Here is a 68,663-nt window from a genome sequence, read left to right on the forward strand (position 1 = left end):
TGCTCCTCCTCTACTGAGAATGTGGAATCTTAACCACTGGACCACCAGGGAAGTCTGCCAGTTGACAGAGGGAAGCCTGTCTCAGTGGTGGGCAGCCCCGGCCCACAGCTCTCTGAGCTCTTGGGGAGTTGGCACGCGGCCCCTACTTTCAAACGCCTCCCTTGGCACTTTGCTGCCCCCCCAAGTCAGCCCCTCCCCCCAGGCTGTGACCAATCGATGGCTGGGTGCCGACAAGTACAGAGGACTGATTGCACAAGATCTGCTTTTCAAAGACCGTCCAGCTCCCAGGGGGAAGGGGTGGTGGCGGGATGCACCGAGAGACTGGGATTGACATATATACACTGTTCATACTATGTATAGAAGAGATAGGGATACCCTGGTGCTTCAGCTGGTAAAGAGTCTGCCTGCAATGCAGGAGACCCCAGTTCAATTCCTGAGTGGGGAAGATCTGCTGGAGAAGGGATAGGCTACCCACTCCAGTATTCTTGGGTTTCCCTTGTGGCTCAGCTGGTAAAGAATCTGCCGGCAATGTGGGAAACCTGGGTTCGAACCCTGGACTGAGAAGATGCCCTGGAGAAGGGAACAGCTACCCATTCCAGTATTCTGGCCTGGAGAATTCCATGGACTATATAGTCAGTGGGGTCACAAAGAGTTGTACATGACTGAGTCACTTTCACTTTCACTTTTCATAGAAGAGATAATAATGAGAACCAACTGTATAGCACAGGGAACTCTACTCAGAGCTCTGCGGTGACTTAAATGGGAAGGAAATCCAAAAAAGAGAAGATATATGTATATGTATAGCTGATTCACTTTGCTGAAGAGTGGAAACTGACACAACATTGTAAAGGAACTATACTCCAATTAAAAAAAAAAAAAAAAGACTCCCGTTACCAGCCTGCCTGGTCCAGAGCCCCGGGCTACTTTGGAGAAGGACAGAGGCAGGGCTTGGGTTATCTCTGTCTTTATACCCCAATTCTCCTTGCTCCCATCCTAAGCGCCTCTCCCTTGGAACATTTTCCGGGAGTGGGGTACCAGGGCCTAGCAGGAGGGCAGACTGGAAGGAGGAAGGAAAATTGCCCTGGGGCTGGGGCCGATGGAGGGGAATCAAGGCTGAGGTCCTTGTCTGAAGTCAGGGTTAGGACTCGTGGGCAGGGTCAAAGAATAGGAGAAGTAAGGGAAGGTATTCCGGACCCAGAATTCCTAACCAGCCCCTCCATGTGTCCTCTGCTGGAGCCTGAGCCAGTCCTTCTCCTGCCTGGAGGTAGCCAGCAGCCTGTACACAACCAGAAAACCCTGGTTCCCAACAAGTGCTTTGGAGCATGGTCATATCCAATCCACCATTTCTGCTGCATTCCATTCACTACCACACTTGTGGTTCTTATAGTCGTATAAAAAATGTGAAATTAAGCAGGTGAGATGAATTTTAACAATATATTTTATTAACCCCATATTGCTAAGTTATCATTTCAACATGTGATGAACCTAAAAAATTCTTCTTCAGCTATTTTAATTTCTTTGCACTCAGTCTTCAGTACCTGGTGTGTTTCTTACCCATGCGGCACATCTCAGTTCAGACTGTCCACGTCCTGGTGGGGTCAAGAGCCACATGTGCCCAGAAGCCACCAAAGTGGACAGCACAGCTCTCCAGAAACAGGCTGCAATTCAAATAATTTCCAGCTAAACAGAAAATAGCATCCAACCCCACCCCCACTCCACCTTCTCCCCTCCTGTCCCCAGAGCACATGGGCCCTGGCTCCTTTGCTCTCTTGGGGCCACTGACTCCTCTGTCCAGGTAAGGAGACCCACATGAGCCCCTGCCTGTGCTGCCTGGGTCCCTGCCCAGACCCCAGTCCTTGGCCAGCCCCACCCCATGCTCCAGGGGACCAGGGCCTATAGCCAGGCAGGAACATCACCAGGCAACGGGCCTCGAGGGAGAGCTCGGATCTCCTGCACCTGCCTGCCAGCCTCCCCGGGTGCTCACGGGAAGGGTGAGGCGGGGCGGGGCGCTGCCTGTCTCCTGCCTCCTGGGTTGCCTCTGGCCTGTTTACCTGGGCTCAGTCACAGTGCTGTCCCCCACCCAGCAGGAAGCCCATGGAGCCTGGGGCCACAGGCCACAGGGGACAAGGGCCAGACACCCCGGCCATGGCTGTGGGTCATTGATCCCAGGCTGGCTGGGTGGGGGCGGGGAGACGTTGGCCTGGACAAACAGAGGCTCTGAGGCCTGTGTGCAGGCCTGGCACCCACCCGCCACTCCCAAAGGTAAGCGGGGACCTCCAAGACAGGAGATCAGGACCTAGGAATGAGCCGGTGACAGCGTCCACCTGGAGAGTCGGGCCTGGTTCCCTGGGGCAGCAGCCAACTGCTCTGCTCTGAGACCTGGTCTGCTGGGCCCCATGGGCCAGAGAGTGACTGGGTGAGCCAAAGGTGAGGAGACTGTAGAGCTGGGGAGAGGCACAGGGCAGTGGAGGGGCTACAGGTTCTGGGGTCTGGGGGGCCCAGGGCTCAGCTGTGGCTGGTTGCCTCTGGGGCAGGCACGGGGCAGGGGAGAGGCCTGGTTGGCCAGGCTGAAGACCCCACCCTCATTCTGGGCTGGGCAAGCTGCCCCCTCCATACTCAGGTACCCCACCTGCGGTTTCTGGTACGGGAGACAGGCCCAGAGCTCCCCACTGCACTAAACAGGCGGCGCGCTCAGAGCTGAATGTAGCTCTGTGTGTGCGTGTGTGTGTGTGTGTGTGTGTACACAAGCATGTACCTAGCCATTTGTATATCACAGATCGCTATGCATGGACTTCAGCCTGCTTCCATTGGTGTACATCTGTGTGTGAGTTTAGGAGTGTGTGGAAGGGACTTTCACCCCTTCCCCTACACTTGGGGACTCAGTCAGAGCAGCTCGTGGTGGGGGTGAACTCTAGGCCTGAATGGCCTCCCCAGTAGGTCCTAGATCAGAATCCCCACCCCGCTCTGCTCTGTCTATCCTGGGGGAGTGACCCGAGTAAGTCCTTTTCTCTCTATATATACTTTGGTTTTCCCAACCATTAAGTAGAGAAAACAAGTTTGCTGGAGGAGAAATAGAATTTGATGATGTCGGTGTCCAGCATGGGCTGGCACACAGGAGGAACAACCGTCCGGCCCTAGAGAGCTCAGCCTCCCGTGGGCAGACCGAGGACCTGCAATGACCAGAAGGGACGGAGGGAGTGAGGAGCAGGTTCCGGGCTAGTGTCTAGGTTCTTGGATCAAGGGAGAAGCCTCAGATCCTGTGGCAGTTGGGGTATACCCAGTCCCTCTCCCCAGGGGCTCTCCGACAAGGGGGACACAGAGAATGCCCCAAGATGAACTGTGCATTGATGGGAGAAGCCCAGGAAGCTTCAGAGGAGCAGCCGCCCCCCCAGGGCACTCTGGGAGAGCTGCCAGGAGTGGGTAAGAGCTGAGCAGAGGTGTGAAGGGGCCAGGTCAGGAGGTCCAGCCCAGAGAGGAGGAAGAAAGTCAGGTGGTGAGCAAGAACTTTCAGGGTTCAAAACACATTCCTGTGAAGCTCTTCACCCAAAGCTGGCTAAGAACCCTAGATCTGGAAAAGCTTTTTACCATCTTCATTTTAAGAATCAGTCACGGGGAAGCCCAATATCATTAGGATGCAACAAGGGTAAAGTGGAAGAGGGGCCAAAGGAGGCAGAAAAGAGTTGGCCACACATGCACCCAGCACCCTGGCTGCATGGGAAGGAACCATGTTCTGCTCTCTGAGCAGGGTATGCAGGGCAAATAGAATAAAGCCCCTGCTCCAGTACAGCCGGGGAGGAGACTGACCAGGGACACAGAAGCGTATCAGGCAATTTCAGTCCTGAAAAGAGCCATAAAGAAAGATGCAGCCAAGAGAGGGGAGCAGTCAGGGAAGGTCTCAGTGAAGAGGTAACATTTGAGTAAAGACTTGAAGGAGTTAAAGGAGCAGGTCATGAGGCAAGACAGAAGGAAAATCATTTCTTGCAGAGGGAACAGCAAGTGCAAAGGCCCTGAGGTATCCTGTACTCCTTGTGGTGAAGATCTGGCCAGGAGCTGGGTATAGGTGCAGCCGAGGGAGAGAGAGGACAGAAAGGTACACAAGGGCCATGTCATGGAGGCCCTGGTGGGCTGTGACAAGGGCTTTGGGCTCTGTTCTAGGCGGGGCTTGTGAGCAGGATGCATGGTGAAGACCACTCTGGTGGTTGTGTGGGAACTGGCTGGTGAGGGTGGCCAGATGACTGGCTGGTATAGGAGTCAAGGTGATAGATGATATTGACCTGGATGGCGGTGGGAGCCACAGAGGTGCCAAGAAGGGGTTGGGTTCTGAGAGCAGTTGGAAGATAGAGCCACAGACTTTTATGGTGACTGGATCTAAAAGCAATGGAAGAGTCATCATATAATAATAGTAAAAGACAGGAGGCTGGGGTCATCTTCACAACTGTCAATTGTCACGATTGTCCGCCTCCTGCTGGACTGTCAGCCCCAAGAAGCTGGGAATGAGGTCTCTTATATTCACCAGTGTGACCCCCGGTGCCTAGCACAGAGCCTGACACCAAGCAGGTGCTCAACAGACACAGAGGGGCCTGATAGCTGAACCCTGGACCCCAGAAACCGGCACCACCTCCGTGACCCAGCTCCAAGCCTCACACGTCCTGCTTCCCAGAGGCAGCAAGATGTGAAAGAGAGCACTGCACTGGGAGTCTAGATAACTGGGGCTCTACTCATCTAGTCTTTTTTTTTAAGTTTTATTTTTGAAAAATTTAATTCAGTTTTTGCTCACCCATTCTTTTATGAACCATTCATTCAAGTGGCAGGCCCTGTGCTGGGTTCTATGAGGATCCAGAAGTGAATAAGGCACAGTCTTGCCTTTCTTGTAGAGAAGAGAAAACAAAGCCAAAAGCCAGGCAGATTGCTGATCTTGACCAAGGGCTGCCTAGGGGAGGAAGTGGCTTACTCTCCAAGGCCCTGGGCCCCATCACTGGGCCGTTGACCTTGGAGCTGGCATTGAGGGGTCCCATCGTCCTTCAGGCAGAGGATGTGGCTATACAAAGGCACACCTTGTAAACTTGCAGGGTGATGTGTGTGATGAAAGTAGGGCTATGGGGGCGAAGGCAGCAGCCTGTCCATGGAGGGTCTTGGGTGCCTCAGCTAGGGGTCTGGAGGTGGCTGGGGGCCTTGAGAGGACTCTGAGCATGTGAATGGTTGGAGTTGGGCAGGGAGAGCTCTCTGCTGACAACATGGAAGAGGTGCTGGAGGCAGAGATGGGAGGCAGAGAGGGCATTAGGAGAGTGCCCTGGGAGTCCAGGTGGGAGGTGATGGGGAGCCCAGGTGTGTTCCTCACCTGCCCCACCAATTTGGGCTGTGTCAGATCTTGGGTCTGTGATACTCAGAGTTCCCCCAGATGAATGTGAGTGTCATTAATGAGGGAGGCAAAAGCCAGGGAGTAAAGGCAGTGCTTGGGGTATGGGGGGAGGAAGGGGGCGCCTACTGAGCATCCTACCTGGGACTACTCCCCTCTGGGTCTCCTGTATCAGATCTATGACCTTCTCTGAGCCTCAGTTTCCCCTTGTACCCTGATAATGTGTGAGGCAGTGAAGCATGGTGGTGAGGGCATCATCCTGGAGACAAATAGCATGGGTTTGCAGCCTGACTCTGCTGTTGACCAACTGCAGGATCTCAGTCAAGTTCCTCAATCTCTCTGTGCCTCAACTTTCCCATCTGTAAAATGGGGATGGATAATAACAGACCCTATCCCCCAAGAGTCCGCAGAAGGCTTACACGAGACAGTGCTTATAAAACACTGGAAAGTGAAAGTGCTAGTCACTCAGTCATGTCTGACTCTTTGCAACCCCATGGACTATAGCCCACTAGGTTCCTCTATTGATGGAATTTTCCAGGCAAGAAGTGGGATGCCATTTCCTTCTCCAGGGCATCTTCCCAATCCAGGGATCAAACCTGCCTCTCCTGCACCAGCAGATGGATTCTTTATCTTTTGAGCCACCAGGAAAATCACTAAAGCACTGGAAAAAACAATTCAAATAAACGTCAGTCGTGGTCACCTCTGTGCTCTCCGAGTCCCCAGTAGGTCCTTGGTGATCCAGACTCAGTAAAATAGGGATGTGGCTCTCTGGCAGAGGGAGTGGACTTAGGGTCTAGAGAGGGAAGGAACTGGCCCATCACAGGGTTTTCCTGGCTCTAGTCACTCCACTCAGCTCCTGGGGGCAGCCACTTTCACCTGGGGTGCCTTGGACACTCTGAGCAGTGGGCAGGGCTGTCCACCCATTGCGGGATCTTTACTATCCATGGTCATGGCCCCACGAAAGCCAGCAGGGCCTGGCCTGTGTGTAAGAAGTCCTCTGGTGGAGGGGAGTCCTACACCCAGTTGAGAATGGCCAACAGTCGCCTCCTTTCCTTGCATCCATGGAGGCCAGTTAAGAGATCCATGTGCCTGGAGCCAGACATCCTTGACTGAGAACCTTCAAGCATCACAAATGAGCCCTGTTTTCAGAAACCCTTTGTGTGAAAACCCAAGACACAACCCAAAGAACTCCTCTGCCACACACACACACACACACACACACACACACACACCTGGGGATGTATTTTAAAGGTGCAATGGCCTTTGGGTTGTGGGAAGAAGAGGCTAATTTCTCAGAGGTGTGGGATCCTTGCTCTGCTGGTGGGCGGGCGAGTGAAGGGCCCTCTCTGGACTGTGGAAAACCTGCCCAAGAAGCCAAATAGCTCTCAGTAGTTTCCTGGAGGGTTTAGAAGGAGAGACAGCTGCAGGCCTGGGGCACAGAGAGGTGACATTCAGGTATTATTTCATCATGATTTGTTATTTAACACCTCATTTCCAGGAAGTGGCCCAGAGTAACGGAAAGATCAGGGAGTCAGACACCAGGGCTTGACCCCCACTTATCTGCTACGTAACCTTTGGTGAGTGGCTTAGCCACCCTGGGCTTCAGTTTTTCCATCTGAAAAATGGGGCTGGTTGCCAACATCAGACATTCATATTGCATTGATAAAAATGAGGCTAGGAAATCCCTGGACTGAGTTGTTGCTAAAACATTCTGGGTCTCAGTCTCCTCCTCTGTTCAATGAGTGCAGAACCTTGAAAGGCATTTGGAGGTTAAGCAAGAAAATACAAGTAGAGTGTCTACAGAGAGAAGACCTGAGGAAGAGGAATGCATGGGGAAGATGGTCCTCACATCCCAGAGACCAGAGGATTAAAGGGAGTGATATCTATGAACTGTCTTGTGCAGACACTACATGAATATTAATTTTCTAATATTTTTCTAATATTAAATTTTATTCGAATTTTCTTTTCGAATATTAGTTTTTATCTCCTTCCTCCGCCCCTAAGATACTTTGGACAGTGGGGGCACAAGAAGGGTGTTGCTCCTTTGAGGGCAGTCCCTGGCTCAACACAGAGCTGACTCAGGACTTCTAGGCAGGAAGGGCCAAGTAAATGAATTGCATAGATGTTGTGGAAGCTTTGCTGTTGAGAACCAAGAGCAAGGAAAAAGCATCCCTTTAATGGAAGAGAAGCCAAGGCTAGGAAATCCCAAGAGCAGGAGGAATTGCTTTATAGAAACATTTATGCCATGTATGCACCCCAGTTCCATCTGAGGGTACAGCCGTGGGGGTGGGGTTTAGGTAGTGAAATGTCTTTCTCTCCCCTGATGCCAGATGCAAAGGTAGGGGTTCCTGCTGGCCACCTGGGGTGAGCCGCTCCGAGGCGTGCTTCCCTCCTTTGGGAGCTGGCTCAGGGCCCACTTTCAATTACTGGTACCTGGCATTATGACCCTGCTCCTCCAAAAGGCAGAGGTGCTGTCTTACTTCTCTACAAGGCTAGCATTCAGCAAAGGCTCCCTTGCAAATGCCAGGCTGTGTCCAACCCTGGTCTGTTTCCTTGCCAGGATGCCCACGGCCAAGGCCCCCGAAGCAGCTGGCGGGCAGGGCGATGGAGGTGATGGTGAAGAGGCAGAGCCGGAAGGGATGTTCAAGGACCCCAAGGACACGAAGAGAAAAGTCCGAGGCTACCTCCGCCTGGCTCCCCTGTGGCTGGCTCTGGTCGCGTTGGCTTCAGTGGGGGTCCTGCTCTGGTATTTCCTAGGTAACCACATGGGCCCCTGGGAGAGGCACCTGGAGAGAACTTAGGGTGGTCGAAGGGGCACAACAGGACAGACCAGGATTCCAGGCTCAACAACACCTGGAAACTCACTGTGTACCCTTGGACATGCACTTCTCTTGGAGTCTCCCTTCCTGTATTGTAAGATGGTGGTGCAAGATCCTTTCTGGTGCCAAGCTGCCCCTAACTCCCAGCAGCTGAGGAAGAAGCGCTCTTCCAGTTCTTGTAAACTGATAAGCTATAGGAGTGTAAGCATTGCCTCCCCTTACCTGCACCCTCCTGGGTTGCCCCTGGGCTTGGAGCCAGCTGGCTCAGTTGGAGGAGGCCCAGTGGTGCTAGTGGTGCCTGACCAATTAGCGTTTCTGCTCACTTGAGTCCAATCTGGCAGCTCTTCTGGGTGGGGGGACCTTGGCTCTATCATCTCTGAGTCTCCAGGACCCGGCAGGAGTTGGGATTAAGGGGAGGGGTACCCAGGACTCAGGTGTCCAGGGCAGTGTCCATGCATGCCGATGGCTTTATACCCCAGCCTGAGCACACCTGGAATTCAACCCAGAGGGAAATGGGGGCAACAATGTCCAGAGCAGGTGCGTCTCCCCATGTCCTGAATTTAGGCCCTCTGTCTCTGGTATCACAGCTCTCAATCAGTTTGTTGGGGCCCCAGGAGCAACTAGCCTCTATTCTGGGTCCATTCGTCCATCCTTCATTCATTCAGTACTGACCACCTCCTAGATACATCAGCTCTGTGCAGGTTCTGGAGACAGTCCCTGCCCTCAGCATAAAGTCTGCCATGTGTTAGGACAGAGCAAGCTGAGGGGACCCAACAGAACCCTGGCAGGGAGAGCCCACCTTGCCCAAGAGATCAGAGACCTCCCATTATGCACTCTGCAAAAGTTAGACCATTTTCTTACTGACTGCATCTCCTGGTGGAATTTCAGGTCCATTGAAAGGAATGGGGACTCACTTTGGAGCAGCCATTGGGGAGAGCAGCCTACGCCCGACTCCAAAGGGAGTTGAGGTAGGGGGTGTTCTAGAACCAGCCCCTGGGCCAAAGCTGTTAGGAAGCCTGGGTCTGACACTCACCCACTTGCCGTGATGCTGGGTGGATTGTGATTCTGCTTAGAACCGAGCAACGCGGGCTAAGAGTGGAAGCTGTGTGCATTTCACCACCGGCAGGAAGCCAGCATCCCTAATAGCACAGGGCTGCCAAGGCCTCCTTAGGCTGCAGGATAATTAGTCTTTAGGGGAAACTGCAGAGCACCAAGCTGGGGCGGTGGGACGGGGTGGGGGTGGGGGCAGGCACTCACCTGCCAATTGTCTTCACAGCGTCTGATTTCTCCTGGTTAGACTTCTGAAGTGAATCACCCCAATGGGGGTAGAGGATGCTCCATGGGGCTGAGGACCCAGGGGGTGAGAGCTCCTTCCAGCTGGGGGAAGGCAACCATCTCCCCAGAGGGATGCAGGTAGAAGAGCACTTTAGGAGATGTTTGAATAGTTTCTCCCATCCTGGGCCAGGCGGTGCTCCGGATATTGGGCACTGGGGAGGGGATGGGCCACAGACATGTCCTGTCTGGTCTGGAAGGAGAGATGGACAAGAGGCCTATTATACTGGATCAGGATAAGCCTGAAGTGAGGCGCAAACGTCTGACCCAGTGGCCCAGGAAAGGATAGGGTGAGGGCTGGCTTCCCAAGCCCAGTGGGCCCTGGGCTGGCCCACTCAGATCCGGGTAGCGAGGCCCTTCACGCTGCTCAGCTGTATTGCCCTGGTCCTTTCCCTCTCCTGCTCTCCGGGGCCACAGTTTTATGCTTTCTTCTCAAACTCTCCCATATCCCCCACCCACTCTGCCTCCTGCTTCAACAAGAAAATGGAACCACTCAGAAGAGAGGCCCCATAGATGCTCTCCCAGCTGTACCCATGTGCTCTGCATGGGTACCCACCACCATCCGCATGGGTGAACCAGCCCTGCCTTTCCTAAAGCCAGATGTGGGACATCCCTGATAGCTCTGTGGTTAAACTCTGGGCTCCCCATGCAGAGGGCGCAGGTTCGATTCCTGGTCAGAGAACCAGATCCCACATGCTGTGTGGTGCGTCAGCGGGTGGGGAACAAACCAACCAGACAAACAAAAGGCCTTGTAAAGCCTGCTGTCCTCCCAGCCTGCCCATGCAGTGGCCCTGCTCCAGCCATGGCCCCTCTCTCCTCTGGGGGCCCCATCCATCAGTGGACAGTGCTTCTCTTCGCTTCTGTATTCAGTCCCTCTGGTCTCCCCACCCCCGCCAGCCATTTCTCAGATTCCTTTTGTAGCAAATTCCTGGTGTTTCAAAACACTGTGCCCTCCAGTTCTACACCTCTGTCTGGTACCCTTTCCAATCTGACTCCCTGCCCCCCACCCCCCACAACCCCAAGAGTACTTGTCACGGTCACTGCTGAATCCGGTGGCCAGTCCTCATGGCATTTGACCTGCAGGCAGCACTTGACTGGGTACCTCATCCCCTCCTCCTCGAAACACTTTCCTCACTTGGCTTCCGAGGCACCCACACTTTCTCTGTCCTCAGCTCGTGATGGCTTCTCCTCTGTGTCTTTGCTGTTGGAAGGACTTTCCTCCCCTCTGCCTCCATTTGTGCCCTTACCCTCTGATGATTCCCAAATTTGCATTTCCAGCCCTTGAGCTCCACTGTGAAATGGGAGGGTGGGAGGGTGGGGAGGGCGCTGTTCTTCCTCCAGGATGTCTAAGGGTATTTCAGACCTCACTGAGAGTTAACTTTTCTAAATTGTCAGTCTGCCTTTGGAGTATATTTTGAAGGGGGCTTTAACTTTTTAATTGATTTGTACCAGTTGTTAACATAAAATGATATTGAACTATTGATTTTCCATATCTCTGAGGCAATGTGTCTTTATAGATAAGTTTTTCAGAAGTTTGAGATTTTGAGAAATGATTGTAACTTTATGGTATCATCATTAGTGACCTGGACTTCGCTGGTGGTCCTGTGGTTAAGACTGTTTCCACTGCAGGAGGTTTTGGTTCAATCCCTGGTCAGGGAAGTTCTGCATACCTTGCAGTGTGCCAAAAAAATAAAAAAGAAAATCGTGAACTAAGAAAATCCTTTAAAATTGAGAAAAATGGAGAGAACACCCCAGGTGGTGGTCATTTTATCCTTCCCATGTTCCCCCTTACTCCCCTTTCTTTTACTGCCCAGCCCCCATGCCAGCCAGCAAACCCCAAATATACCCTGACCCCAATCACTTCCCTCTTCCCTGCGCAGCCTGGTCAGGCTCCCCTGGACCACTCACACTGGGACAGCTGCAGGAGCCTCCTGTAGGTCCCCATGCTTCTGCCCTGGCCTGCTTACAGCCTGTTCACAACACAAAGGCAGAAGGATTGCTTTGTAAAGTGAATCAAATCATCAGACTTCTTTGCTTAAAGCCTCCCATGGCTCCCATCTCACTCAGAGCAAAAATCAAAGTCCTCCCCGGGTTGCAAGGTCCTATGTGACCCTTCACCCACCATCTTATCTCCTTCTGCTTTCCCCTTGCTCAAATCTTTGCTGTTCCTCAAACACGGCAGACAAGCTCCTGCCTCGGGGCCTTTGCACTTGCCAGTATGCTGCCTGGAATACTCTTTCCGTCAGTTAACATCCACTTGGCCAACACCAGTTTCCTCCTCTCTGGCCTCCATGTTGCAGCAACCCTTGATTTCCACACCACTTAACACCTCTAACATGTTATGTCCTGTGTTCGCTGTTTATTGTCTTTCTTGTTAGACTACAAGTTGTTAAGGACAGGTTTGGTTTTGTTGTTGTTATTTGTTCACTGTCCTACCAGTATATTCCCATGTATTCTAGGCCAGTCCCTAAACATAGCAGGTTCTCAATAAATATGTGTTGAATGAATGAATGAATGACTGAATAAGGATAGAAGAAAGTCTGGGCTGTGAATCTGTTGTCTTCACATCAGTCAAAATGATCTTTGTAAAATGGAAATCTGATGACATCATCCCTGATTTTAAACCTTTCATGGTTTCCCTTGTTCATCAGGGAAAGACCAAAATCCCGCCCTGTTGATGTCTCAGCCTCTTATTACCCCGGTCTGATTGCTCCAGCCAAACAGCCCCGTTGTGGAGATTTTGCACATGCTATTCCTTCTGCCCTGAAGATATTCCCCTGCTTCCCCTCTTTTTAATTTAGTCTCCATTCCTCCTGTCTCAGATGGAGTGTCACCCTGGCCTAGGGCTTTCCATTCCCCTCAATAGCACCTTGTGTTTCTCCTTTAAGACATCCTGGCAGATGAATCCCATAGGCTGTATGGCTACTGGGGGAAAGTCTATCTTACCCATCACTGTCAGGGCCATGTGGGGACACCTGTCTGTCTTGGTTTACTAGCGTACCCTTCATAGTAGGTGCAGCCTGGACAACACAGAGGTGCTAAATCAAGAACTTGACCTTCTGGGCCCATGTGGGTTTCTTGGTATCCATGTCCTGGACCGATCACTGGGTCAACTTCTGCCTGGGAGCCCCTGGGACACCACCCACCTGTGGGCCTCTGTCCTCCCTGGCTCCGTGGGGCCAATTGTCACTACACAAACTCTGAATGACAACAACAAAGATGATGGTAGTGATGATGGTGCCTTGGAGGCCCAGGATGCTGGAGGCTGTGCTGAGGGTTCAGGGTGGCAGGAGAAGGAGTAGGGCACACAGGAACCATCCCCATCTACTCCCTTGGTTAACCTTTGCTGGTTTCTTCCTGGGCAGGGTACAAGGCAGAGGTGACGGTCAGCCAGGTGTACTCAGGCAGCCTCCGTGTGCTCAATCGCCACTTCTCCCAGGACCTTGCCCGCCGGGAGTCCAGTGCCTTCCGCAGTGAAACTGCCAAAGCTCAGAAGATGGTAGGAAGGATGGCGGGGACGAGAAGGGAGAGGGGAGGGGCCTGATCATGTCCAGCCAGTGGGTGAAACCATCCAGAACGGTCATTAGGATCAGAGTTCTGCTCTAGGCACTATGGAAGGAAGACAGTGGAGACTGGTTGGGAAAGCTAGTGGACTCTGGGGTCAAATTGCACTTGGATTAAATCCTGATTTTGCCACTTAGTAGAAGCATGACCTTTGAAAATTAGGGCAGCGTAAGGATGCTGCCAGGACTCACCCACACCCCTTCTCCTCCTAGCAATGGCTTACTGCACTGGGGATGGTCTCCCTTGCAGCCAGCACCCTGTCCAGCAGGGTGGGCTGGAAGTGCTGAGGAGTAATTCCCAGCAGCAACCCTCAGGCACAAGAGACAGAGAAAGTGGATCCCTCAGTTCTTGGTGAGAGCAGTTCTGAAGATGCGCCCATAGTCTCTCGGGCTTCCCTCATAGCTCAGTCGGTCTCGGCAATGCAGGAGACCCAGGTTCAATCCCTGGGTCGGGAAGATCCCCTGGAGAAGGAAATGGCAACCCACTCCAGTATTCTTGCCTGGAGAATCTCATGGACAGAGGAGCCTGGTAGGTTCCCAGTCCACGGAGTCATAAGAGTCAGACATGACTCAATGACTAAACCATCACCTCCACCACAGTCTCTCAGAGATCCCTGCTGGATCTGCTCCTCAGCCACCCACAGCTCTGCCCAGAACCTTCGCAGCCATGTTGGCTGCCTTCCTGCCTGTCTCCTTCCCCACTAGTGCGTCTTGGAATCACCTGCAAATAAACCACTTGCCTCAGGACCTGCTTCCGGGAGACCCACCCAAGACTCTCTTTCCTTTTCTACAGAGTGGAGAGATAACAACAGTGCCTGTCTGCAGGGCTGTCGTGGGGCTAAAATGAGAGCATGTGGATGTTAGCTCTGTGCCATTCAGAGCTCTTTAAGAACCCATGATCCTGCATTCCACCCCGCAGCAGCACTGCCATTGAACATGTGCGAAGACCAACTGTCTGAGCCCCTGTGGCTGGTGGTTGGGCCTAAGGAGGGGATTCAGAAGCCCAGGGGGAGCTTCTCAGAGTCAAGGAGTGATCTGATGGAGGGGGAGAAGCCACTGGTAGTCTGGTCAAGTTCAGAGCTAGTGGAAGGGGCAGGCAGATTCTTTACCTCTGAGCCACCAGGGAAGCCCACCTGTGTGCAGGGGGAGGGAAATAAAGACTGAATGAGGTTTCTTCCCTATCGTGGCCATTACCCGCTGTGTGACCATGGGCAAGCCTCTCTATCCTATAGATTCCTCAGTCAAGGAGGGCTGTGGGAGGGTCAAAGGGTATCCCAGGGTAGGAGAGGGTTTCTGCAGAGCGTCATGAGGGGACTCTGATTGTTTTCCCTCCTTTTAGCTCAAGGAGCTCATTGCCAGCACCCGCCTAGGTACTTACTACAACTCCAGTGCCGTCTACTCCTTTGGGTGAGTCTTCTTGCACACCCCCCACCCTCATCAGCCTTTGCTAGAGCCTTTGACTCGAAGAATGGGAGGAGATGCTGTAGGCTTCTGATGCAACACCTTCATGTTTTAAAATGGGGAAACTGAGACACAGAGAGGAAACTTGGATTCCTGCATGTGACCTCCCTTCACTGAACTTGGTTTTCTCATCTGTAGAATGGAAACAATGGTGTGACAAGGATTATACTAGACAGTGACTGTGGTGTCTTTATCAAGGGCCTGACAGGTATCAGATGAGACCACGGAGAAGTAGTAGGGGTGGGGAGTGCAGTGGTCCCATTCACTTATAACATAGTCTGTGGCATATAACCTAACCTCTCACGCCTCAGTTTCCTCATCTGTGAAATGGGTGGGCCTCTCCAAAGCTCCTCCCTCAGAGGGTGTTAGGTTTCCACGTGAAGATGAAAAGGGATGCCTGGCTCCACGCCCATCACATGAGCCACAGTTGCCATCCCCCTCTAACTCCCACCAGGAGCAGGGGGCTGGGTGGGGCCCATACTCCAGGCTCCTCCCCCAGCCCCTCTCACTTCCGCCTGCCCCAGGGAGGGACCATTCACCTGCTTCTTCTGGTTCATCCTCCAAATCCCGGAGCACCGCCGGCCAATGCTGAGCCCCGACGTGGTGCGGGCCCTGCTGGCGGAGGAGCTTCTGTCCGCGGCCAACAGTTCGGTCCCCGCTCCCTACCGGACCGAGTACGAGGTGGACCCCGAGGGTCTGGTGATCCTGGGTCAGTACTGGAGACGAGGAACATGGGACGGTCTGGCGAGGCCCAGCAAGCCTGCCTCCAGGGATGGGATGCTTTCGGGATGGCCCCTCCCACCCCCCAACCCCAGTGGTCAGGAGCCAGGACTGAGGGGTGGGTCTTGGGGGACGGTGGGCAATCAGGGTCAATCTCAGACAGGCTCTGATAACCTCTTCTATTTTTATTTTCATTTCGTTTATTTATTCTCTCTGTTCATTTGTTTGTTCATTTCCTTTTAACAGAAGCCAGCGTGAAAGACATAGTTGCACTGAATTCCACGCTGGGTACGCCACTTTGGTTTTTCCTCCCCACTTTCCTTTTGAGTTGGTATTTTTCTCGGTTTGGCTGAGTGTCAGGGGTCCACACGGCTTCTCTGGGGGCAAGGGGCACTGGTCTGGTGTCACCCAAGGGGCATGATAATAGACTCAGTGACAGGTCCTGAGCAGGCCTGGGGGCCTCTGGGGGGAGGAGGTGTTGTGCACATGTGAACAAAGTGTGTATTTGCACAAAAGCGTGTGTGTTTCATGTGTGGGGTGTGAGTGAGTAGCAGATTTAGTTGCACATCAATGTGATCCTGCTTTTCTCTCATGGAATTCCATTTCTTCTGTTTTGAAATCTTATGTTTCCACTGATGGTAGAAAATAATCTTGTCGATTTGAGGTATATCAGTCACTTTGGCTTTGAAACTTGGTCTTGGAGCTATTTCTGTCACAGGTAAGGATACTCCCTCCATCTTTTCCTTCCCTTTCTCAGGCAGTCGGGCTCATCTGTCTTCTCCTCCCACCCCATCCCATGCTATTGCCAGAGTCACCTTGTGCTGGAGCCAAGAGGCTCCAGTCTTCCAACTGAGCCCTGGGAAGCAAAGCACCAGCAGGGCCACCAGCGAATGCTGTCCACGTCTTAGGCTGTGTGACTACTGACTTCCGGAAATGGGCAGTGCACCACCTGGGCTACTGTACCCTGCGGCTCTGAGCAAGAGCTCCTTAATTCCCAGATTCTTCTTCTTCTACTTAGGGAGGAAGAGTTGAAATCCTTCTCTGACCTTCCTGTTCTCCCATATGGCTGGTCAAAGGCTTATTTCCTTGGTAGATGGAGGTGATGGGGTCAAAGGACAGTTTTCAAATACTGAAAATCATGATTCTCATACAAAGATATGAGCACATGTCAAAGATTTGTTTAACTCATTGATGAGGGAAGCAGTAGGGTTTTCCTTCATGTCTAAAGGAGAGCACAAGAAATTAATCTGTCTATATTTATTGATATGCATCATGTAACACCACATTGGTGCACATGCTGCCCTGATCCTTGGTCTCAGACAGGCCTTTCCGTTGCACTTGCCTGTGCTGAGTGTTCACATGTGCCCAGGTTTCTGGCAGTTGCTTTATAATTATCTTTATTCGGTTCAGTACATGTCTAGAGCCCCTGCCCTCCCAGAGCACAGCGTCTCATGGGGCAAGGATGACAATTCAAGTCCTCTAAGTAGGCTTTGGGGGCACTTTCTCCCTGCCAGGCCCCATGCTGGCTCTGGAGACACCAGCTGACCGTGTCCTCACCCCTGCCCTCAGAGGAGCTCCGAGACCCCATGAGGGAGACAAACACATAAACAAAATCTCACAACACCAAGTGCCAGGGCAAGAATAGAGGTCCCAGGGGCAGTGCAGAAAGGGAGCCATTCTGCCCTGGGACAGAGGTGGACCCCCGGGGCTGTGATCCAAAGCAGAGGAAGGGATGTGTCTCTAGAGGGAGGAAGGAGTGCTCCTGACTAGAGAGGTCCTGGAAGGCTTCCTGGAGGAGGGAGGCTCAGGATTGGAGGATAGGTAGGAGTCTGTCAGATCCTGCAGGGAAAGGACACTCTGGGTAGAGGGAGGAGCATGAGCAAAGGGCAGCGAGGGGAATACACAGGAGCTTCATTTACTTTCTCCCGGGCTCCCTAAAGGTGTTTCTGATGATCAACAGAGACAAGAACTCCCCTAAATCAGCTTCATACAAAAAAGTAATTATTAAAGCAGCAAAAGCAAGCATCAGCTTGGAGCAATATTGCAAGAATACAAATGCCTGGGAACAGCCGGGAACCTCTTCCCAGGCTCCCTCTCCCTTCCCGTTGGCAATGTCAGAGGTTTCTCCCTGGAGAGATCAGCTCCACAGCTGGGGTCAGGATGGCCAGGGGTCAGGAAGAGAGAGCTGAGCAAGTGGCAGGCAGCAGTCAGAGCAAAGCCTGTTCGTTCACCTCTGTACCCTTCCTGGTTCTCAGAACCACGCAGAGAAGGAGGTGGGACAGGGATTAGCATTATGTCCGTTTGACAGAACTCAGAGTGGCTGAACAACTGATGCAGAGTCACACAGCAGATGGGAGGTGGTGCCAGGACAATCACACAGAGGGTGAACTCCCTGCACACCAGGCTGCCTCTCACATCCGGGGCTCACTCCCACATCCCTTCTGCTTCCTGGCAGAGCATGCATCATCCCTTCTTCAAAGCTCAAGGTGAGGTTTAAATGACATACTTATGGCCCAGGTTCACTGCTGGTCCTTGGAGCCTAAGTCAAGCACACGGTAGGTGCTCAACAACTGTGATGAGTGAATGAATGGTATAGCTAATACTGCTATGCAAGGTCTAGCATTGCATTCAAAGCTCATGGAGAACCGCTAGAGAGGAAGGAAGCACAGTGGGGGTGTGGATGCAGACAGGTGTGATGGAGAAGGAGGTGTGGAGCGAGGGCAACCAGTGGGACAGGTTACATCTGAGCCTCAAGTGTAACTGACTGAAGGGTGAGAAGTCATAGGAGTTTCTTCCCAGCTCCACCTTCTCCCTTTCCCCCACACCTACCTAAAGAAGAATGGTCACTACATGTATTGAGCACCTGCTATGTGCAAGGCTTCCCAGGTGACTCAGTGGTAAAGAATCTGCCTGCAATGCAGAAGACCCAGGTTCGATCCCTGGGTCAGGAAGATTCTCTGGAGAAGGAGATGGTAACCCACTCTAGTATTTTTGCCTAGAGAATTCCTTGGACAGAGGAGCCTGGTGGGCTACAGTCCATGGGGTTGCAAAGAGTCGGACACGACTGAAGCGACTGAGCATGCATGCATGTGCAAGGCACTATGTTGAGTGTTCAAACATGCACCCTCCTTAAGCTTTGTGACAATCTAGCAAAGATCATCACTGCCTCCATTCTATAGAGGAAAAAATTGAGGCCCAAGAAAGATCAGATGGAGATTAGGTGAACCTAGATCTGCCTGGCCCAGGTCTGTAAAATGGGGACAATAATAGAAGCTATTTCATGGAGCTATTGAATGAGATGGTGAGTGTATGGCCCTTGGTTCACTTCTAGGCATGTATCAAAATGCTTGCTAAGTGCCATCTGTTTCATTCCTGCTGTTTGATGATCACTAGCTTGAGCTGACTTCCTCTACCTTGCTGCCTCCCAGCCCCACTGGAACACACTCCTTTCTCTCCATCCGAAATGCAGCCCTGAGCCTGCTCCCCTTATTGCTGGGCCATCCTGCTGGTCTCCTGGTTTCCTTGACATTGCTCTCAGCAGCCGGAGGAGTCTGTGACCCAAGCCCGATCGTGTCCCAGCCTTACCTAACCTTCCATGGCTCTCATGGCCGCAGGACCAAAAGGCTTCTCCCTTGGGCACAAGGGGGGCCCTGCCTCCCTCCTCCAGCTTGCCCTCCTGCCTCCAAGTCCCCTGCCTACCCTAGCCTGCAGACCTTTGCTCACTCTGTGACGCACCCCCCACCCCCCCACCAGACTTCTCTGAGAGGCCTCACTTCCGAGATATTCCCCCCAGTGTCTATATATTTCCCTGCTGTTCTCATTACTCCCCAGCAGTTGACCGAAACTTTCTCTAGCACTCGCCTGGTTTGGTGAGCTCAGTGAGCATGAAGGGAATGAATGAATGAATGAACCAATGAACGAATATGTGGATGAGGAGGCTGGAGATGGAAGCATTGGGGAAACAGGAAGCTGGGACAGAGGGCCTCTGGGCTGACCCCCATCCAGCCACTCTCCCCACCCCACCCCTGCCTGGATGAGGACCTGGTGGGGCTGCCCCCCCACCGGGTCCCTCCTCCCAGCTAACAGGGGTCAGGGGGCCTGTCCGTCTCCCCACTCCAGGCTGCTACCGCTACAGCTACGTGGGCCAGGGCCAGGTCCTCCGGCTGAAGGGGCCCGACACCCTGGCCTCCAGCTGCCTGTGGCACCTTCAGGGCCCCCAGGATCTCATGCTCAAACTCCGGCTCGAGTGGAAGCTGGCCGACTGCCGGGACCGGCTGGCCATGTATGATGTGGCGGGGCCTCTTGAGAGGAGGCTTATCACCTCGTGAGTCCCTGGGAAGGTGGTGGGCGGGAGGTTGGGAAGGGGGTGATGGTGTGAGGTCAAAGCCACACCCAGTGCTCTGAGACAAGGGGCTGGGTGACCCTGGGCCCTGTATTTGGCATCTGGGAGACAGTGAGGCCAGAGGGAGATGGCGAAAGAAGAGTGGAAGTGTTTGTGTACTTTGGGTAACCCCCTTCCCCTCCTCCAGCCTGTTTCCCCATCTGTAACAAAGCAGTTGTACTAGAGGATCTCTAAGCTCAGCTCTGGGAGGTGACATGATCTTGTAAGAATACTCTGAAGGCTGGCAGTCCCCGACTTCTAACCCTACGCTACTGCTTCCTAGCTGTGTGCCCTAAGGCAAGTTACTTTGCCTTTCTGAACCTCAGTTTGCTCACCTGTAAAATGGGTGCACAGCCATTCCTACCTTGCAGGGTTATTGAGAGGATTTCAATCAGATTCTGGGCCAATTCTTTACACACAGTAATGCTGTCCATTATTACCATACATTTGATGTATCCATTAAACCTCCAGCAGCTGCTAGCCATTATTACTTATCATTATATACAGTTTAGCTGGGGCTAGGTCACAAAGGGCATGGAATGCAAGGGATAATCTGATCTTTAATACTTGATAAGTGGGGAACTAATGGAAAGTTCTTGAGCAGAAGAGAACTTTAGGATAAGATGTGGAATGCAGAAGACAGGCAAGTAGTGGGCCATGGGGAAACCACGAAGGGGCTGGAAATGGCATTGGCCTCCAGGAGCCTGATTACCTCCCCACAGGGTGGGGGTGGGGCGGGGGACTACAGGAGGTTGGGGGAGACCCTGGGGCACCGGGCTGCTACCTCCTCTGTCCTGCTTGGACACCAGCTTCCAAGCCCGATGGGGGTGCGACCTGCATGTTCAGGTCCAGGGTAGTCCTGCAGGGTGAGCTGAGTGAGTTCTCCCCAGCCCCCTCCCCCAGGGCCTCTCTGATTCTCCAGGCTCTGAGGCTGCCTTCTCATCTGCAGCCCCACCCACTGCCATGTGCTGACCGCAGTCTGGGGTGTGCGTAGGCTGGGTTCCTGGAGGGCTCTGGGAAGCAGAGAAGCTAGACACCAGCTGATTTCCAGGCCTGATGAGGGTGGGGACACTTTAGGGCTTTTCCTGGGGCTTCTCCAAGTGCCCCATTCAGCCTGCTGCTGGAGAGGGGATCTGACTGCTGTCAGGCCCTCAGAGAAGGTGTAAAATTATGGATCAGACAGGACTGGGGGGTCCTCAGACTTCTACCCCATACCATGAGGGGGGTACTTTAGTGGTGATGGGAACACAGAGCGAGGGGCATAGGGTAGTAGGGGGAGCTGGTGGGGTCTCCATCAACCTTCACCTCGTTTTAGTTGCAACAAGGGCTCAGCTGCTTAAGTAAATAAAAGAAATCCCCAATATTACAAGTCAGGATTAAAGGCGACCTCTTATATTTTATGTCCCACCTCCTGAAGGAGAGGAGTAGTGGAGGCGGGGAGGGCATGGTATAGGAGGGTGGGGGGGCCCCCAGCAGTGAGAACAAGCTGACGATGGCCAAAGCAGGAGGATCAGGGAGAGGTGAGCACCTCCTGGGCAAGCTGAGGCCAGGGGAAAAGACCCTTCCAGGACCCTGGGGCACCAAGACTCTCCTGGGGAAATTTCTGGGATTGCTCACTCTTCCCTCGCCAGTTGCAGGGTTCCCAGGGCTGGTGTGGATGGTGTTTCTGAGGCTGTGCTTAGTTTTCCTGCATTTGCCTGGGTGCCCGCAGTCCCCCCATTGCCATCCACTCACACCGGTCAAGTTCAGAGCTGGCACAGGGCGGGTAGGTAGTACCTCCCTGCTGGATGCCGGCGCACCCCCTCCAGGGGGGGCAGGGTTCCTAGCTTCCTAGGAATTGGTCTACTGATGAGCACGGCTCCAGAGAATTCTGAGTCAAGAGGAAGTTTGGCAGAGGTTGGCCAAGAGTGAGGGAGGGGGAAGCCGGGAGCATCCTACCCTGAAATGGGTTGAACGGGGTCACAGATAGAGGGAGTGCCAGCCGCTATCACAGGCAGTGCCCAGCATGGGTCCGTCTGTGCTGTGGACCCAGAGTGGGGCCTTGGCAGCTTCATGAGCCTCAGTTTCCCCACCTGGTAACCAAGCAGTTAACCTTGACAATCCCTGAAGAACTTTATCATGGTTGACATTCCTCTGAGTCTAGAATTCTAAGATATGGTTATTTCTCCTGTGCCTCCCCCAAGCCAAGCTCTGGGTAGAGTCCTGGGGTACCCAGGGGACCACCAGACTGTACACTTGTCTTCTCTCTGTTCTAGCCAGGAGAGCCAGGAGTTAGGTATAGTCATCCAGAGGGCATGGCCCCCATAGGTGCCAGTCTGGTCTTGCAGGGCATAGTCTGGGCACTCAGGGGTCACGGGGATTCTGAGGGGGCTGGAGGGGTGCTGTGGGACAGGAGTCAGCAGTCACAGTGGAATTGTAAGCTCCAGAAGTCTGGGAAACCCCTTGTCATCTCTCCCCTGAGGAGCTGGCCTGACCCTTATAGGGCCTCTGGTCAGCCCCCTGGCCAGAGAGGGTCAGACACCTGCCTGAGGACACACAGCAGCCTGGCCGTAGACTCAGATGTACAGGCTCCCAGTCCCTCCTCATCTGTTCCTCTGGGCAGCCCACAGCCCTCCTGGATGTCCTTCCCAGGCCCCGCCCCTCCTCGTCGCCTCTCTCTGTCCCACCAGGGTCTATGGCTGCAGTCGCCAGGAGCCCGTGGTGGAGGTCCTAGCATCAGGCGCCATCATGGCAGTGGTCTGGAAGAAGGGCCTTCACAGCTACTACGACCCCTTCGTGCTCTCCGTGCAGCCTGTGACCTTCCAGGGTGAGGGCTCAGGAGTCCTTTGGGGAGGAGAGGGGCTCAGCGGCAGGAGTCGGGGTGCTCCTTGGGCTTGCCTTCCCCTTCTTTGCTCTGGTTGGTGATGGGGAGGGAAGGTTCTGGAAGCATCTCTGCTCTGTAAACTCACACCCACCCCTCTGAGCCCCTTTATCTCTCTCTGTTCTGGCTCCATTTCCCCCAACTGCTCCATCACCCCCTCCCCTGTCCCCCATCCTTTCTCCCTCCTCCTCAGCTCATCCTCTCTCCTGCCCTCTTGCAGACAACCTGTGTCTGTCCTACCTCCTCTCTCTTCTCTCCCTCGTCTTGGCTGTCTCCTCTCCCGGTCTCCTCCCCTACCCTCCTCCCTCTGAGCATGGAGAGTGGGGTCCCCCAGATGACCCTCTCACACTAAAGGTCAGTGCATTTGTCCCTGGAGATGGCGGGGGAAGGGTTTTCAGCGGCGGGCGATTCATGGGAAAGGGTGCCTGGGCTATCCCTCTGAGCCTTCCCCACTTTCTCCTGCTTCCGAATCCCCCTCCACCACCCGCATTCTCAGGAAGAGCAGGCCCCACCCTTCACACCTGCCGATGAGAGTCTCATCATCACCCTCAGTTATCATCGATCAGCCGCCTCTAGGCAGACAAAGCAAAACTTGAACTTTCCCGGGCTCCGTGGAGGGAGGGTTACACCGAGGACACACAGCCTGCCCCCTTTCCCTTCCTCTGCCGTCAGTCTCAATCTCCTCACCCACTTCCCCTTCCCTCCCCTGGTTCCACCCCCTTGGTCTCCTGTTGGTCACCCAATCCACAGGTGACCCTTTTGGAGTCCCTGAGGTTGAAGAAGTGCCAGAGTTGGCCCATTCTCATGGGCGTCTCTGATACAGCTCAATGGGGAGGGAAAGGAGGGCTTTAGGGACCTTGGCTCCATGGGAGGTGGGGACACAGCTGCTCCCCATCCCTCGCCCGCTAACTGTGTGACTTCACCCAAATTGCCCCTCTTCTCTGAACCTCATCATCTTTGAAAAGGGGAATGTTTCTTTCTCCCCAGTCCCTGTAACCGTGAGGCTGGCACAGCAGTGAGCACGTCCAGTAAACGGTCAAGGGCTGCACAGCTGATGTCAGCAGCGAACATTTATTGAGCACTTACTGCCTGCCATGTCTGTGTAATCTGCTCAACTACCCTATGAAGTATGTACTTTTATTGTCCCCATTTTACAGAGGGGGAAACTGAGGCCCAAGCTCACGCATTCACACTCAGTCTCTAAGCTGTACTGTTCAGTGGCAGGCAGGGTGGTGGGGTTTCCGCTGCCCCCCACCTGCTGGCAGGTGCAGTGGGGCGGGGCTGAGGACCCCTCTGTAACTTCTGCTCTCTGGACCCAGCCTGCGAGGTGAACCTGACCCTGGAGGGCCGGCTGGAGCCGCAGGGCGTCCTCAGCACACCGTACTTCCCCAGCTACTACTCACCCAGCACCCACTGCTCCTGGCACCTGACGGTGAGCCCACAGCCTATAGACCTCTGGGGACCCCAGTGGGAGGGGAGCACTGTCCTGCCTCTGACCCAGGCTGCCCCCTGGGTACTAGTCCTCTGGGGTGGGTGGGATGGCTCCCTTGGCCATGGCGACACTTGATTGTTGAGTGACTGACAGACCTCAGCCCCAGCCAGCACTCTATGTTGGCAGGCCTCCTTCCTGCTTTGTGATCCTGGGAGATGGGGCCATCGGCCCGGCCACAGCCCACGGGCCACCTAGTGACCAGCAACTCTGTCCTAGGTGCCCTCTCTGGACTACGGCTTGGCCCTCTGGTTTGATGCCTACGCATTGCGGAGGCAGAAATATGACATGCCATGCACCCAGGGCCAGTGGACCATCCAAAACAGAAGGTACCTGCCCCTTGAACCCCCTCCCTTTCTCTGCAGGTAGCCTCCCTTGGGAGCTCAAGTGTGGAATCTCAGAGGGGCATCACAGGAAGAGGGCAGAGGTGGAGTTGGTCAGGCCTGTTGCCTTACCCTTGACCCAGTCCCTGTCCACCTCCAGCCCCAGCCTCACCTCCTGCCACTCAGAGTTCTCAGACACACATTTGTCATCAGTCACCTTGGATGTTGATCCTAGTTAGAGTGAAATGGTTTCATTTCTGTAGGTACTGTCACCCCACCGCCTGGCACCCAGAATCCTTAAATGAGATGATGCAGAGTCATAGGATTCAGCGGTGCTAGGGCACCTTTCCTAAATCCATCCCAGTTGCCATCTCTTATCCTGCCCCCCATTGTTGGTCAAAGTAAAGCAGCTTCTGGGCCTCAACACTGCTTAGCCAGAGTCCACGTGACTTCTGCTAACCTGACAACTCCCCAAGGCCACCCTGAGTCACCCGCATCCCTCGTGGGATGCCGGTCCTGCTCTCTGTCCTACCCTTGGCCCCCTGGTGACAGAGTTCCTGAGGAAGCATTGAGTCTTTTGGAGAGGTGGGCAGGACACAGCAGAGCCAGGCCATCCTCTGGTCAGCGTGAATGCAGTTTAATCAGTAGGATGAGGGGGGGCTGGCCCCCTGAGGGCCACAGGTGGTCCTGGCAGTCGCAAAGGAGTATGGTGTGTGGGGAGGTGGGAAATGGAGACATTGCTGATGAGCTTCCCCTGGTCTGGAGAGAGACAGAGAACTGGGGCATTCAGGGAGGGGATGTGTATGACGGGAGGGGCTCTGTGTCTAAATACTGTGTGGGAGCATCCCATAGTGGGAGAGGATGGCTCAGGCACAGGTCATAACAAGGAGGGGGGTGAGGCGGGAGGGGAGCAGGGGGCACGGAGGGCAGAAGAACACCCTGCCATGGCACCATTGTTGCAGGGGTGGGGCAGAGGCTTGGGGAGAGAGAAGGGATCTCAAAGTAGCCTCGCAGAACTGGGGAGCCCCCTCCCCACTTGGGGTCCAAGAATGCCCAAGAGAAGATTCTACATCTCATCGCAGGTTGAGCCTTTGCTCTTCCTTCCAACCCTGAGATCCTAGGGGTCTATGAGAGGCTGGGATTCTAATGTGCAAGGTTCCTGATCTCTTAGTTTCACGGATTTTCGACATCAAAGATTCCAATACATTAAAATTGGAAAGTTCTGGGACTCTGGAACTCTTAGATTCTGGGTTAGTGTTCATGTTCACCCACACTTGGGTTTTGCTTATTGGTTGATCCTATTGAAAAGCATCAGCCAGACAAAGGGAGTCAGAGATTGACTACACTCATTGACTTGTCACCATCCTTTCCAGGGGTTTGGGAAACTATCAGGGGTTTTTGTGATTAAAAGGGAAAAGAAGCCATGCCGAGGATGTGAGTTTGAGCCTGTGCTATTTGGGGGTGATGTCAAGTGGTGTGACTCTGGCCCTGTGCTTTTTGGAGAGCAGAAGGCATCTTGTCCCATAGGTCCCAGCATGTGGGTGGCCTTTCTGGGCATGACTGCCTTGATCCTTCATGGAGTTCCCTCAGGGCCCCTCCCCAACGGCTTGGGGCCACCCAGATTGAGGATGACTGGGCTCACCCCCACCCAGCATCAGGAGCCCCCAGAGTGACTTTGAGAGTGGTCCTTGATTCATCATTCTCCGAATGAGGTTAACATCTTTTCCTGTTGCCTTCTCAATCCTAGAGGTGAATCTGATATCTCAAGAGGAGCTCGGAAGACAGAAGGGCCCTGGGTCTGATGCTCCTTCACGTACCTCCCACCCCCAAGGCTATTACATGGGCGGGAGGTGGACCCCGGCATCAGGTGCCCCATTCCACCTGCTTGTTGTTCAGCACAGGGCATCAGTTCACTGGCCTGACAGGCTGTGATGTCAGCAGTATCATCATTGCATTTCCCAGAGAAGGAAATCAAGGCTCCGTGGGATTAAGTGGTACCCAGATGGGTCCAGAGTCAGGGTCCCTCTCCCATGCACACCATGGGAACAGCGGGACATACAGTGGTCCACACCGTGCTCCCCTGGAGGTCCTCCTTCCTGCCTCCCTGACGCAGCCAAGAGGGTTGGGCAGAGGTGGGGGCATTAGGTGGTAGGACTACATGAGTTGCCCTTGGGTTTCAAGGGTGGATCACAGATGGGGAGAGTCTTCATCAAAAGGAATGATGCTGCAGTGGTGAAATTTCAAGCACTGTGACAGAATCTACCAAAATTGGAGGAGTCTCACCCTCCCTAGTGTCTCATAGCACCATTAAGCTACAGAAAAGTAAGCTGGGCTGGCTGTTGAAGCCTATTTTACCCATTGTACAGGTGGGAAAACTGAGGCCAAATGCGGACTAAGGACTTGCCCTTTTATTGTTACTTATTTATTTATTATTTTTTGGCTGCGCTGGGTCTTCATTGTGACTTTCTCTAGTTGTGGCACGTGGGATCTCAGTTCCTTGATCAGGGATCAAACCCACATCAAACCCAGGTTCCTAACCACTGGACCACCAGGGAAGTCCCTGGCCTCTTGTCGTTGTCTCTTTGTCTTGAAGTAGTGGCAAGGGACCCGGGTGTAGCTGGGTGGCGGGTGGGGTGAGGAGGATGAAGCCCCACAGGGCCTGGTGCTCCCACCAGGTGCTCCCTCTCTCTTCTGAAGCCTCTTCCACCTTGGCCATTGACGAGGAGCGACAGAGGGGAGACTGGGGTGATAAAGATGTGCTCAGGGAAGCCTGTCCACCTGTTTTTGCATGTAACTCTGGGTACATCCCATTCCTTATCTATAAAACAAGGCGGTTAGGCCAGCCCAAGGCCCTAACTTTTTATTATTTACCCATCAGAAAGATGTCTCCCAGTAAGTTGTGTTTATTAGTTCCTAATGAAATGTCATTTCAAGTTGGGCTGGAGAGGTAGAAAGAGTATCGCTATTGAAACAAGAAAGCAGGGTTCAAGTCCTGGTTCCTCTCCTTCTGTTTGGCAAGGACTCACCTTTTTCAGCCTCAAGTAAACCATCTAAAAAATGGGCATGAAGCAGACCTCCCATCCAGGGAAGAGTAACTGAAATGATGGGTAGAGGTTGCTGGCTCCTTAAGGCTGAGATAAAGCCCAGTTCAGGAAGGCACCAACCACGTGTTCAGAACTGGTTTCTGACTCTGCGCCAGGGAGGCCCTGCGCTCAGGTGCCATTTCTTTCATCCTCAGCAACCTGGTGAGGGAGCTGGCCCCGCAATGCCTTCATAGACCTATGAGGGGCCGAGGCACAGAGAGGCAAAAAGCGTTCCCACAAAATCACCCAGCTCATAACTAGAGAAACCAGAGTTGAGTGGTGAGATACAGAGCATGCACGAGGGCATGCGGGCCTGTGAGCGTGTGTCTGTGAAAGCATGCGCACTCACACTTGTGCGGTCTTCCCTCAGAGCCTTGGGGCAGCCATGTCAGCTCTTCCCTCCCATGGCCAAGGCACCCTGCTAAGGGGACTGACCACTGCTGTCTCTCACCACATCTGAGAGCCACCTGGGAAGTCCCATCTCTGTCTTCGCAGACCTTTGTAAGGGTCAGGGTCCCTGGGAGAGACTCGTGGCCCCCTGCCCTGAGGCTCCTGCCCATGTCTGAGTACGAAAGGGGATGCAGAGGTGTACCTCCAGATTGCAAGCACTGGGCAAACCATTTCCTCTAGTTCTGATCTTTTTTGATAACCATCAGCCCATGTAGTTGCTGGGAAATTCTTTGAATAAGCATTTGTTGGAAAATCTGCTTGTGTGGGTGGTAGAGACACGAGAGGTCTGGGGAACGGTGTAGATTTCCAGGCACAGGATTTATAAGGAGGGGGACGCACAGAATGGCTATTGACAAGGCGACAGAGGATAGGTTGGGGGAGAGGGGGGGTCTCACCCCTCAGTGCCAGCATAGTGATAAGGAGAGGCTGGCCGGGCTCCCTCCATTGGCGAGGCATCCTTGGGCATGTCACCTGCCTCCTCTAAGCCCTTTCTGCCTTCCCCCCACCTCCCTCTTTCCTCCGCAGCTTCTCTCTGGCCAACAAGACCTCATGCCCTTTGAGTGGCCAGGAGGCGGGGGAGGGAGCTGACCTCGTGACATCCGGCCAGCAGCAGCTGAGTTTCACAGAACCCACTCTGACGGGGCGTCAATACGGCACAGGCTTCCCCCTTTCCGGGAACCTGCCTCCTGCCAGCTTCCTCTCCTGTGATGTCACTTTTCTTGTGATCTGCCCAACCATTTCCACTTCGCCGATGGCGACGGGCAGAGTCACTGGCTCCTTAAGCCTGCTGGAGCCCCTCAGGCTGGGCTTGGCTATGGGGTAGCCCTTCTGGTCTCCAGAGCTTCTGTGTGGCCCCAGAGGCTCCCTGGGCACTGCTGAGGGCTGGCAATATGGAAGGAGGAGCTACTGTTCTCTGTGAGCTCACAGCCGGACGACGTCAGCAGCTAGTTTTCAAAGAAATCCCTTCTCATTCATGCCATAAAACATCCTATGGGGAGCTACCACCCCGTCTTACTACAGACATGAAAACAGAAGCTTGCTGAGGTTGAGCGAGATGCCCAAGGTCACACAGCTGGGTCACGTGGCAAAGCCCAGCCTCAGCCTCAGCTCTGCAGCTCCAGGTCCAGTGCTCTGGCCACGTGAGACACTGCTGACCTCCCCTTTCCAGTGCTCGCCTTCTCTGACTCTCTTTCCCATTTAGCCTGTCTTCAGGGAAGGGAATATCTGTGTGTGTATATCCATCCATCTATCCATTCACCCACCTTCAGTCCTTCATCTATCCATCAATCCTTCCTTCTTTCCATCCATTCATCCATCCATCAATACACCAACCCACCCTTCCTTCTTTCCATCTACCCACCCTTCTCTCCATCCACCATCCAATCTTTCTTGAACTCCCTGAATTCAGCTAGAGATGCTGATATGCAAGGTTGACCAGATCCCTGCTTGCTGTCTATGTGAGGCAAGAAGCAAAATTCCCCACATTCAGAGAAGGCAGAAAGCAAGGCAGGCATGAGTGCAAAAAATGGTGCCTTCAGACCCCGAGCACTTTGTAGCTGAGAGGAGAGGTGGGCTTCACAGTCTTCAGACTTTTGGCACTCCTTGGAGAGGGTGTATGGGGGTGGGGGCCCCATTTGATAGATGAGGAGGGACTGGAGAGTCAGGGGATGAAGCTTTGCTAATTTTAAGTGTTAAGCATTTTGCATTAAAGTATTCATATAATAATAAAAAAAAAAAAAACAAAAACCTTCTCCCAGAAGGCACTGCAGTAAGAACCAGAAACAAAGATGTGCGAAGAGGCCAAGCCAGTGTGTAGTTCCATAAGCCGGGCTGCGTTGGGGAGAGGGAGCAAGGGAGGGAGGAGCCTCCTTAGCTGGACTATACATGCCCTGACTAACTCGGGCAGCCTCTGATTACTTCCAGACAGTGTTTCTGGGGTGTATTTTTCAGAAGCAAGAATCTAGATTGTTATGTGAAATTAGCTGGCACATGCAGTTTTTAAAATGTTTTTAACACTGCATAGGCTAAATAGATCCTCTTTCGATTGAGTAATTTAACCTGCGTCGCTAGATTTCAGCCTCTGCCTTGAATTCTTTCGTTCGCGTCTGCTAACGAAGAGCCTTGCCCCAAAATGTTCTTAGAGCCTCTGGCCACGGCGACCACGCAGCCCTCCAATTCTTGTAACCATAAGGTTCCCCTCCCCTCCAACCCAGGTTTGGTTCCATCCCTGTCCACGGTGAGTATGTGGGGACAATGCCCCAGGCCCCTGAACCTTAAGTATGTTCAGGATGCCCCTGATTTCTCATTTCCCCCTGCTCAGTATTTCCCAACCCCCAGATTCCCTGTCCACTCCCCAGGACAAGTTTCTGGGGATAGCAATCCTTGATAACTTTTACTAAAATACTTTAAGAACTAATAGACCATCCGCGCCTTGTTACCTTGGCTTTGAAAAGATAAGGACCGGGTTTGCTTAGGACGCCCCCTGGTGGCACCTCATCCCTCTCTGGTCCCCCTGGGCTGTGCTGCCCTGGTTCTCAAAAGTTTCCATCTCACAACCTTCTACACTGTTTTAAAAATTATTGAGCAACCCAGAGAGTTATATGCCTCATATAAAAACTATATTTGTAATCTATATGTACAGTAGTAGAGATGAAAACTTAAAACATTTAAACATATTTATCATTTAAAATAAGAAACCCATTACATTTTAACATAAAACGAATTATATTTTCCAAAACTAAAAACATTTGGTGAAGAAAAATATCCTCATTTTATGTTTTTGCAACTTTCTTTATTAATTGGATTAATAGATCAGGACTGAATCCCCACACCGGCTTCTTCGTTCAGTGGGTTACTGTATCACATATCACATAGTCTCTGGAAAATTCTACTCTATTCTTACATGGGGGCTTCCCTAGGGTCTCAGACAGTAAGGAATCTGCCTGCAATGAAGGAAACCCAGGTGTGATCTCTGGGTCAGGAAGATCCCTTGGAGAAGGGAATGGCTACCCACTCCAGTATTCTTGCCTGGAGAATCCCATGAGTGGAGGAGCCTGGCAGGCTTCAGTCCGTGGGGTCGCAGAGAGTTGGACACAACTGAGTGACTGAACACACACGCACATCCTTACATAGTCTCTGGAAAATTCTACTTTATCCTTGTGGGAGAATGAGAGTGAAAAAGGCAAATCGTACCTGAGAATTATTATAAAAATAGTTTTCTCTCTGAACCTCCAAGGGTCCCCAGACCACATTTTGAGAACTGTACATTGGCATAGGGGCAAGAATATGGTTCCCCCAGCCAGACAGTATGGCCAGGTCTGAGGGGGGCCACAGGGGACATGAGGGCTCAGCCTCTGGAGCTCATGTGGCGTGAGGGTCAAGGTGCCCACCTCCCCGTAGAGCAGGCCAGGTGGGGCCTTCTGGGTCCTAAGAAAGCTGCATTCTTGCCTATCGTGGCACTTCCCTCGCTGAGCCTCATCTGGAAAACAGGATGAGAACAATCCCTGTTTACAGGGTGGAGCTGCTGCAACCTCAAAATCCCCATGCAGTGAGGCCTCCAACTATTACTGAACCAGTAAGTGCTTGCCATGTTCTAGGAGCTATGAGGAAGCCTCTGGCCCCTGGCAATTAGGGGACCTGCAGTGTGGGCTGCTGCATCTGCTGTGAGATGTTCCCATCATGCTTTGGGGCACTCTCATTTGCTCTCCTGACTTCCTCCTACCTTCTCTGCTAGGGGCGTTTTCACCTCTCCCCGCAGACTTTTCCACCCATATTCTGGGTGTTTCTTTCATCTGTAAAGGCATTCCCAATGGGGGTGGGCATTCCTATGATCTGATGGGGCTTACCCATCTGTTCCGTGAGGGTGTCCCTCCTGGGAAGGCAGGGTACCCCGGGTTGCTCTCTGCAGCGGGTCCTGCCACTCTGGGGGCGTGGCTGCACCTTCTGTGAAGGCATGTCCACAGAGCAAGTGTGGGCCCCAGCAAGAGCTGCGACCAGTGTTGTGTGGAAAGAGCCCCCTGTGCCCTCTGCCCTGGAGTTGGGAGGATTCCTACCTGCTCCCCAAGGGGTGGGACTCCACCTTTCCATGGAGGTCTCCCACCTGCTCTGTGGGAACAAAAGCATCATCCGTGGGGGCAGGGGAGGGCACCAGCAGGGATATGAATGTGCTCCCATGGTTGGGGGATGGTCCCACCTGGGTGTGGCCATGCTTGAGAAGGCACTGCCCATCACCTGTTGGTCCTGGAGCAGCACTGGTGCCCACTCATGTCCAGAGAGCCACAGGGAAGCCCCCGGGGCTGTGGAGACCTAGTGGGAGGCGCGGGCTTGAATGGAGAACACGGCTGTCTTCTTGCCCCACTCTGAGTACAGTAGGAACATCCCTTCTTGCCTATGGAGAGTAGACCAGTCAAGGAATATTCCTTCCACTGACACATTGGAGCCTTTTGTCAGGTCAAGAGAGAGGCGAATTTCCCTTGTTTTACAAGCAAGGAAAGTGAGGTCCAGAGAAGGACTCTGACCTGCTAGAATCTCAAGGCTCCTAGGTTGGGACTAGACTAGACCCATTCTAGTCCCCTAGACCCATTTTAGGATTCTGACTGGGACTAGAATCCAGACGATAAGTTTTATCCTGCCAGCAATGGGGAGGCATCGAAGGCTTCTGAGCAGGGCAGTGACACTGCCAGGCTGCTTTCTAGATGACCCTGGGGGTGAGCGGTCACCCAGGGGAGAAACCAAGACAGAGGAGGTGGGGGTGGGGCCGGGGTGCAGCTTCCCGTTCTTCCCCAGCTGCCCTGTCCTGGCTCTGTCTGTGCGCCGGGACCCAGGCTGTCCCGTCGCTTGGACCAGCCCGTGTAGCCCTCAGTCCGTCTTTGGTCCCCCCGCAGGCTGTGTGGCCTGCGCACCCTGCAGCCCTACGCTGAGAGGATCCCCGTGGTGGCCAGCGCCGGCATCACCATCAACTTCACGTCCCAGATCTCCCTCACTGGGCCCGGCGTGCAAGTGTTCTACAGCTTGTACAACCAGACAGACCGTGAGTGTGGGCAGGTCGGGGGGTGGGGGGGACCCCACAGCCCCTGCAGCTCCTCCCTGCTTCTTAGCCCTCTCTGGAAGCACCGAGAGGCTGGTCTAAAGGAGTGTTGTGTGTGTGTGTGTGTTCACTCATGTGCCCCCACATGTGCATGAACATAGGCAGCTTTGCGTGTGCCCACATGTGCAAAGCACTCACAGGTGTTTACGAGGTATACACACTCATACATACCCAAACGTGTGCTGTGTGCCTGAGCCCAGACATGTATGTCTGCATGGACCGTGTGCACAGGCACATGGGTACACATGTGAGCACACAGGAATGGTGTGTCTGCACGTGTTTTCCTAATGATGTGTGTCCCGATGGTGCTCTCTCCATCCAGCCTGCCCTGGAGAGTTTCTCTGCTCCGTGAATGGACTGTGTGTGCCCGCCTGCGACGGGGTCAAGGACTGCCCCAACGGCCTGGATGAGAGAAACTGCGGTGAGCAGCCCGCCCACCCCGTCCCTCCTCCCTCCCCACCTCCGTGCTGCTGGGCTGAGCCTATCGTTTGGAGATCTCCCAATGGGCAGCTCCCATTATCAGCATCCAGGAAACTCCCTCGCTGTGTTGAGATGGCAGGGTGGATGCACAGGATGGGCAAGTGTCCCCTCCAGGGCCGCCCCGTGGGGCAGTCGCAGAGACAAATGGGGACCCGATTATGCTGCTTCCCAGCTCATGGCTTCTCACCACCAGGCTATCACCCTCAGCCTTCTGCCCAGGCAGCCGTCCGAGAAGGAACAGAGCAGAGGAGGGAGGACAGGACCAAGAGAAAGAAGGCTGTTAAGCAGGGTTGGGCAGGCCCAGGGTGGCCAAAGAGAGGACCCTGTATCTGCCTCTTTTGAGCAGGACCCTCCACTGCAGGGGTTCAGACTGGAGCTGCTGACTCTTCCTGGGGCTGTGCTCACCGCCAGCCAACCCTGGCAGAAGGGAATCAGAAGGGGCTTCTGACGGTCCGCAAGCCAGGATTCTCCTGGACTAATAACTCTGCCTCTGAATCCTGGCTTCTGGCCCCCAGAGTCACCATCACAGCAACCTGCATCCCATCAAAGTCTTATCCATGTGGGGAGGGAAGTAGGAGGCAAGGGGGATGTGCCTGCCTCTGACTGATCCTGCCTTCATGCTGGGGAGGGCACCTCGTATTTGGAACCGGAACATCTGGCTTCAAGTTCTCGCTCAGCCAGGTGACTTCAGACAAGTCACTTCGTTTCCATTTTTCCACCAGTGAAATGGAATATCTCATTGAGTTGCTGTGAGACTCAGGGGTAAAGTAGCTGAGAAAGAGATTTGTGATCATAACTTTCGATACCATGCATGGTCTCCAGGCGATGCAGAGTCCCAGCCTGGTGCCTCTGGCTTCCTCCCAATTGTCCCGCCTCTGTGTCCTCACAGTTTGCAGAGCCACATTCCAGTGCCAAGAGGACAGCACGTGCATTCCCCTGTCCAGGGTCTGTGACCGGCAGCCTGACTGTCTCAATGGGAGTGACGAAGAGCAATGCCAGGAAGGTAGGGCAGAGTATGACTAGGTATCTAGAGGGAAACCAAAGAATGGGCTCGGCCAGACAACCTGGCCCTTCTCCGTGCTTCTTCCACAAAGGTTTCTGCCCTCTTGTCCAAATACTTACCAGCCCATCTATAAGTTTGCCTACATGTCCATCTGTCTATCCATCCATCTGTCCATCCATCCATCTGTCCATCCATCCATCTATTCATCCATCCATCTACCCATCCACCCATTCTTCCATCCATCTGTCCATCCATTCATCTGTCCTTCCATCTTCTGGTCTCTCCAACCATTTGTCTGTCCATTGATTCATACATCCACTCACTGATTCATCCATCAGCCTGTCCAACCACCTATCTCCCTGTCCACTAAGCCATCAATCTACTCATTTATTGGTTTTATTTGTTTACCCAATTTCCTGTCTGTATGTCCGTTGTTCCATCCTCCATCCATGCATCCATGAATGCACATGTGCATGCATCCATCGAGGGATCTAACTACTTGTTTGTCCATTGGTACTTACATCCACTCATTTATCCATCTAAATAGCTGCATGTCAGTCTTCTTATCAGACTATCAAACCACACATTTGTTGGTCTGCCCAATATCTTGTCTGAGTCTCTATTGTTTTATCCATCCATCCATCCACCCACCCATCCATCCCTCAGACCAGCCAACCTTCACTTGCAGACTACCCAGTGATATGCAAGGCAGAGTAAGGAAATTGAAATAAAAGGCACCGGAGAAGTGGTCCCTGTCCTCTGGGGATTATCTGATTTAAAATTTAAAAAAATATGGGTTACTGTCTCTGGGCCAAAGCCTCTGAACATCATGTCCAGTAGTACATGAAGACTGGAGGGTGAGGAGATGAGGCTGAGAAAACCAGAGAAGGTGGGCTTCGAACTAGGCCTTGAAGAGACATAAATAGAGGAGGAAAGGAGACCAGGTGAAGACTGGCTGGTGGGGCAGAAAGCTCTTCACAATGAAGGTAGTGAGGAGCAGGTGGGTGTCTAGGTGGGTCGGGGCCTGGGGGGCTGCCAGGCCAAGGTAGTGTGATGGGAGGGGCATAGCCTTGCTCTTGGGAGCCTTGCTCATCTCAAGGTGGAGGCACAGTTCTGGCTTCAGGTACCAGGAGCCCAGGTTTGAGAGGGGAGACATCACCTTCTCTCAAAAAACAGTCTGAGGGAGCGAGGGAGTGAGGGATATGTCCTGCCTCTAGGGAACCCTAAAGGAGCCTCAGGGAACCCTTTAATGTGATCAAGGGACCCCTCCCCAGTCATCTCCTGGCCTCTTTCAGGCTCCATCTTCCCTGGGCTTTGTTTTGGAGGCTCCTTCAGGCTCAGGGACCCACTCTCTGTACCCTGTCCCCCCAATCCTAGGGGTGCCTTGTGGGACCTTCACCTTTCAGTGTGAGGACCGCAGCTGTGTGAAGAAGCCCAACCCAGAGTGTGACGGGCACCCCGACTGCAGGGACGGCTCGGACGAGCTGTTCTGCGGTGAGCCCTGGGCGCTCCGACAGGCTGGGGTGGGCAGGACACCCTCCATCTGCTGGGCCCACGAGCATGGGAGGGAGGGAGGTGCCCACCCTGAGGGCCTGGAGGGACAGCTCACCGTCTGTCCATCTGTCTCTTTTTACCCTGCCTCTGCCCCCTCATGCCCACCTCTGTCTCTCTCTCTTTCTCTCTCTCTCTCTCTCTCTCGCTCGCTCCCTCATTCTCTTCCCCTGGGCCCCTCTGTGTCTTTCCTCTCTCCTCTTCCATGCCTCCCCTTCTGGCTCTCTCTCTGTTTCTCACTGGATCCCTCCTGCCCCTGCCCCTCCGTCCACCCCTGCCCCTGCCCCCAGACTGTGGCCTTCAGGGCCCCTCGGGCCGCATCGTGGGCGGGGCCGTGTCCTCAGAGGGTGAGTGGCCGTGGCAGGCCAGCCTCCAGGTTCGAGGCCGACACATCTGTGGGGGGACCCTCATTGCGGACCGCTGGGTGATCACCGCTGCCCACTGCTTCCAGGAGGAGAGGTGAGCCTGGGGACAGAGGCCACGAGAGGTGGGTAGGGAAGGTGGTGGCGAGGGGGGCGGGGGCAGCGTGCCTGAGATCTCAGCAGACAGAGGGGAGGGTGGTGGGAAGCCCCTCAGACTTGCTGTCCTGACACTCGGGTCCAGCCCTGACTCTACCACGAACACACTCTGTGCCCTGGGAAAGGTTGCTCATCCTTGCTGTGCTCCGCTTCCGGTGTCTTGCTTTCAGCTGGGCCGGTGAGCCATTCATTTACTCCTTCCTCCATTCAGCGATATTTGCTGTGCTTCTCCTCTATGCCAGGGCCTCTGCTAGACACTGGGGTAGAGCTGAGAACAGAATTCCTGCCCTGGCCAGAGGTCGTGACACCCTCCTCCAGACGTGCCTGTCCCCCACTCCGGTGAGGGAGAGGTGCAGAGAAGCCCACAAGAAGGGCCATCTCAGCCCACCCACAGACATCCCCCCATCTCCGTGGTGGGCTGACAGCTCCCACAGCTCTCCACCTGCAGCCTGATGCCCGGTGCTCCAGAGCCCCCCCCCGCCCCCAGCACAGCCAGCCCTGGACTCTCTCCCCACACCTCCTCTGTCCTCAGTCCAAGCCAAAGGCCTGGAGCCACCCGGGCACCCTTCCGTCTCCCCCCCACTCAGCCAGGCAGCAAGCCCTCTCAGTGGTCTGAATGCATCTTCAGCCACTGCACATCGATGCTGCCAGCATCACCCCTGGGTCACTGCAGCAGCCCAGAGTCCAGCTCCCTTCTGCATCCTATGCCTGGGCGCCCAGGTGCCCTTCTGGGTGCGGTCTGACTACCCAGGTTCTTTGACTCCATCCCTGGCTCCCCACTGTCCACAAGGCAGAGAAAGACCTGGATGCTGACCTGGCCTGCAGGTGTCTGCACACCCAGTCTCTGCCGACTCTTTCACACTCAACTCCCACCCACTCCTCCTGAGGACCCGCAATTTCCAGGTGTTTCCCAGTTGCTCCATCTATAAAGCACGCAGAAAACGTCTGCCAGTGCCTGGCACTGTGCTGATTTTTTTTTACATTCACAGTCTTACTGAATTCCCCCAGGAACATATGAGCAGAAGATGCTATTCCCACTTCACAGATGGGGAGACTGAGGCCTAGAGAGGTACACACACCTCTAGGAAGGGATGAAGCTGGGGCTGAAGTCAGACTCCAGGGCCAGCACTCAGCACCACCCTGCCAGCTGCACGGTCTCCCAGAGCAGGGTGGGGATGGGTGTGGGGGACCAGGTCCCAGGTGGGGATGCTGGCTATCAGAGGGATCTGGGATGGGATGGGGGAGGCGGCCACTGAGCGAGTCCCCCTCCCGCCCCCAGCATGGCATCCCCGGCGCTGTGGACCGTGTTCCTGGGCAAAGTGTGGCAGAGCTCACGCTGGCCGGGCGAGGTGTCCTTCAAGGTGAGCCGTCTGCTCCTGCACCCGTACCACGAGGAGGACAGCCACGACTACGACGTGGCCCTGCTGCAGCTCGACCACCCCGTGGTGCGCTCGGCCGCCGTGCATCCCGTCTGCCTGCCTGCCCGCTCCCACTTCTTCGAGCCGGGCCTGCACTGCTGGATCACGGGCTGGGGTGCCCTGCGAGAAGGCGGTGAGCTAGACTGCGGGCAGGGGAGACAGGGTGGGTCTGGCTCGCCTAACTTCTGAGCCTGGAGGGGAGTTGGCAAGGGACCCTGGGGCTCCACTTCTGAGGCCTGCTAGTCCTGGATTAAATGAGGTTGGATTTCATAGAAAAAAAAAAAAATAAAACTTTTACTGCGGCCATGGGTCCCTGTCACCCGGCCCTTCCCTTCCTTGCAGAAGGGCACTTACGGAGAACCAAAATCATGGGAGGCGATCCTGGGGGATATGTGTGGGGTGACAGGGCGGGCCAGGGACCCCATGGCCCATGGGCAAGCTCCAACCCTCTGCTCCTTGGACAGTGGAGGGTGGCGGGGTATGTGTCTGTGTTGGGGGGAGACTTTTAATTACTAACACTTACCACATGGGGGTTAGATTTTAGGGGAACATGATTTCATTTAATCCATCCAACCACTCTAGTTTTGGTTATCACGGACCCCATCTTAAGGATGGGAAAACAGAGACATTTAGCATTGACTCAAAGTCACACAGGGAGGGTTGGAATAGTAGAACCCAGGACTGTCTGACTCCAGAGACTCTGCTGTTCCTGCTACTGCCTCTCAGAAACATGAGTTTCTGTCCTTCCCTCCTACACTGACCAGAGGTTGCTGTCCCTAGAGGCCAGCTCTCAGTTCTGTACATGACTACAGCCATGCCCAGCACCCTTCGTGGTGGTGGCTTTCAGGAGTGTATACTGTGCTTTACAGTCTGGAGGTGGGTGAAGTTGAGGGATAATGTAAAGATGGAGAAGCTGAAGCTCAGGTGTAAATTGACTTTGTCCAAGAGGATGATAGAGAACAGTGGTCAAGCAAGGATCAATTCACTTGCTCATTCATTCATTCAGTGACACATTTGTGAGCACCTGCTATATGGCGGGCATTGAGTTGGACAAAGTGGTATAAAAATGAATAGGAGACAGTGTTAAGAGCTGACATGGATGGGGGTGTGGGGGCAATGGCAGCCCAGAGGAGGGGTGGGCTGAGCTGAGGCTTGCAGGGTGGGTCAGCAGTGTCCCAGCAAAGCGGAAAGGCATTTTTGGTAAGAGCATAGGTGGCAACCGACCTGAGTACACCCAGCACCAGAGGGGAGCCAGAAGCAGGTGGATCTGGGTGAGGACAGGCGGGAAGGACAGGCAGGGGATCTCAGTCAGGATCTTGAGCCAGGATTCCTACTCCTGACCTGAACTAAGGTCTCGGGGCTTCGGGAAAGAAAACCAGTGTCTGGGTCCCACCCCAGCTGAACAGACTGGACCGCCAGTGGAGCTAGGCACAGGGTGTATATTGAAACTCCATGGCGGGGGTGGCGGGGCCCTAACACACATCCTCGTGGAGAGGCGCTGGCTGGACAGTGAGCAGGCTGACTGAGTTTTAGGTGGGAGCAGAGGTGTGAGGTGTGTGCTCTGGAAAAGTCCCCCAGAGCTGTCACAGAGAAGAGGGGAGGCGGCCAAGAGGCCTCATGGAGGAGGGAGTGGAGGAGAGCCTGAGGAGGACTCTGGCCCTGGTGGGTGGGAGGGTGGGCTCTGTCCCTATGAGCCACTTGGAGAAGGAGCCAGAACAGTGTCAGTGAGGGGGAGGGCAGAGATGGGAGGGTGGGCAGAGCAGGGGCGAGGAAGGAGCTCTTGAAATGCAAGAGGAGTAGCCAAGAGAAGAGCGTGGGCCCCGGGCGTCTCAGACCCTCTCACCTTTGCCCTCAACCCCACCCCGCAGGCCCCACCAGCAACGGCCTGCAGAAGGTGGATGTGCAGCTGATCCCGCAGGACCTGTGCAGCGAGGCCTACCGCTACCAGGTGACGCCCCGCATGCTGTGCGCCGGCTACCTCAAGGGCAAGAAGGACGCCTGCCAGGTGACTCCCGCGGAGTGGGCCAGAGGGCGGGGGAGACGGCACTGCTCTCATCAGCCAGGGCCCGGCCCTCAGCTCACAGCAGCCTGCAGCAGCCTCACGGCAAGCTGGGCTTGGCTGTCCCCACTTTGTGGATGAGGAAACTGAGGGTTGGGAGGTTGAGAGACTGGCTCCAGGTTGCAGACCCCAGATCAGAAGAGACCCTGGGGGCCAGGTCTGAGACCCAACCCCAGCTCTGCTCCTTACCCTCTGAGAGGTACTTTGCCCAAGTGACCCAGCAGAGAGGGCTAGATGGAGCCCACAGAAGGGAGGCAGAGCTGGGCAGGGCACTGGGACACACATTCAAGCCTCCATGACAGCCAGGCCCCGCTGGAGGACAGGCTGGGTTGGTTCGGGCTCCCTCCATGTATCAGAGGCTTTCAAAGGGGATGTGATTTTCCTGCTGTCACTCTCAGAATATCCCCAGTAGTCCAGCCCTTTACCTGAAAGTAGATTCCTTTACCCTGACGTAGTCCTGTCTCTCCCTGCCTTACAGGGTGACTCAGGTGGCCCGCTGGTGTGCAAGGAGCCCAGTGGCCGTTGGTTCCTGGCAGGGCTGGTCAGCTGGGGTCTGGGCTGCGGCCGGCCCAACTATTTTGGCGTCTACACCCGCATCACTGGTGTGATCGGCTGGATCCAGCAGGTGCTGACTTGAGGAGTTGGCCCCTGCAGAGCAGGGGCCTACCTCTTGGACTCAGAGAGCCCAGGGCACCCACCGGGGGGTCGAAAGCAAGTATTCTGCAGGCAGCAGGGCCCGGAGGGGACAGGAGGTGGTGTCTTTCCCGTCCCCCAACCTGCTGCTTGATGTCAGCCTCAGTGAGGGTCCAAGGAGGGAGGAGGGCCATCCGCTGGTGGTCCAGACCACCCCTGAGGGCCTGGAATGGTCACCAGTCCTGGATGGGGGGTTCTCATCCAGGCTGTCCCCTCCTGATTCTCTCTTCTCCTCCCCGCTTCCTCCGCTGCTGACTTTGGGGGGAAGAGTTAAGCAGTGATCCTGTGGCTGCCAGGTCCCCCCGCCACCGCCCCTGCCCCAGTGCAAAGGCTGTTAGGATGGCATCTTCTCCAGACAGCAGATTCCAGTCTTTGAAGCCCTCAGCCTAACTTGAGTGGTGGAGGAGGAAGGTGCTCCCACAGGAAGGCCCCTCAGAGTCCTGGAGACAGCCAAGTGGGCCAGCCACCACTGCAAGCCAAAGGGTGGGGAGCCTGGGGTCCAGGGTCCTCCCAACCCCACCTGCCTCTTGGGACTTCACTGCCCATTCTCACCAGGAGGTGAGCTCAGCTGCCCTGTGGAATAAAGCTGTCTGACCCAAGGTCCTGCTCTGGGGGTTGAATGGGGCCCCAGCACCAATCTCATGCCCTTGACTGAACAGACTCTTGCTATCTGCTCAGCCTGTTGGCTAAGTGTCCAGAAGGCCATGGTGAGGTCAGTGGAGGCAGGGCCTGCCTCCAGGGCAGCTTCCTAAGTCCCAGGAGCCATCCTGGGAAGGTGGTTGGGTGCCCTCAGGTCAGAGTCGGGCTTCCCAGGTGGTGCTAGTTGTAAAGAATCCACCTGCCAAGCAGGAGACGCAAGAGACGCAGGTTCAACCCCTGGGTTGGGAAGATCCCCTGGAGGAGGAAATGGCACCCCACCTCAGTATTCTTGCCTGGAAAATCCCTTGGACAGAGGAACGTGGCGGGCTACAGTCCATTGGGCCACAAAGAGTCAGACACACACAGGTCAGAGTCAGGGCCGGGACAAGTGACGGGCTCCTTCTGGAAGCCTAGGAGGAAACTGAGGGGCAGAGAGCCTCCTGATCGCACCAGGGAGGGGTCAGGAGTGGAGCCTGGGGCGGAAGCCCTGTCTCTTGACTCCCAGGCGACCACTTCTCTGTCTCAGCACTGCGTCTGCATCCCACGTCCCTTATTCAGCACCTCACAGGCTCTGACCACGTGCCAAGTGGGGTCACGGAGTTGCACAGAACTCGGCTCCTGATCTCGGGAGGGGTGGGATGGTGATCCAGTGTGAAGGGTTCTGGGGGAGGCAGCCAGTAACTTGGAAAGTCAGGGAGGGCTGCCTGGAGGAAACTTGAGTTGGGATTCAAAGGCAGCCAAGGTAGGGAAGAGCATTCCAGGCAGGGGAAGAGGATGTGCAGAGTCCTCAGAGTCCGTGGCCTCTTAGGGAAAGTCAGTTGTTTTTAGTTGGGACAGAGGTTGGGGTTAGGGGCACAGCAAAGGAATTCTTTGCAGAATTCCTTTGGGGAGGGGCAAACTGAGATGAGATGGCAAAGAGCTTGGAGTGGAGCTGAAGATCTGATGCTGGACACTCTGGGGAGCCACGAAAGGTTCTAGAGCAGGAAAGGGACACACAAGTGGCTTCACATTTAGAGCCAACACTGACATCAGCGTGGAGAAAATGGGAGGCAGGGAGGCTGGTGAGGAGGCCGCTGTAGAACTCAAGAAGAGAAGGAGGAGGCCTGGCCTGAGCAGGGCAGTGGGGATGGACACAGCACTGAAGGACCTTCATTATCCTCCAGGTGCGTTGGTGGTGGGGGTAATCTGAGGACCTCTCTCAGCTGGGCTGGTGGAGGACCCATTGCCTGACCTGGGGCACCTGGGGAGGGAAAGGCTCTGGGAAGGTATCATGAACTTAGGGTGCCTCTAGGAGGGGGATGTCCAGGAGATAGGCAGAGCTTGAGATTTGGAGGCGGGGTTTTCCAACCACCCTGCATGGAAGGTGGTCCAGGGAAGACCAAAGAGGTAGAGGAGACACATGCACGGCAGAAGTGGGGGCCCAGAGTAGGAGGCTGAGGGCTGTGTCCAGTGGCTGGACGGGAGCTGAGGGGGTGGGGTCTTAGCAGCCAAGGCTGTGGCCTGAGTGGCAGTGATCAGGCAGGGCCGCGGGATGGGCCCTGGTGGAGGTGAGGAAGGGGGTGTCAAGCACAGACAAGTCTTCTTTGGAGCGTAACTGAGTGGGAGGAAGAGGAAGCGGGGAACCTCAGTGGGGACCTAGTCTCCAGAGGGTTTTCAAAGGGAGAAAAGGCATGGCCACCGGAGCCACATGTGGGGAGCCCTCCACCTGCTGGGTCCCACCTGTGCAGATGGAGCAGATGGAGCAGCTGCTATGGGGGGGCACCTTTGGGGAGGGGACAGGACTACCCTGGAGGGCTTCTCAGAGGGGGAGCAGAATACTGCTTTGCTAAAATGCAAATTCCTGGCCTTATCCTAGTCTTAGTGGGAATTTGGGGGGGGCATGTAATCTGTTCTTTTAACAAGCCCCTGGTGACCCTTTTGCGATATAGAAAGTGAAGTCAACTCCAGAGAGCCAGGTGGCCCCAAGAGAAGTGGTGAGGACCCCCAGGCCATTGAGTGGGCTTGGGAGGGCCTCTGCTTAGGGGATCACAGCTTTGCAGAGATGTTCCCCCAACGCCTACAATGCTAAACTGCTGGGGGGAGGGGAGGGGAGGCAAGGTAGACACTCAGCAGGACCAGCACCTGGTGAAGGAATTGGCCAGGTGGGGTGGGGGCGGGCGGGGCTTTGTTGGACTCTGAGAAGATGGAGGGGAGTCTGGGGATTGTATTTCTTAGGACTTGGGGCAGAGGGTGGAGGTGACCAGAAGGTATCACAGCGGGAAGCAGAGGGGACATCCTGGAAGATTAGGATGGAGCAGAAGTGGCAGGGCAAAGCCGGGGAGCAGAGGGCCAGCTGAATGGTGAGATGAGGTAGGGAAACTCCAGATGCCCGGAAGTCCAGCTCCCCATCCCTCAGCATTCCAGCTAATCCAGGCCTGCCTGGAGGACGTGAGAGACTGAGTAACCCCAGGGGCAGGGCCTTAGAAGTCACCTCATCCAACCCCTTGCTTTTACCCATGAAGAAACAGACCAGAGAGGGGCAGATACTTTCCAAAGTTCACCCAGCAAGGCAGCATTGGTCCCCTGGGCGCCCACCCACAGGACAGAGGATCTGGCCATGATGCTCCCCCTCAGCACATACAGGAGATTGACAAGAGGCAGGTCCCAGGACTTTAGGAAAAAGTCCCATTACCTTTGGGCTGTCTATCCCACCTTAAGTTTAGGCCCTGATCCAAGGGACTTCCCCGATGACTCAGCAGGTAAAGAATCCACCTGCAATGCAGGAGACATGGGTTCAATCCCTGGGTCAGGAAGATCCCCTGGAGGAAGAAATGGCAACCCACTCCAGTATTCTTACCTGGAAAGTTGCATGGACAGAGGAGCCTGATGGACTCATCCACAGGGTCACAAGAATCGGACACAACTAAGTGCACAGAGCGCTGTCCCCAGATGTGGCCCAGAGAAAGGGAGGCAGCCAGGCTGGCTGTTTCTTCAGGTTTTATTACACGACGGGGTTGGACACAACTGAGAAGCAAGTACCTGGCCCAGGAGCCCATAAACGCGAGAGGCCCCTCGCCCAGCCCCTGCCAGCCCCAGACTCTCCCCTGGGTGGAGGGAGGACAGCCCCCTTTCCCTCGTCATCAGGTCCCCAGGGGCCCCGCTGCCCCTGCTGGATCGGTGCCTGCCTCCCTCCTGGCCAGGTCACTCTGCGCCCAGCAGTACAGATGGTGGGGACGGGGTGGGCGTGGGCGTGGGGAGCAGCCAAGCTGAAGGCCAAGTCACCCATCCCCTCCTTCCGATGTGGTTGACCCCCAGACCTTTCACCCCCACCAATGCCTGCGTTTTACACCCTCCCCGAGGGCCTTCAGGGCTCTCGCCCCTCTTGGTAACCTCACAACAACCTTGTGAGGTAGGCAGGGCAGGACGTGACCCGGGTGACATGCGGGGAGACTGAGGCTCAAGGAGGTGACGTGACTGGGCTGGGGGGGAGCGGAGTATTTGCCATGCAGCTGGGGGCCCTGGGGGCAGGGACGCTGGGGCCTGGGAGACACAGCTGGACAACACCACACTTCGGCCACAGGCAGGCAGCTCTGCCCAGGGGTCCCAGGGCCCACCTCAGGACTTGAGAGGTCCCCGCGGGCCCCCTCCTGGACCCCGGTGGCAGGGGTGAATGACATCCCCCGGGGTGTAGACAGAGCTGACAGTGGGGAGAGCTCTTCCGCTGCCTCGGGCCGGGGGCCCACCCCGTGGTACAAAAATAAAGGATTTCAGAACGGAACCCCAAGTCCCTGGAGGTGATCTGGGGCCTCACATCCGGGTGCCTCTGGCTTGTAACAGCTAGAAAATAAGAGGGGCAGGAGGACCGGGTGGGGGTGGTCAGAACACCGGGAGGGGGAGGAGGGGGTGGGGCCAGTGAGGAGAGGGGAGTGCGGGGCCAGGAGAAGGGCAGAGGGGAGATCGAAATGGAGGGGGTGGGTGGGTGGGGGAGACAGGGAGAGAGAAAGAGTTAGGTGAGTCACTAGGTCCTTTCTGGGAGGAAGGAGGAGGGCTGAAGCCCAGAAAAAGTGGATTCAGAGCTGAGGAGGGGGGGCTACAGGAAGGGGACCCTATGCCCCATCTTGGGCTGGGTGGTGGCCTCCTAGGAGTCCATACTCTGCCAAGACTCTGGCCGGGGGAGTGAAGGCCAAGAGAGGCTGGTCACCAGTGTCTCAGGCAAAAGGTCACGGAGAACAGCTGTCCATCCCCATTTTAGAGGCAACTGTGGCCCAGAGAGGAACAGTGACTTGCCCAAGGTCACACAGCAGGTAGATAAGATGGAGTGGGGGCTTGCGGGCTCCTGGCCAGGGCTTCTTCTGCCACAGCCCGATCCTTAGCCAGCTCCCGCTGACTCCTCCTAGGCCACGGGCATCCAAGTGTGGCCCGTCCTTCCCAGCCCCGAAGAAACTGGGGACCCAGTGCCCCGAGGCTGTGATTAGGAGTCCTGGGCATCAGGGATGAGGTCTGGGCACCTGGCTTCTGTCTCCCTTCCTTCCTTCCCAGCGTGGCTCTGGGCCTGATGGGCAGGTGGGAGAGAATCTCCTCCCCTCTTGTCTGCTCTCAGAGCCTCACACCCAAGGCCAAGATAGGCTGAGAAGCTTGGGTGAGGGGAGAAAATCAGCCGGAAGTCCGGCTCAAGTGCAAGAAGTAAGAGATGAGCACCCTTCTGGCTTCTGCCCCTCCCTCCAGCTCCGCCAGGCTACGAACCAGGCATGGCAGCTCTGGGGGTCAGGCGAGGGGCCCAGGAAAGGCCCTCCCTGCAAGTACCACCTCAGGTCTGAGAGGGTGCAGACAGAAACCTGCAAGGAGGAAACGTGAGGAGGTGAAGAGCTGGAGCAGTGCCTCAGACGTGGCCGGCAGGGGGCGCCGAGGAGGTGCAGCTGCGCCCCTCCCCCCCGGCCCGGGAGGCAGGAGGTGCCAGAAGGGGTGCAGGAGGCGGCAGGCAGGGTGCTCTGGGATGCGGGGCCGGGGCGCCTGGGTGGAGGGCGCAGGAGGCTGGGACCAGGGCAGCCCCGGGATGGAGGTGTGAGCAGGCAGAGAGAAAACCCGGACAGGGGCAGAGAGGGAAGAGGCAGGGTGTAGGTGAGATCCAGGAGGAAGAAGAGGTGGATGAAGATGAGGCAGGACCTCCGGCGGGGAGCGGAGGAGGAGGAGGCGGTGGTGGGAGGAAGAAAAGGTTAGCGGGATCCTGAGATGACTGGGCTGCAAAGAGAAAGTGAGAGAAGGGATGGTTATGCAGGTGAGGCGCCAGGCATGCGGCTGAGCTAACCCTGGTGGGCCCGCCCGACCCCCGGCCGCCCCCGGGACCCCAGGTTTTGCAGCTGGCTCCAGCAGGGAGCGGGCGGGAGGCGCCGGCTTCTACTAGCAATCATTCTCCTCGGGGGTTGGCTGCACCTTTCTCCTGCGTATCTGCCTCCACCTGCACCTCCTGCTCCTGCTGCTGCTCCAGCTGCTCCTCCGCGCTCTGTGAACCAGCCGGCGGACCCAGGGAAGAAAGAGCGCAGAACTGACCGGGGGCCGGGGCCTGCTGGCGGCTGGCCCCGAGGGCCCCTGTCTCAGGGTGAAGGGGAGGGGCAAGAGAAGGGGGACCTCCAGGGGAGGGGAGCGCTACAGCCACAGAAGCCGGGGCATCGTGTCCGGTCGGGAAGCCTGGGGAGGGACCTGGGGGAACCAGCGGGAGGGTAGGGACCTGCTGAGGATGCTGGCGGCTGGGCCCGGCCGCTATGACAGCGGTGGAAGACGAAGAGCGTGGGTGTGTGGCTGGGGTATCCTTGAGGGGCGCCCGGGAAGCCCTCATTTTAGAAAGACCAACCCAGAGTACATAGGAAGCCAGGGAAGGCCCAGGGCAGACACCAGCCAGATCTGCAATGCCAGCACCGGCTCTGACATCCCAGATCCTGAGGTCTCTCCCAGAGAGGCAGGAGCAGCCGGCTCACCCTGCACCCCTGCAAGGCCACGTCAGCCACTGGCCCCGCTGGGGGTGGGGTGGGCACGGGAAGTCACAGCACAGGAAGGCAGACGAACAGACGGGAAGCAGAGTTCCTAAGTCTTCACCACACAGGGACAGGCTTCTAGAAGGAACGCTCTCCTTTCTTCCCAGACTGGCTGCTGCCTGCCCCGCCGGTTCCACCCTGGCTCCTGAGGCTTCTGACCAACTCGGGGTCCAGGGTGATAGGACTGTTGATCAACCCCCTCCCTGCAGCCAGCTGAGGCTGCCTCAGAGGCCAGTATGGAAACACAGGATTGGACCCTGAAGGCTCCAGACCCCTTTGCTGCTGAGTCCTATGTGGGGAGCCTGCAGGAGGGGCAGAATGAACAGATTCGGCTTCCCTGCCCCAGCTCTGGTCCCCGGGAACTAAACTGGACCCTTGGATCCCAGAAGTTCCAAGCTGGTGGTCCACCCCCTCACTTCTCTGAGAATACAACCAAGGTGCACAAAGAGGATGGGACCTGTCCAAGGTCACACAGAGCGTTCACACCACACCCAGACCCCTAGTCCAGTGCCTTGCCCCGGTGCCACGCTGCCCCGTGGCTGCCACGTGACCACCATCCAAGTAACATCTAAGTCCACTCTGGCCACACCCTGGGGCTAATCTCATCTCACTGTCCCCGGAGCCTGGGCCTGGGTAACTGGCGTGGGCAGACAGGACCATGGGTGGCATGGGATGGATGGCATCGGCTGTGATCAGGGGGTCAGGCGTGTGCAGCAGGAGGGAGAAAGAAGAAGCACAGATGGCCAGGCGGAGGGCAGCAAGGGAGGGAGGGAAGGCAGGGAGGCTGAGGTCGGGCGAGGGGGCTCACCTTGGTTTTGCGGCTGGACTCGGAGCTCAGCCCGTGTGGGGAGCTGTAGAGCTCCTTGGACACCACACACAGGAACTCTGCCTGGTCCTCACTGCCATAGTTGTAGGAGGAGCCGATGTTCACCAGCTGGAGGGACAGGGCGTGGGGAGAAAATGATTGGTCAGGTGGGATGGGGGGCAGGGGTGGGCAAACATTGGCACTTGTCAAGATACTGACTGTGCCCTGATCTCGCTGCTCCATTTAGGCTCATCCCCCTGGCTTTCCAGAGGACACCTCTGATGCAAAGTCAGAGTCCTCTCCATCTCCCCCACCTATGCTTCTGGTCAATTTCCAGGGCCAGCCTCTCCACATGGCTTGGCCGGGCCTGATCCTTAGAGGAAGGCAGTTATCGTTGCTGTTTCTCCCCTACTCGGCCTAGTCCCAGATCTAGCAGGCCACTTCCAGAAGCAGGCAGAGGTCTGTAGCAGGCAGACTGTGCTCCTGTGTCCCGGGTGTGGCTGAAGCAGCCCCAGAACCAGGTCGCAGGATGGGGTCCACATGACCTGGTAGAGCCCCATAGAATATTCTGTTTGCTCTTGGAAGCAGCAGAAGACCAGGTCACCCGTTCCTTAGGCCAGTGGTGCCTGGCATGTTTGCTCAGCCTCTGAAAGCCCATGCAGTTGCCAAAGACTCTCGCCCAGAGAGGAGAGGAAAGCAGCCCCACTTTTGGTCTGGGATCCCTAAAATAAATACATCTGCAGGCCCCTCCTGGCTGATAAAAACTCTACACACGGTGGGTCTCATTCAGCCTCCAGGGACCTTCATCCTGCAGACAGAGAGGAAAAACCAGCCCCTTTGGCAGATGAAGCCTGGAGGGGTGGTCATGTCCCACAGCCAGAATGAGTGGAACAGGATTTGAATCCAGGACACTGAGTCCTCTGGAATCCTACAGAGTCAAATGCTTCTAATAATTCATAGGATGCTAGCTAGCTTCAATGTTTCGAGGCCTACCCTGGGCTAGAGACTTGATCCATGGTCTTTCTAATCTACACAATGTTCTGGCAAAAGAAGCACTACTGGCCCATGTCACCGATTGGGAAACTGAGGCCAAGAGAGAGATGACCTGCTCAAGGTCGCAGAGCACGTCAGTGGTGAAGCCTAGATGTGAATCCAGGCTTCCAGTTCCTGGACTGGGCTTGTTTCTCCCCCCAGGCCTAGCCATCCTGGGGAGCCTGGCCTTCCTCTCCCTTCTTCAACCTCCAGGTGTGAGGGAGCTTGTGGAGCTTGTGTGGATAAAAGGCAGCCCAACCCTTCTCTTCTCTAAGGGCCAATCTGACCTTGGGTTTGCTTGCTGGCTCTGATCCTCTGGAAACCTGAGAGAGGTGTGACATCAACTGGATTACTAGGGCAACCTGTTTATGATAAAAATCTCTCCTGGCTGGTAAACTGCATCAGGACTGGGAGGAAATGCAGGACATCATGAATACCTCAAGGGAAGCTGCTGCTCTGTGCTTCTGAAGGTGGCCGTGCTTGGAACTGGGCATGTCCCTTGCAGGGACCTGGAATCTATGCCTGGGGAGTTGCTACAAGAAGTGTGGCCCCCAGGGGACCTCCACTCTCCTCTGGGGATCTTGTCTCCTCTCATCAGAACTGTCGCTTGTGGGGCAAAGACTCAGACACTTGGGTGTAAACGCTACGCAGCTCCTGGGAGGATTCCTGCTGAAGAGGCTTCACCAGAGTTGCCTTGTGGCTCATGGGGCTTCTCTCGTCTCTTCTTCCCAATCAATCTGCTGCCAAGTGTGGCCTTTCTTAATCTTGTTTGTTTGCCTTAAGAAGACTCCTGGGTAGGGGCTGCGATGGGGAACCCCAAGGCTGGAGCTGCGGGAAGGGAGGAGCTTGCTTTGCCTGGAGGTGTGGCTTCCGCGCGCTCCACCCACCTGCTCGAAGCGCCAGCCATCAGACATGGTGGAGACCATCTGCGTCAGCTCCTCCTCCTGGCATTGCAGCACGCGGTACACGTGCTTGGGTGGGACCTGCGGGCAGAGGGCGACGTGGAGGGCACCTTGTGGGAGTGCCCAGCATCCCGTGATGGGAGAGCACCTGCTCTTCACCTACCCTCTACCCCTAAGAAGGACAGAAGGAGGGGATGGGGCTGGGGTGGTAAGCCAGAAGCCACGTTCTGAGTGACTATGATGTGCCAGGCACTCAACATGCATAATTTCACTTAATCCCTCCAAAAACCCCAGGAAGGTTCATGGAAGCTCTGAGAGGGTTGGTTACTGGCCCAAGGTCACCCAGCTAAAGAGTTGCAGAACCAGAATTGGGACACAGGTGATACAAGGGGCAAGGAGGAAGGGCTTAGGAGGCATCCTGGGTCACTGAGGCAGGTCCTCCAAGAGACAGAGCACCCCCTCTTCAAGCTCCTGGGGAGAGGAGGACAGTGGAAGACAGTGCCTCCCTACCCATCTCTCATCCTCTACCTCTCCCCCAGGGTGGGCAGAGAATCCCACCAGCTTCTCCTACAGACTGGCCACTTAGGCCCAGGGTCCAAGCTCAGACATGCCAGCTCCAGGGGGCCACTTGAGCCCATGAAATGGATGGTGTACTAATCCCCATTGCCCCTACCGGGCCCTCTGTACCCTTATACTGACTCCATATTGCCTGTGAGGAAGGGAAGGGTAGGCAGTTCTCAGCACCTCTATATGCCACAAAAGGAAATCAGGGTCCAGAGGGTGGCGTGACTGGGGCAAGGTCACACAGCAAACAGAGCCAAGGCAAGGAGAGAACCTGGTATATTTCTCCCAGTCTGGGGCTTTGCGGGGCGATCTGGGAGCTGGACAACCCCTTACAGGCCAGCTCGGCCTTCCCAAGAAAAGCTAGTTCTGCCTCTCCTGACCTTCCTTCTGTCCCCGCTGCCCACCACACCCTGTTCTGGCCACGGATGCTGCCCCACTGCCGCCTGACCTGTGTGACGGTGTAATCCTTTTCCTCCATCCGGTCTTTGATGATGCGGATCAGCGGGCCAATGTTGTAGAATTCCGCTTCCTCCAGGACCCCTGACACAGAGCAGCACCCCCATCACTCCTACTGCCCGCATGCCCCATTCTCACCTTGTCCCCTCCATCCCCACCCCCTGCTCCAGTCACACTAGGGTGATGAGCCTCTCTGAGTTCAGGGGTCAGGCGAGAGGGAACACTTCCTTCTTGGGGACCCACACTCTCTATAGTAGGGCTGAGGCTGCTGTTCAACCGCCCCATATCCCTGCTGTGCTGAGCACAGTGACACGGGACACCTGCCAGTCCCCCAGCCTGGGGCTAACCAGAGGCAGCAGGACCGTGAGACTGGACCCTAGAAGGCCACAGTGAGAGGGGCCTTGGCTGACCCCTGATTACGTGCTCCCACTGATGAAGCACATGCTAAGTGGCAGGCACCATGGCAGGCATGTTGCACTCTTTACTGTAGCTCATTCTAAGCACGAGAAGTAGGTACTTTCATCAACCCCATTGAGCAAGGGGAAACCAAGGCCCAGGCAAAGCAGTAGCTGTGCAACACCTGATACCCAGCACGTGGCAGAGCTGGGGTTCACACTCAAGTTCCTCTGCCCTCCAGTCCCACTAAGTGCACGGTCTTTGTGCACATGCATCTCCCTGACCAACCACACTTCACAGTCTGCAGAGCCTGTCCTGTGCTCCTCACAGGCCCCAGGGCGTTCTTGTCCCCATGCAGTTAAGGGAACAATCTTAGAGACTGAGTGAGTCCCTCTCTGGAGAAGGGGACAGCCCTTTGGACTCCCCTCAGCTCCTCAGGGCAGGGACACTTCTGGTCCTTGGCACAACTGGCCTCTGGGCTCCTGGGGGACAGGACCCACGTCTGATGTCCCTGGCTGTCCCCAGTGCTCACATCCACCTAACACAGAGGAGGCGGTCAGTGCTACTGCCAGGATGTTCCCCATGGAGCCCTACAGATACACAAACTCTGTATTACAGGTCCTTGGTGCCAGGCATGGCACAAGTGACGCACTTGTATTCGCTCCTTTTATCTTCACGGCAGCTCAGCAAGGTGGGTGCTGTTGTTCCTGCACCCCACGGATGCAGGCATGGGGCCACAAGGGGAGAAGTGACTTTCTAGGGTTCACACAACTAGTCAGCTTCCTGCCAAACCCCCTGACCCCTTGGAGCAGGGCGCTAGTCCTGTCTGAAGGTGCTGGGAATGCCAGGGCTTTGACAAACCCAGAACCTGTAAACAGGTGTGAGCCGTGACGCTGGAGTGTTTACCTCCCTTCCCCGTGGGAGCGGCTTTTGGGCCCAGGCCACGCCCATGCTGTCTGCTACCCCAGGGGCCACCAGGAAAGCTGTGGGGCTCCCAGAGCCGATACCTAGAGTGGGCTCTGATTCTGAGGCCCTGGTCCTCTGGAGAGCCACCTGGCCTCTAGATCACCATGCCCTACAGGGGTCAGGAGGGAAGACTGTGGGCCCGAGTGAGGAGGGAGGGGCCGTGTTAGACCGCTTCAGGGTACAAGCCCCAGGACTCGAGATGTCTGTTTTCCCAGAACACATCCCTAATGGAGATCACCGCCCCACTTTATATACACAGTGGAGACTCAGAAAGGAAAAGTGACATGTCCAAGCTGGCCTGGCTGGGTCAGCTGACCCAAAGCCACACCCTGTGCCCTAAGGAAAAGTGGGCTTGGCACCCACCTATGGTCCCTGCTCCAGGCTGGGGTTCTATCTAGACGCCATTCTCCCAGGCACAGCTTCCCTGCCATCTGCTGGGCCAGGAAGTGGACATCTACAGGGCCTCAGCTACCAAGCCTGGGAGGGACCAAACGCCCGCTGGGGAGCAGCCTCCCCGCTCCCCTTCCTCCACCCACAGCCAGCACTGTGCAGCAGAGGCTGTCAGATCTCGGGAAGAGTCACCCATTCCACCTCCCTGCTGACTGTGAGCCCTCACCAGGCATCTGAGATACCCGATCACTCAAAGAAAGAGGCATACCTCTTCCCATGGTCATTTCTACCCCCACCCAGCTCACCACTGGCTTCCCAGGAAGCCAGGGGAAAGGACATCCATGCCCCCGGCGGACGCTGCCGGCCTCACAGGCTTCCTCTCTCTTCTGCCTATGTTTCTGCCACTTCCCCAGAAGCACCACCCACTGGAAGCACCCAGTGGAAGCATGGGCCAGTCACCTTGGCCCTAGGTTCAGCCTGGGCAGAGGCTTTGGCATCCAGTCCTGTCTGGGATGAGAAGAAGCAGGAAACATGGAAGAAAACAGACGTCTCCTCTGGATGGGAGAAATGGCTTTGGACCTCCATGGAAGGCCCTGGCAGGCTAGAGAAGACAGGCTTAGGATGCAGGCCCTGGCCAGCCCCCTGGACCAACTTACCCTCCTCGGCCATGTCCTTGTCTAGCACCAGCTTGCCATGCCGGAGGAAGTTGAGGATGGGCCCAAAGTAGGTGGGGTCACGGTCGATGAGGTAGGCCCCTGTCTCATCCTACAATGGCAGGCAGCGAGAAAAGAGTGAGCCCCCCCTGCCCTGCTGACCCTGCACATATCCCCACCCTTCAGTCCCAGTAAAGGATGGGGGGGGGGTGGGGGCGCATATTTGCTCCAGAACAGAGTGGTATGATGGAGTAAAAGGGCCTTGGGGTCAGATACAGCTAGGTTCAGATCTTGCCTCTGCCTTTTCCTGACTCTGTAACCTCGACTCAGTGACTTGACCTCTCTGAGCCTTGCTCCTCTCCCCCACAACCAGGGAGAATTGTGAGCAGCCAGTGAAGTTTCAATGGCACCCAATCCAGTGTAGGGCTCAGGGATCGTCCCTCTTAGAGGTTGTTCCTTGAAGCCAGCCCTACACCATCTCCACCAGACCCCAGTTATTCTGGGGATGTTTACAAGTTTCCAAAGGAGCTGCTATCTCATTGGATACCCTCAGCCTGCAGGGAGGCTTGAAAGGGTTTCCGTGCAACTCTACAGAGAGAAGACAGACATCACCAGGTAAACGGACTCGCCCAAGGTCACAGCATCAGAAGGTCAGGAAATGGGAGACAGGGGGCCTTAGAGGTCATGGCCAGGCCGGCCCCCTGGGGTTATAGACAGGAGGCTGAGCTGGAGCAGGGAAGGATCTGACCCAAGGTCATGCAAGCAGTTTGCAGCAGAACCGAGATGGGAACCCAGAAATGGTGCCCCAGGCCAGCGTTCCTCCCCATGAAGCCCAGCTCAGGAGGAACCTGGGATTTCTCCACCCAGCTCCCTGTACCCCTAGGCCACCCACACCCCAAAGGGCAGGGAGAAGCAGACTCAGTAACTCCTGTGATGCAGGAGTCCAGTTTGGGCAGGAGAGAAGGCCCTTCGTGTCTGTCCTCCCCACAGCCCCAAAGACACAGGAGAGACCTTATCCAGTAGTCTGGGTGGGGAGCCCAGGGCAGAGCTCAAAAGCTCCAAATGGCCCCAGCCTGGCGTTGTCCTGTTGCCAAGGCAATGGCATCGCTCACTCTCAGATCCACTTCCTTCGCCCCTCCTCCGACCAGTTCTTCTTGCCTCCAGCTCTTCGGAAAGAAACCCAGCCGGGTTTCCAGCCCCGCGAGCAGGCCTGGCTGGATAGCCAGCAGCGAGCGAGGGATCCCCAACGGCCGCCCAACCCCTGGGCCTCACCCGGTCGGACTGCAGCTCTTCCCCCTGGCATAGGCGGCTGAGGAAGGACTTCTGCTCGCGGCACAGCGTCTGCCTGGTGGTCAGGAACACCGTGCCCCCCACGTTGAGCCGCACCCACTTGCCCCAGCCGCCCGCCCCCGCCGGCGGCGCTGCCTCACCGGCCTCCATCCTCATCGCTCTTCCCAGCGTCTGCATCCTCCGGGCAAGGAGGCTGGAGGCGGGCAGGTACCGAGCGCCGGGCATGCCGGGAGCTGTAGTCCGAGCCGCCGCGGGCGGGTACGGCAGGAGTGAGGATCTTGCCTTTCCCTAGTCCCAGCCTACTTTGTCCTTTCTGGGAGGTCTACAAACGAGGGTCTGTTAAAGATGCTCTTGGCCAAAGTGCTCTGTGTTTGGGGAAGGTCACATTCGAGGTCACTGGGAAAATAGTGAGTGATACCCCAAATCAGCAATCCTCCCATTCTGTCGCCACATTGCTTTCCCTTTGTCCAGTCTGGGTTATCAAACAACTGACAAGAGAAGAAACATTTTCCTCCCCTAATTTTATAGCAGTATTTACCTGTATCTGTTTCCTAATATTCTTCCATTCTGCTTTTGGCGGGCGGGGGTTGGGGGAGAAGGGATCTGTGCTCTTTCCCCACGAAAACTCTCTTTGGGGACAACGGAGCTGGGCTTACAGTTGGCTCAGCACCTTCTATATTCCAGATGCTTTATGCATCTGTATTATTCATTGATGCCCTCGGTAGCCCTGTGAAGTTGGCGTTACTGTACCCATTTTACAGATGAGGACACAGAAGCAAAGTGATTTTCTGCATTCACACAGCTAGTGAGGGTCAGGCTGGCAGGAACCCAGGTGGGTTTCAAGTGCATTTCCACCACCAAGTCCGCTTTCCTGCTCTGTGGGAAACATTTATAGGGGGGAAGAGTGGAGAGAGTACTGGATGAATGTCTGGAGAGCTAGGTTTTCATTCTGGCTTTTGTAGGATGAAGTGCTGGGAGTCTTTGCATTTACTCATCTGTAATTCGGGAAGGGGAGGAGGGATTGGTTCTATGGATGTACTTCTGAGCCAGATGACTTGGCGGGGGTGAGGGGGTGCTGCTATGGTGGGTTCTGCAGGGTGTGGGAAGGGGACAGCTCCTCATGTGGTTTGGGTCCTGGGAAAGAAAGGAGCAGAAGGGAAATTGTCCTCCTTTATTTATTTCCATGTAGCTTGTGGGATCCTAGTTCCCCGACCAGGAATTGAATCCAAGCCCTTGGCAGTGAAAGCGCCAAGTCCTAACCACTGGACCACCAGAGAATTCCTGAAAGCTGTCTTCTTTAGCTTCCTTTCCTTCTCGCTATTTCAGTCAGTGATCTCTGTGTCACACACACAGGCCCCACCCACTGGGCAGCCTGTCCCTGTGGCGGGGCGGGGAGGGGAAGGTTCTGTTAGCCCTCAGGTTCTGTCTCCATAAACTTTTCCCCTTGGCAGGGAGTGGATCACAGCTGCTAGACTCCTGCTCCTGGGAACTTGTGTTCTCTTAAACACAGATTCGAGTGTGATTTTGAGCCACCTCCTTTCTGAATCTCAGTTTTCCCTTTTGCGAAGTGGGAAGTGCCGCTGAAGAACACTGTCATGAAGATTCGATTATGTTGGTAAAACAGCTGCCATAATCCATGGCTAGTAGTATACTGAATACATGAATGAATGAAATAGGCTATGCGTCATGAACTGGCCTTGGAAGAGCAGCAGCACTGCAGGCGCTTGGTGAGTCCTCCGCCATCATCAGCTGAAACAAAACCATAGCAGGGAATATGTCGTTTTCCACTTAAGGGTCATAGGCAGGGAACAACATGGTCAGATGTGTAACTTGGGTCACTCTGGAGACTGCAGAGGAGACGGTTCAAAGCCCTGAGAGACCAGCCAGGAGGGCTCCTAGGTGAGGGTTAGGGAAACCCCAACCAAGGCAGCGTCAACCAGGAGTAGGTGGCTTCAGTGGATACTTGGGCAACAGAAGTGAAGCTTGAAGGGGCTGTGGGAAGGCAGGAGAAGGAGGGAGAAAGAGGAAGGAGGAGGGGCCATGCTGACAACCCTGGCTTCTGGCAAGAGACCATTGTTCTGCAGGTGTCATACTCAGCAGAGCAGCTTAGCCTGGAGAGGCCTGGTGGGCTGGCCTGAGCCTAGAGCAGGGAGAAGACCCCTTCAAAGAAGACCTGAAAAGTCCCAGAGCTGGAGACCCAGGAAGGCCCTCTCAGGTGGTGGCCCCAGTGAATGAAGAGGACGGGACACAGTCTGGAGAGCGAGGAGCAAGAGCCACACTCTAGAGACCAAGAGGGGGCCAGTTTTCATGAACAAGTTCACAAGAGGAATGAAAGCTGAGAAGGTGGAGCTGTAGCGTCCTGGAGCTGTGGCAACCCAGGGCTTGCCTGAACCAACCTGCTCCTGCAGGTGTGACAGAGCCAAAGCCTGGAGGCAGAGAATAACTTGCACAGGGTCACTCAGCAAATATGGAGCAGACCCCAGATTTCTTGGGCCGCCAGCCCTCACCCACTGGGGGTTGCCTCTCCCCAGCAAGGAACGCAGATCACGCAACATGTGGACAGTGTAGAGCTTTTAAACTAGAGGCATATCGGGGGACAAAATTCAGATCTCTCTTTAGGTAAGGTGAAATTCCTTACTGTGCTGAATTATTTCACAATAAAACTGATATTTAAAAAAAAAGAAAGAAAGAAAGAAGGGCTTTCCTGGTGGCTCAGTGGTAAAGAATTCCCCTGCCAATGCAGGAGACATGGGTTTGATCCCTGGTCTGGGAGGATCCCACATGCCGCAGAGCAACTAAGCCTGTGCACTGCAACTGAGCCTGTGCTCTGGAGCCCCGGAGCCACAACTACTGAAGCCCACACACCATAGAACCTGTGCTCCACAAGAAAAGCCATCAGAGTGAAAAGCCCATGCACTGCAACTAGAGAGTAGCTCCTGCTCACCACAACCAGAGAAAAGACCTCGCAGCAACAAAGACCCAGCAGAGCGACACTGGGCCTGGCCTAGAGGGGCAACTGGGTCAACCCCTCCCTGATACTGGGAGTCTCTAGGACAGAGACCAGTCTTCTTCTTTGACACTGGCTTCCGATGTGTTTTGTTTCACTGCTTCAGGGCTTCCTATGTGTCAGATGCTATTCTAAGCCCATCTCTCTCATGTAACAGGTGTTCTCAGGGAGCCGGGTGAGAGCGGGAGCTACCATTTATGCATCTAACATGCTGGAGACTGTGTCCTAGGCATTCTGTACTGGCGGCAGCTGCTATCACTGATAAAGGGTTTATTCTGCGCCAAGTCAAGTCTGTGCAGAATTCTTAAAACAGCCCCATGTGCTTGATCCTGTTCCCACCTCCATCTTATGGAAGATGAGATAGAGGCTCTGAGACCCTGGGCCTTTCCAGGTGATGCTGGGAATGGCAACCAAGGGCAGATGTGGCCTTCAAGCTTGTCTCACTGATTCTGAAACTCAACCTGACACAGAGTCCCGGTACACCCTTGCACAGGCCTTCTTAACTCTGAGAATGCTGGGAGGAAACTACACCCACCTCGGTGGCCCAGTGCAAGTTTGCTTGGCTCATTGCCATCGTGGACCATCATGGGGTCCTGAAGGTGTCACAGAGGCTCAGCCAGCATCTTTGGTCCCAGAGTGGAGTGGGAGGCTTACCCGCCTCCTTCCTCAGAAGCCCCCACCTATACCTAAACACCAGCACCCCCTCAGTAAGCACTTTAAATGTTCCCACCTGAAGCAATACCACCTCCCTCCCACCAGCCATCATTCAGTGACATTACTGCTTACTGAGCACCAACGGTGTGCCAGACATTGAAACACAGAGATGAAGGCACTAGGGGTGGTCCCTTCCCCTAGAGGGGGCTTAGGATTAGAGGAGGTGGGCTTGAGAGTCTTTGAAAAAACATGGAATCCCAGACTATTCTGCTTGTAATCATGGACTGGTACGCTTCACAGTTTTATGCATGTCGTCTGAATTTAGAGGATAAAATTAAACATCCCTTAGACACTTTCTTGGGGTGATGGTTACCCTGGAGAAGGGCCAGACTTCAAATGCTTTCTGGTTACACTGCCCCCTGCTGTCCCCTTCTGGGAAGAGCAGCTCTCAGGTGCTTTTTAACATGGCTCAGAATAGGGCTTGAAAGTGAGACAGGATTAAGGGGCACAGAGCTCCCAAACAAGGATGCCAGCCCAGGCTTTGTGGCTTGCTAGCTGGGTGATCTTGGCAAAATCACTTAACCTCTCTGAACCTTAGGTTCCCCATATCTAAACTGAGAATAATAGTGCCTAGCTCATGCTGTTATTGTGAGGATTCAATAAGCTAACACATGAAACCACCTGAAGAGCACTCAGCACGCTGCCTGGCTGCCTCAGGTCCTGTGAATATCGGCTTTCATGAAACCAATCCTGCCACTCTGCCTATTGTCCTTTGGGTCCAAGATCAGGGACTAAGCCAAAGACTGCCCCTTAAGATGCATTTCCCAGCAGCCTGGAATGAACCAGCCCAACCAACACTTCTCTGCTGGGGTTGGAGGGAGAGGCAGAGAGAAAAGTCACCCCAGATGACCCAGCCTCCAGAGCAGAGCGGCTGCCATTTCCTCATGCTAAACCCCCAAGATCTACAGGGGCCTGGGAAACTTTCTACTGCCAGACAGAGCTGAAGGAACAGAAAATACATCCTGAAGTTCTCACCTGAGCACATCACCGTGTCCTATTTTGAATCTTCTCATTTTCTAAACAGCATCCCCCACATCTGAGGGTTTTGTTCACATCTGCTGTCACTCCCATGACTAAGATGTCATTCATCTCTGCTGGGCTTTTTGGAGTCAGTCCTCCTCTGCCCCACGTTCAGAATGTCAGAACATTCTGATTCATCTCAACTCTTCTTTTTGTGTGTGTGTGTGTGTTTTTTTTTTTTTAAACATCAAATTCAATCCCATCCCTGCCTTGGCTGACAGATCTGCCTCTTACTTTGGGATAGAGATTGTTGGTTCTGAATTGGCACCTCTTCAGGTCACCTGAGGAGAAGAACAAGCTTATGCAGTAAAAGAGAGGGTGTCTTTACCAGCCAGAAATATTCAAACAGACTTTCAGAGGCCCATGGTCCAGACTTTGCATCTCTGCTCCATGGTTTCCTGTGAGACCTTACTAATTAGTTATGTAAAATTAGTTATGTAACCTTTTCAACTCTCATTTTATACCATTTGCAATATTTATATCATAATGTTATTCTTACTTCTTAGTGTTATTACATGCAGTTAATGTTATTATGATTGAGCACCTACTATGTGCCACACCTGGGCTAGAAGTATTATCATACCCATTTTACAGATGGGGCTCAGAGAGGCTAGATACCTGGTCCACAGACTTGACTGTCTGTAAGATAACACGTTGGAGAAGATCATAGCAACCCACTCCAGTACTCTTGCCTGGAGAATCCCATGGACAGAGGGACCTGGTGGGCTACAGTTCATAGGATCACAAAGAGTCAGAAACGGCTGAAGCGACTGAGCACCCACACATTCAAGATAACAAGTAAACCAGAATGCATTCACCTAGAACTTCCTTTAATTGTCAACAAATATTCACAGAGCCTGCCCCAAGTGCTGGGTTTTAAGAATTCTGAAGTGGAGGTGCAGACCCTCCTACCCTTGAAGAGCTCACCCAGAGGGCTCATTAATGTCTGCAAACTCCAGGGGTCGCCTTTTGCATGGCAGAAGGGCAATCAAGGGTCTGTAGGAAAGGATGCCTGCCTTTCTCCAATTTGCACAGAAGTGTAGCTGAGTTTGACCCTGACACTTTCGCATCGCTGGGGTCCCTGCTGAATGCCCTCAGCCTGCACGCTGCTCTCTTCAACCAGCGGGCCGGGTCAGGGTTGGGGAACGGATGGTTAGCGGGGCTGTCAGCCTGTCTGGACTCTGTGGGAGTGTGGCCTGCGATTAGACTTCACCAGTGGGGAGCACACCAATCTGTCTGTATCCTTGGTGGCCCTCGCAACGCTTTCCCGCCCACCCTATCCACGCGGTTCATCTGCTCTTGTTGGCTTCCCTTTCCAGAAGCTCTGCTCTGGAATACTGAGGTCATGACAGTCAACTAATGTACCAGCCTCCCTCAGAGATCCCACTCTTCCCTATAAAGGTCCTTCTGGTTCCTGGGAAGATCATCCCACAGGTGGAATCAGGAGCCAAGCTTGAATCAGGAATTGCACAGAACCAGGAGCTCCTGCCTGACCCCCTGGGCTTCATGGACCACCCCCAGCCCCAGCCCCTGCTGCCAGAGAGATATTTATGAGCATATCAATGGGCCCTGCTCTGCGCCAAGCAGTCTCCTGTATTAGCTCTTTTAATCCCACTCCAACAGGGAGATTTGACTATAATTTGACTATAATTGTACAGAGGAGGAGCCCTCCGCATATTCTGTGCGCTCTCCCGGGCCCCCAGCTCCTCTTGCACCTTCACTCCCCACCGCCTCCTGCTCCTGCATGGCCTGGCAAGCAGAATGGGGAGTGGGAAAGGAAAGGACTGGTTTTTCTTGCCTGGTGCCCACGTCCTCTACTGCGGCTTTGCTCTGGCCAGAGCATGATTCATGCGGGCTTGTTTGCCCTGGAGGATAGCTTTGAGGGTTCTTTGGAGTCCACATTGCTGGGAGTGGCTCGCTCTGGGGTTTCCTACCCTGGCAGGAACTCCTCCTGTTGGCTGTCTGGGGCACCCCACTGGGAACCACCTCTGATTCTCGCTCCCTCCTGCCCTACCCCACAGCCCTCTGGACAAAGTCCCTTCTGTCCAGAAGGGGCTAGTCCCTTCTAGGGCAGCCCCTAGGCATCTTCTTCACTTGGGTCTTCTGTGGGTTCCCCAGAAGTCCTGGCTAGCTCATCGCTGACGTGATTCACCCTGTGGAGCCGCATCCACTGACCACACCGCCCGGCAGCCAGCCAAGCCAGCATCCTGCCCGAGGCTTTCCCACGCAGGGGTCTCGCCCAGCCTTTGAGCTCCCTCCACCCCCGACCCCTGAATCCAGGAGACACAGCTCAAGTTCTTCAGGTGGACTCCCTGAAACCCCCACCCAGCCAGTCAACCTGTGGGGAGGAGGGTACCCCAGGCAACTCCCACCATGGGGAGTGCCACAGGACCCCAACAACTGCCCCTAGAGGAAGCCTCTCTCTGCCTTCCAAAGGCTCCTGATGGCATGTCTCCTGTCTCTGCTGTGGGTGGGAGGGGAGGTCTCCTACGGTTTCTAAATTAGTTCTTAACCAAGGCGGCTGAAAGAGCTGCTTTAGATGGTCTAGCACCTTGTTTTGGAATGTGGGTGCAGTTAGCGGTGTGAAACTGAATCAGAAACCTGGTGTTTGAAAAATAACACATAGAGAACAAACTTGTGGTTACCCGTGTGGGGGGGAGGGGCAAATATAAGGGTAGGGAGGTGGGAGGGACAAACCATGAGGTGTAAGATAGCCTCAAGGAGGTGTTGTATAACGCGGGGATTACAGCCAATATCTTGTAATAACTGTAAATGGAAAGTAACCTTTAAAATTGTATTACAATTTGTTTAAATAAAATTTTATTTTGAAGTAATTTCAGACTTGGAGAAAAGTTGCAAAAATAATACCAAGAATCCTGGTAGAGCTGTTACCCGGTATGCTAACATTTTTACTTCATTTGCTTTTTCATTCTCGCTTCTTCCTTTCTTGTTCTCCTGAACCATTTGGGAGTAAATTACAGAGTTCATGACCTTGCACTCAGACTCTTCAGTGTGATCTGAAAATAAGGACATTCTTTTCCACAACCACAGTACAATGATCAAAGTCAGGAAATTAGCTTTGATACAATGCCATTAACTTATCTAAGAATTTCTTCAAATACTCATTTGTCTCACTAGTATCTTTTATAGAAAAAAAAATCTAATCCAGGATGTATTGCCTTCAACTGTCATGTCTTATTTAATCTCCTTTGATGTGAAACAGTCCCTCAGTCTTTCTTTGTTTCCTATTTTCAAAGAGGACAGGCTGCTTATCCTATAGAAGTGCCCTCAATCTGGGTTTGTCAGATGTGTCCTTATGATTTGATTCATCAGATACATCTTTGGCAGGGACACCACAGAGGTGATGCTGTGTTCTCAGCGAATCATCTCAGGAGGTACGCATATCAGTTTACTCCCTTACTGGAGGTTTGTTGTTCAGTCACTCAGTTGTGTCCAACTCTTTGTGACCCCATAGACTGTAGCATGCCAGGATTCCCTGTCCTTCATTATCTCCTAGAGCTTGCTCAAACTCATGTCCATTGAGTCAGTGATGCCATCCAACCATCTCATCCTCTGTCATCCCCTTCTTCTCCTGCCTTCAATCTTTCCCAGCATCAGGGTCTTTTCTAATGAGTCTGCTTGTTACATCAGGTGGCCAAAGTATTGGAGCTTCAGCTTCAGCATCAGTCCTTCCAATGAATATTCAGGACTAATTTCCTTTAGTATTTATTAGTTTGACCTCCTTGCAGTCTAAGGGACTCTCAAGAGTCTTCTCCAACACCACAGTTTAAAAGCATCAGTTCTTTGGTGTTCAGCTTTATGGTCTAACTCTCACATCCATACATGGCTACTGGAAAATGACAAATACTGCTATAACAAGCCACCCAATTATGCATAAGTGTTTTCCTATTGTTGGAAGTGTATCTTCAGGGGAAATTCCCGGAGGTGGAATGGCTGGTTCCAAGGTAAGGGCATATGCAGTTTCATTTAATAGCTATGTGATTTTTCAAGCCTTTCATGATTCAGAAATAGAGAAAAGCCGCCAGGCAGGAGTGAGAGGGAAAAGAGGGGAAGAAGGGCAGAAGACAGAATGGACAGGAACCAGCCTCCCTGGGGGCTGCACCACTGCACTAGTTCTCAGAAGCCTCTCTGGTACCTAGCTTACTTGGGAACTTTCAGAAGCCCCTCTCACCTCATTCTGGACCACACAATTTTGCAGTTTATCACATGCTTGCACCTAATTACTGGGTGTGGTTGTTAGCACTCAATAATTGCCTCTTTCCTCCTGTTTTTTTCTGCAGATTGCTACATGTTCTTTAAAGAGACGAAGTACAATTTTTATAAAGAGTCCTGGAGATATGCATCAAAGTGCACACATAACTTGGCAAACCGTCTAGCCTGGTTCCAGAATTCCTCACCTGTGAGCAAAGGTGTGAGCATGTGTGAATGCATTCCTACGGGGCCTACGAACACCCCACCCAGACAGAAATCCCACCCCCTCTTCTATGACCCCCTCTCCAGTTCTGTCTCACCATGATGAATGATGGTTTTGATGATGAAACCATTCCATCTAGAATTCCAGTCCCAGCCCTATCCTTCCCTAGACCTTAGGTGAGTCACCTGACCTAAGCCACCATCTTCCTTATCTGTAAAATGAGAGAAAGGGGTAATAACACCTATTTCTCAGTGTTGTTGGATTAAGTGGGTACAAAACACTTAGCATTCTCCCTGGACATGGAAAGTGCTCAGTAAAGAGGAGGGATTTTTAAAAATATTTGTTCTATTTAGTATTTATTTGGTTGCACTGGGTTTTAGTTGCAGCACTCAGGCTCTTCCATCTTCATTGCAGCCTGCAGGATCGTTAGCCATGGTATGTGAACTCCTAGCTGCGCATGCTGAATCTAGTTCCCCAACCAGGGACTGAACCCAAGCCCCCTGAATTGGGAGCTTGGAGTCTTAGCCACTGGACCACCAGGAAAGTCCCGAGGAAGGTTTTTTTAGGGTCCCTCTTAGCCCCGCCAGGATATTAATATACACATCAGACGCTCATTAAGCCCTGACTGAGTCACTGTGCTGGGGCCAGGAAGAGAACCATGAATAAGACATGCTACCCTCAAGGGCACCCCGGCAGGTTAAAGGAGGCAGGAGGGACCTGAGTGAGACAGAGTATTAGTAGTTAATAATGCGTGGATGTCGGGCTCACTGTGCAGGCTCTGTTCTCAGTGCTTGTATCAATCTGATCCTGTGAGGTGGGTACTGGATTGCTCCATGACAGATGAGGAAATCGAAGCACACTCATAGCCAGTGAGCTGGAGGTCCAGATGCCTCCGGAGGCTGGGGTTTGAACCCCATCCCCTGTTGTTGTTCCACATGGAGTGAGGAGGCACGGGCCAGGGGATTCAGAAAGGGGCTACCGGCCTGTTCAGCCCAGCCTCTCAGACCCAGAGCCACCTGCTCCACCCTCTCCTGTTCTGTTTCATCTCTTAGATCCTCCTTGCCACACCCGTCATGGTCTGGCTGTCTGTCTGCCCCTCTCCACTAGGTCAGTTTCCCCTTATGTCTTTATCCTCCATGCCCCAGATCCCAGTACAAGGCCTGTTCCTGAAGGTGTGTGCTGGAATTAATGACTGGACAGGTTGTATCTGTGTGTCTTTGGCATGGGGGTGGGGGTGGTGACCTGCACCAAGGCAGTGAGTACAGAGGTGGAAATCATGGGCCTGGGTGTTGATTGGCTATGGGGACGAGAGGCCAAGTCTGGAGAACTGGCTGCCAGGCAGGTCTGGGCACAGGTGACCCCTGCGTGGTGGCCATGCACTCTGACAGGGGACATGGGCAGAGGAGCAGGGGGAGGGGACTGCAGGCAGTGGACCCCAGTGGGTTACCGGAGGCCCTGGTTCACCAGTGGTTTAAGCCCTAGAATAGTTGGCATCATCTGGAGAGTGGGCCCACCTAGAAGCAGATGGAGTCTCTGGAGAGCACGATATTAACCAGGATGGACAGTGGTCAAGGACGATCTGGAGATGCAAGGACTCGAGGACGGGAAAGTCACATCAATTGGGGGCCGTTTAGTTTAGGGGCAAACAGTGCTCATAGTAAAGTGATGAAACAAAGCCACAGAGAGTTCTGGTACCCTCAGAATGCTGTGTCCCACCCCCTGTTAAATTTGGGGGTGCTTAAAATGATAAAGCTTCAGGTGTAGAGAGCAAACATGTGGACACCAAGGGGGAAAGAAAGGGTGGGACGAATTGGGATTGACATATATACACTATTGATACTATGTGTAAAATTGACAACTAATGAGAACCTACTATATAATACAGGGGAATCTACTCAGTACTCCGTGGTGACTTCAATGGGAAGGAAATCCAAAAAAGAGGGGATACATATTGGAGAAGGAAATGGCAACCCACTCCAGTATCCTGGCCTGGGAAATCCCACAGACAGAGGAGCCTGGCAGGCTACAGCCCATGGGGTTGCAAAGAGTCAGACACGATTTAGCGACTAAACCACCACCATGTACACATACAGCTGATTCACTCACTGTACGGCAGAAACACAACATTATAAAGCAACTATACTCCCATAAAAGTTAATTTAAAAAATTATAAAGCTTCAGTTAATCTGAAAATTTCACCTCCTCCCAAATGACTCATTCTGTGTATGTTAAGGGTAATAAAGCTCCATCCTTCTTATATAGCTGGGGTTATTTATTTTCAGTGGGAATGACCTACAATAGAAAATGTCTTAGATCATTTGGAGTTCTTCCGTATCTGACACCACATCCACCCTGTATGCAACAGGGCAGTTTGCTCCCATTTTCCAGAAGAGATGACTGAGGCCCCAACTGGGAAGGGTCTGGAAAGCAGACCTTCTGGGGCCTCGAGCAGAGCCAGGACTGAATCAGCACATCACTTCATTATTCAGCCCACTGTGCAGGGTTGGGGTTCCTTGGTGCCATGATCCCTCCAGGCAACAAGCCAGAGAGTGCACAATGCACATATGAGACGAGGTATGCAAACTTCCAATTGTCCCTGACTCAGAGGGGGGTGCTCAGCAAATATTTACCAAGTGGACAAAACTTTCATCATCCCTGTTATACGATGTTCCAAGTTCCTGGAACACACGCAGTGAGGTAGGATGGGTGCTGGCAGAGGCCGGGACCCTGCGGGGAACAGTTAATTATTCCCGGGAGTTCAGACTTCCAAGGCAGGGCTCCAGAAGGCCCTGGGTCTTTCCTAGCCAACTCCTGCAAAGTTAAACCAACTGCAGCTCCAAGAAATCTATAAAGGCACACCTCCGTCTCCCTTCTCCCACCCCCGAGAAGGTTACCTCTGAATTTTTCTAGATCCATGGAGAACCTTCCAGGAGGAAAAAGCCCCAGCTCAGATTAGTGGATTCCTTGCTTGTGGGCAGGGATTGGGGAGGGAAGGATGATGGGTCTGGGGTTGGGGGTGGGAGCCTAACCAAATCTCCTTGCTCAAAACTCAGAGCCTGGATCAAGATACTTGGCACCTTCCACAAGCTTGCCACATGTGTATCCAAACCCTGAGTTCTACTCCCTTCTCCCCTTCATCCTGAAATTGGGAAAACCAACTCAGGTTTTCCTAATCCACCAGAGACGCTCCTATCCTGAGAATTCTAACTCTGTTTAGGCTCCTCTCTCAAAATAGCCGCGTGCCCCTCGGCAAATCACTCAACATCCCTGAGCCTGTCTTTCCACTTGTGAAATGTTATTGTTCAGTAGCTAAGTCATGTCTGATACTGTGACTTCATGGACTGAAGCACACCAAGCTTCTCTGTCCTCCACTGTCTCCTGGAGTTTGCTCAAATTCATGTCCATCAACTCGGTGATGCTATCTAATCATCTCATCCTGTCATCCCCTTCTCCTCCTGCCTTCAATCTTTCCTAGCATCAGGGTCTTTTCCAACGAGTTGGCTCTTCGCATCAGGTGGCCAAAGTACTGGAGCTTCAGTTTCAGTATCAGTCCTTCCAATGAATATTCAGGGTTGATTTTCTTTAGGATGGACTGGTTTGATCTCCTTGCTGTCCAAGAGACCCTCAAGAGTCTTCTCCAGCACCACAGGTCAAAAACATCAAATCTTTGGCGCTCAGCTTTCTTTATGGTCCAACTCTCACATTCATACATGACTACGGGAAAAACCAGAGCTTTGACTAGATGGACCTTTGTCGGCAAAGTGGTGTCTTTGCTTTTTAACACCTTGTCTAGGTTTATCATAGTTTTTCTTCCAAAGAGCAAGCGTCTTAATTTCAGGGCTGTGGTCACTGTTTGCAGTGATTTAGGAGCCCAAGAAAATAAGGTCTGTCACTGTTTCCATTGTTTTCCCATCTACTTGCCATGAAGTGATGGGGGGCCCAAATGCTATTATCTTAGTTTTTTGAATGTTGAGTTTTAAGCCAGCATTTTCACTCTCCTCTTTCACCTTCATCAAAAGGCTCTTGTGAAATGAGTCTGTTGTTAAATAGATCATTTCACCATTTCTCTCTAAAAATATACACTGGGCCAGTTTCTCCATCCTAGCTGGGAGGCTTTTACAGGGCTGGAACATAATTTTCATACTTGCATTCCCTTCCCACAATGCTGGAAGTACAGGAGACACTCAACATGCTGATAAAGTAAGTCTTTTACAAAATAACAGTAACACTCGATATTGACTCTGTGCCTGCCACCAACCTAAACAGTTGCTATGGATTCTCTCATTGAATCCCCATGTTGCTGAATGAAGGTATGATTACACTCATTTTGAAAGTGAAGAAACTGGGACTTCCCTGGTGGTCCAATGGTGAAGACTCCACAAGTCAAATGCAGGGGGGTGTGGGTTCAATCCCTGGTGGGAGAACGGATCCTACGTGTGGCTCACAACAAAAATAAATAGACAATTAAAAAGAAAAAGATGGGGGCTTCCCTGGTGGCTTGGTGGCAAAGAATCTTCCTGCCAGTGCAGGAGACACCAATTCGATCCCTAGTCGGGGAAGTGTGCCACAACTACTGAGCCCACACTCTAGAACCCTGGAGCTGCAACTACTGAAGCCTTCGAGCCCTAAAGCCTGTGCTCCATAAGAAGAGAAGCCACCGTGATGAGAAGCCCGTGCGCCACAACTAGAGAAAACATGTGCAGCAACGAAGACCCAGCATAGCCAAAAATAAATAAAATTT

The 68,663-nt window shown here is 54.2% G+C and overlaps 2 protein-coding genes across 4 annotated transcripts; one reads left to right on the top strand and one right to left on the bottom strand.

Annotated features, from left to right (window-relative positions):
- Positions 1-2,074: 2,074 nt before the first annotated feature.
- On the top strand, positions 2,075-41,244 carry TMPRSS6 (transmembrane serine protease 6). 3 transcript variants are annotated; one of them, XM_043882402.1, is made up of 18 exons: positions 2,075-2,427; positions 7,917-8,113; positions 12,873-13,006; positions 14,410-14,477; positions 15,056-15,240; positions 15,498-15,539; positions 19,371-19,575; positions 22,302-22,438; positions 23,812-23,924; positions 24,201-24,310; positions 32,721-32,866; positions 33,246-33,344; positions 34,293-34,406; positions 35,784-35,900; positions 36,248-36,416; positions 37,755-38,026; positions 39,762-39,898; positions 40,431-41,244. In XM_043882402.1, exons 2-18 carry the CDS (start codon positions 7,918-7,920, stop codon positions 40,587-40,589), a joined length of 2,403 nt encoding a protein of 800 aa, XP_043738337.1. In that variant the 5' UTR covers positions 2,075-2,427; position 7,917; the 3' UTR covers positions 40,590-41,244. The 3 variants fall into 3 exon arrangements, with proteins under 3 accessions (XP_043738337.1, XP_043738336.1, XP_043738338.1); XM_043882401.1 differs by having other exon boundaries at positions 2,075-2,413; positions 7,914-8,113; XM_043882403.1 differs by having other exon boundaries at positions 2,075-2,262.
- Positions 41,245-44,241: 2,997 nt separating this feature from the next.
- On the bottom strand, positions 44,242-54,944 carry KCTD17 (potassium channel tetramerization domain containing 17). Its single transcript, XM_043882171.1, is given in 10 exon segments — positions 44,242-45,100; positions 46,007-46,029; positions 46,031-46,098; positions 46,427-46,501; positions 46,694-46,763; positions 48,101-48,226; positions 50,017-50,112; positions 51,044-51,135; positions 53,460-53,568; positions 54,729-54,944. Coding segments are annotated over 10 exon segments (924 nt in total). The 5' UTR covers positions 54,924-54,944; the 3' UTR covers positions 44,242-45,030.
- Positions 54,945-68,663: the final 13,719 nt, after the last annotated feature.

The sequence above is a fragment of the Cervus elaphus genome, chromosome 22 (assembly GCF_910594005.1).
Source record: "Cervus elaphus chromosome 22, mCerEla1.1, whole genome shotgun sequence".
Classification (NCBI taxonomy): Eukaryota; Metazoa; Chordata; class Mammalia; order Artiodactyla; family Cervidae; genus Cervus; species Cervus elaphus.

Coding starts and splice junctions, on each gene's coding strand:
- TMPRSS6 (XM_043882401.1), top strand. Junction 15,540..19,370: donor TGCACTGAATTCCACGCTGG/GTACGCCACTTT, acceptor TCCCCACTCCAG/GCTGCTACCGCTACAGCTAC. Junction 32,867..33,245: donor CTTGTACAACCAGACAGACC/GTGAGTGTGGGC, acceptor CTCTCCATCCAG/CCTGCCCTGGAGAGTTTCTC.